Source organism: Bos grunniens, chromosome 1, assembly GCF_055505025.1.
Source record: "Bos grunniens cultivar Pamir isolate PY7600 chromosome 1, Bosgru_T2T1.0, whole genome shotgun sequence".
NCBI classification, from domain to species: Eukaryota; Metazoa; Chordata; class Mammalia; order Artiodactyla; family Bovidae; genus Bos; species Bos grunniens.
The window spans coordinates 37,019,974-37,092,062 of NC_141165.1; the positions used below are offsets into that span (position 1 = coordinate 37,019,974).

Below are 72,089 nucleotides of genomic sequence, written 5' to 3' on the forward strand. Positions count from 1 at the left end.
TAATATATGCAGCTATTATAATTTTTATTGTTATTTTTATTAGAGAGATAATCCTAGAAGAAGAATAAGGGAATGAAAACATTTGGGGAAAAAAAAAAACTATACCTAATTCACAATTTTCTTTATAGTTGAGTCTGTTTAGCTATTTAGAGTCTTGAGATTTCTGTCTCTGTTAACATGAGAGAAATCCCTTCTAAATGTTTCCTACTTTTTGTAAAGGAATATGCCTATTAATATACAGATCTCTAGCCACCCTAAAGTATAAAAGCTTCCACCTGACCCTACTTGTCCTGTAATCATTGTTCTTTTCTCCTTCTAACTTTTGATGCCAAATAGTTCCATCCAATAGTGACTGTTACTGTCTTTGTGTCCTCATCACATACCTTTTCTCATTCCCCTACAATCTAGCTTGACTTGCTACCACGTGAATATCAGTCCTTTTAGCACCATCAAACCCTTCACAAAATGTACTAAATTCAGAAATAATGGAAGAATAGAGGAATCCATAAGAATTAGGACCTGCTGCTGCTGCTGCTAAGTCGCTTCAGTCGTGTCCGACTCTGTGCGACCCCAGAGACGGCAGCCCACCAGGCTCCCCTGTCCCTGGGATTCGCCAAGCAAGAACACTGGAGTGGGTGCCATTTCCTTCTCCAGTGCATGAAAGTGAAAAGTGAAAGTGAAGTCGCTCAGTCGTGTTGACTCTTAGCGACCCCATGGACTGCAGCCCACCAGGCTCCTCCGTCCATGGGATTTTCCAGGCAAGAGTACTGGAGTGGGATGCCATTGCCTTCTCCAAATTAGGACCTAGGTTGGTCCTAATTCTTTTTCCTAAGAAAAAGATCCAATAGATTGGACCTTTCCAGGTTACTTAATACAACTAGACATCAATTATCCTATCTCTAAAATGGAAATAATCAAGGACACGGATTACTCAAATAGTACCTATTACATAGTCTCTGTCACTGAATGATTTTTATGGTATAGGTCATTTTATGTGTATTTTAAGACAAGTATATTGCAAAAAGTGTGAGAAAAATATTAGTTTTGTTTTATACACCAAATATGGAAAATAGTCTAAAGTTGTATTATTTTTGAAGGTGGAATTAATAATTGTATTCATGCTATTGTGATGTAACAGCATCACTTTCATACAAATTGAAAGACAAAATAGGCAGCAACATTGGTCATGCTCTACACATATCAGAACTTTTCTGAGTAATTTTGATAATGATTGTAGTAGTAACTTTTGAATCATCAATATTAAAATTTATTTTTAATACTATAACAATGTTGCTCAAGTTCTCCTTAAACTGTGATAACACTTTTGCTGAAAATATGAAAAACTTTGGAAAGATATTTAGATGTGATAAAAACACTTTGAAAAAGATCTAGACTCTCCAAAATATCCTGTCCTATTAATTTAGAAAAGGATACTTGGAGTAGTTTTAGAAAAAGTGTTGAGGAAAATAAGGTACTTTAAATTTTGTTCTTGAAATATAGTTAATTTACAATGTTAAGTTGGTTTCAGGGGTACAGTAGAGTGATTCAGTTATACATGTGTATATATTTTTGCATTTTCTTCCATTATAAGTTATGATAAGATATTGAGTATATTCCCAGTCCTATACCGTATGTCCTTGTTGGTTATTTACATTATATTATATATAGCAGTGTGTATATGTTAATCCCAAACTCGCAGTTTATCCCTCTCTCACTTTCCCCTTTGGGAACTGTAACTTGTTTTCTAAGTCTGTGGGCTTATTTCTGCTTTGTAAATAAGTTCATTTCTATCATTTTTTCAGATTCCACAAAAGTGGTATCATTTGATATTTGTCTTTCTCTTTCATTTAGTATGATAATCTCTAGGTCCATTCATGTTGCTGCAAATGGCATTATTTTATTCTTTGTTATGGCGGAGTAATATTCCATTGTATACAGGTACCACGTTTTCTTTATCCATTCATCTGTCAATGTACATTTAGGTTGCTTCCATGTCTTGGCTACTGTTGGTATGGCTACATGAACATTGGTATGAATAATAGTGAAATAATATTCACAGTGAAATAATGAATTGTGAAATAATGAAACTTTCAAATTCTGTTTTTCTCCAGCTAACGCCCAGGAATTGGCTCATAGGATCTTTTGATAGCTGTATTTTTAGTTTTTTAAAGAATCTGCATACTGTTCTCCATAGTGGCTATACCAGTTAACATTCCTACCCACAGTGTAGGAGGATTCCTTTTTCTCCATATTCTTTCTCCAGCATTTATTATATGAAAAATAAAGTACTCTTTGAATCACATACATCATATAATGGGCAGATAAAATTTTATATAAAAGAAAGAATGTGAGGCATGACATAGCTGCGAGAAAAAAACAAGGTCAAGCCACATTGATTGGGGATTTATGCATATCAAAAACACAACCTTTACATTTATTCCTATGGAAAAATTTATCTTAACTCGTGTGTTCTTTGAATTATGTGAGGTCTTCAGGAACACATCTCTCTCATAATATTAGAACACCCTGCATCTTTAGGTTCAAGTCCCATTTCAGTCACCAGGTGCTGGAGGAGTGTTTAAACAATTTGTTTAAATAAATACTCCCTAAAGCTTGCTTATATAAACTGATGACTTATTTTTAAAAATACCTCTACATCTTTCTAAATGAACAAAGAAATGTTTCTTACAGCGAAGAAGCACATTTCCCCTCTGCAATCACAGGGATGGTCTTCACCTCTATTTTCCTTGTTGAGCTGCAGGAATCTCCTTTACCTGTCATTCAATGTCTGGCCTGTGTTAGAGATGCTGTTTTGGTAGAATCCAAAAGCCGGTCTGCTCAGTTCAGTTCAGTTCAGTTGCTCAGTCGTGCCCGACTCTTTGGGACCTCATGGACTGCAGCATGCCAGGTATCCCTGTCCATCACCATCTCCCGGAGTTTACTCAAAGTCGTGTCCATTGAGTTGGTGATGCAATCCAACCATCTCACCCTCTGTAATCCCCTTCTCCTCCCACCTTCAATCTTTCCCAACATCAGGGTCTTTTCAAATGAGTCAGTACTTCAAATCAGGTGGCCAAAGTATTGGAGTTTCAGCTTCAGCATCAGTCCTTCCAATGAATATTCAGGACTTATCTCAGTTAGAATTGACTGATTGGATCTCCTTGCAGTCCAAGGGACTCTCAAGAATTTTCTCCAACACCACAGTTCAAAATCATCAATTCTCCATTGCTCAGCTTTCTTTATAGTCCAACTCTCACATCCATACATGACTACTGGAAAAACCATAGCCTTGACTAGATGGACCTTTGTTGACAAAGTAATGTCTCTGCTTTTTAATATGCTGTCTAGGTTGGTCATAGCATTTCTTCCAAGGAGAAAATGTCTTTTAATTTCATGGCTGCAGTCACCATCTGCAGTGATTTGAAAGCCTGCAAAAATAAAATCTGTCACTGTTTCCACTGTTGCCCCATCTATTTGCCATGAAGTGATGGGACAAGATAACATGATTTTAGTTTTCTGAATTTGAGTTTTAAGTCAGCTTTTTCACTCTATTTCTCTTTCATCAAGAGGCTCTTTGGTTCTTCTCTTTCTGCCATAAGGGTGGTGTCATCTGCATATCTGAGATTATTGATATTTCTCCTGGCAATCTTCATTCCAGCTTGTGCTTCATCCAGCCCAGTGTTTCTCATGATGTACTCTGCATAGAAGTTAAATAAGCAGGGTGACAATATACAGCCTTGAAATACTCCTTTCCCAATTTGGAACCAGTCTGTTGTTCCATGTGTAGTTCTAACTGTTGCTTCCTGACCTGCATACAGATTTCTCAGGAGGTGGGCTGGGTGGTCTGGTATTCCCACTCTTTAAGAATTTTGCACAGTTTGTTGTGATCCACACAGTCAAAGGCTTTGGCATAGTCAATAAAGCAGAAGTAGGTGTTTTTCTGCAACTCTTTTGCTTTTCAATGATTCAACAGATGTTGGCAATTTGATCTCTGGTTCCTCTGCCTTTTCTAAATTCAGCTTGAACATCTGGAAGTTCACAGTTCACTTGTCTGCTACTGCTCAGGTATACAAACATGACACATCAGGGTCTCTTGATGTCTCGCTCAGCTGTGACTCTTCCTTCACCTCTTCACTCTCCATGCCCTTGACCTGTGGGTAACTCTACCAGAGGTAGAAAATACTGTTTTGTGTTTTCTAGAGTAACTGTGGATTAGAAAATATGTCCATGAACTGCTATCCACTTGACAGCACTTTGTGTTCCTTAGCCTTGCATGGTTGGTCTGGGATTATCCTCTCTTCATGGCTCGGGAGTTCTTGGGAGAACTGAAGTCACAGAGCTCCTTGGAGCCTGTACCCAGATCACTTATTCTTTCAGTATATTTATTGATGAGGTCACAGCTGTGCCTGAACTACTTTTTGTGAATACTTTTGCAACAATGACATAGCAACAAACAAAAAGAAACAAGACCAAAAAAAAAAAAAAAAGATAGTTTGAACCATAATTTGTTCTCACTTTGAAAATGAGCTACTGCAACTCTTAAAAAGTTGGAAATGATGAATATTCCAAATGGAAGTAATTTCTGCCAAATGTTATAGACATAATGTGTGAGAAAGATTTTCTCAAATTGCTCAGTGTATCCATGCTCAGTGTATATATTTTCTATACTCAAGGCTGTCAATCTAATTGTTTAAATAAATACTGCTTGGAGAGCTTATATGAATAAGAGCTTTATTATCTAAGCTACTTATTTTATGAAGTCCATTTCTTTCTCAAGGATTCCTTCAAACATACACTTTCCCTTCTGCCATCAGGATTGTGAACCACATTTATAGACATAAAAATGTAACACAGGTTTTGTTTAGTTCTACATTTTAAATTTAAGGGCTTCTCTGGTCCCTGAGCCAAAGTGGTAAAGAATCTGCCTGCCAATGCAAGAGATGAGGGTTTATTCCCTGGGTTGGGAAGATCCCCTGAAGGAAGGCATGGCAACTAACTCCAGTATTCTTGACTGGAGAATTCCATGGACAGAGGAGTCTAGCAGGCTACAGTCCATGGGGTAGTTAGTGACTAAACACCAATTCAGCTCTAGTTGAATCTACAATCTGCAAATTAAGGGAAACTACAGAAATGTGAAAAATCATTTTTCCACTTGATTTTTATGTGCATTTTTCAAATTATATGTATCTTCTTTGTAACAAAGAAGCTACTTATCCTTAACAATGCACAGAATAACTTTCTTAAGTTAATTGGGAAAAATAATTTATTAAGTTTGTACTATAAAACTTCTAGGTAGAAATTGATTTACATAACAGTAATTTAGTGTCCTTATTATCATGAATGATATTTAAATATGTAATAAATCTTAAGAGCATGGGCGCCAATTGAACAGAAAGGGTATTGATCAGTTGGAATTGTCCCTGGTAATTAACTGTGACACCAGCTTTCATATATAACCCTGCTACTAATAGTTTCTCCTTATCATGTTTACGTGGCTTATTTTTGCCTTGAGAAGAAACACAGAAAAGGAAGAAGGTGATGGACAGTTTTTGCTTTTCCTACTCTCATAGGACAAAATAACTAGTTATAAATTTGAGCCTGCAATGCAACTAAAGAGATTTCTAAAAAATATCAATTTTAAATTAATTTAATTTTAAGTGTTTGCTGAATATATGAATTTGTTCCAATTCTTGCAGTGTATGAGATATCATTTATAAGTCATTGTGCTGGTCAGAACACACTGACATACAAGAACAAGTTTGAAAAATACAAAATTGCACCATGGAAGAATATTATCCATGGAAATTTAGATTGTGGCAGCCAGATACACTAGCTGGAGATTCACTAGCTGAATGAGTAGTCCATTTTTCCCCTACAAGAAGAAATTAACCATCTTGATCACCTGGAGTTGGTTAGGTACTGCCAGGAGGCATTTTACACACCTTACACTACAGCTGTGTCCTTTGGATTTAGGTTCTGAAATTATCTTATAGAGTCAAATTCATTAGTATCAAAATTATTCCTGAAAATCTCTTACAAAAATATCACCATGGAGACTGAAAATCCATCTCTTAATAAAACCGGAATCAGTTTTTAGATCATCTTTGGAGCAGATTGTTCTTTTTTGCTTTGATTCACAGATGAAATAGCTTATATTTAAAGAGAAAGGCTCATCTTAAAACACTATTAAAATAACTCAAAATGGCAAGATGCTTACACCACAAGAGAGGCAAAAGATCTGAGACCGAAAGCATGGATTCACAGCTAAAGTGATTGTGAGCATTCTCAGCTAATGCTCACTCACACTGGAACCTAAGTTATTTTAATATTAAAGTGGATGGAATCTCCTACATCTTGTAAACGTGCTATTTCTTCCTTCCTTCCTCCCTTTCTTTCTTTTTTTCTCTACCCCACTCTTGAAGCCCAAGTGTATAAAGTTGAACTTGCTTTATCACACTAATTGAATGTGCCTAGAGTGTTATTCTACTGTATCCATAATATTTGTAACAGCCCTATAAGGTAGGGTAATCATTCTCATTGAAAAGATAAAACACTTGTGGACAGTGGGGAAGGAGAGGGTGGGACGTATTGAGAAAGTAGCATTGATATATATGCACTACCATGCGTAAAATAGCTAGCTAGTGGGAAGCTGCTATATAACACGGGGAGCCCAGCCTGGTGCTCTGTGATGACCTAGAGGGGTGGGATGGGGGTGGTGGGAGGGATGCTCAAGAGGCAGGCAATGTGGCTGATTCACATTATTATACAGCAGAAACCAACACAATGTTGCAAAGCAATTATCCTTCAGTTAAAAAAAAAAAAAAAAGATAAAACGCTGAAGCTAGGAGAGGTTAAATGTCACACTGCAGATAGCACAGCTGGCAGAGCTAAGCCTGAAGAAGTACTGACTCTGAAGACGTTACATCTCCACCAGGGTGTAGAAGTCCTCCAGCTACTGCTCTGGTACTCTATTGTTTACAGAAGCTTCACCGGGCCCCTGTCCTTAGAAGTCTATTTATGGGCTGGAAATACTGCTGAGACTCTACCTGACCTGTGGAGTGACAGGGTTCTCCTCTTGTCTGTAGACCCAGGGTCTGAGACAAAAATGCTGGTTATCAGACAATTCAAGTTCAGAGCAATTATACATTTGAAATAAACCCTTGATATAAAAACCATAGCTCTTAAATTCTGTCTGCTATTCGTTCTCAGGTTGAATCACATAAAACTGCCATTTTTTGTGAGTGAAAAATATTGACTGCAAGTAATATTGTGGAGTCCAATGTAAATTTATCACCATGACTTTTATAGTAGAAAAAGGCCTTGAAACAACATAAAATGTTTTTTGGTCACCTTGTAAAATATAGCCTTCTGGTGACTATTCTATCAATCTGAGTTTGGTTTTTCTCTTTCTCTTCATAGTAATTATCAGAATCTGGAGTTGCCGTGTCTTTTTTTTCCCCCCTGCTTGTTTACTTTCTGACTGCTCCCCCCACCCTCCAACTCCTTAGAATTTACTCTGATCACCTAGAAATATACTAGGAACATAAAAAGCACTTGTAAATATTTGTTGAGTAAAATAAGCTTGATGATTTGAGAATGATTAGATATATTTTCTATTTGGAGTGTTGCTATGAAACATACATTTTCAATTCCCCAATGTCCCTTTGAAAGAGATAAATTAATTCATTTCATTAGTGATATTGTATTGCCCATGGCATGACTTGTCAGGGTGGCTATAAGAGACTAATGATTGGATAATGAGAGTTTATTTATCATAGAACCAATTTTTGCTACTGAACTGAAGTATAAATAATGGTGTATCAGTATTTACATTATAAATACTGTTTTAGGATTTGTTAGTTTGTCATAAAAATTCTTCCTAAGCTGTAACAGCTAATGGGTAAACACTGCATATACCACATATAATATATCAAAATAAGAGTACCACGGTCCTTTGTTAAGTACAAACATTGCATACAAGTCACTTTTATTTGATGAGAGTGAAGCTGTTGAAGAATCCCAATTTCTTGATGACACTCAGCATTTTGAAAAAAATGATAGGATTAAAATAATCTTGAAGAGATAAACTGTGTACCAATAAGAAAAGATGAACTTCTACTAGAATTTTCATTCAGAAGAGATTAGAGGCCTCAGATAAGATGAAGGGTCAAGACTGTTTTTTTTTTTTTAATTGGAATTACAATGTTGTATTGGTTTCTGCTGTACAATGAAGTGAATCACCTGTATGTATATATGTATCATCTCTCTTTTGAACCTCCCTCCTACTCCACCCTCAGCCCACCCATCTAGGTTATCAAGGAGCACTGAGCCAACTCCTTTGCCATTCAGCAGCTTCCCACTATCTGTTTTACACATGGTAGTGTATGTATGTCAATCCCAATCTCCCGATTTGTTCCTCCCTCTCCTTCCTCCACTGTGTTTACATGTCTGTTCACTATGTCTGCATCTCTATTCCTGCCTGCAAATAGGTTCATCTGTATCATTTTCCTAGATTCCACATGCACCTGTTAATATACAATATTTGTTTTTCTCTTTCTGACTTTACTCTGTATGACAGATGCTATATCTGTCCCTGTCTCTACAAATGACCGTGTGCTGTGCTTAGTCACTCAGTCGTGTATGACTCTTTCAACCCCTTGGACTCTAGCCCGCCAGGCTCCTCTGTCCATGGGGTTCTCCAGGCAAGAATACTGGAGTGGATTGCCTCCAGGGGACCTTGGAGGAGGGATCAAACCCAGGGATTGAACACACGTCACCCTCATTGCAGGCAGATCCTTTACCATCTGATCCACCAGGGATGACCCTATTTCATTCCTTTTAGCAGCTGAATAACATTCCCTTATATATTAATATTATGCCATTGTATAATAATATTCCATTGTATATATGTATCAAATTGTGTATGTGTTCAGTTCAGATCAGTTCAGTCGCTCAGTCGTGTCCGACTCTTTGTGACCCCAAGAACTGCAGCACGCCAGGCCTCCCTGTCCATCACCAACTCCCGGAGTTCACTCAGACTCACGTCCATCGAGTCAGTGATGCCATCCAGCCATCTCGTCCTCTGTCATCCCCTTCTCCTCCTGCCCCCAATCCCTCCCAGCATCAGAGTCTTTTCCAATGAGTCAACTCTTCGCATGAGGTGGCCAAAGTCCTGGAGTTTCAGCTTTAGCATCATTCCTTCCAAAGAACACCCAGGACTGATCTCCTTCAGAATGGACTGGTTGGATCTCCTTGCAGTCCAAGGGACTCTCAAGAGTCTTCTCCAACACCACAGTTCAAAAGCATCAATTCTTCAGTGCTCAGCTTTCTTCACAGTCCAACTCTCACATCCATATGACTACTTGGAAAAACTATAGCCTTGACTAGATGGACCTTTGTTGGCAAAGTAATGTCTCTGCTCTTGAATATGCTATCTAGGATGGTCATAACTTTCCTTGCAAGGAGTAAGCATCTTTTAATTTCATGCAATCACCATCTGCAATGATTTTGGAGCCCCCAAAAACAAAGTCTGACACAGTTTCCACTGTTTCCCCTCTATTTCCCATGAAGTGATGGGACCAGATGCCATGATCTTCGTTTTCTGAATGTTGAGCTTTAAGCCAACTTTTTCACTCTCTTCTTTCACTTTCATCAAGAGGCTTTTTAGTTCCTCTTCGCTTTCTGCCATAAGGGTGGTGTCATCTGCATATCTGAGGTTATTGATATTTCTCCCGGCAATCTTGATTCCAGCTTGTGCTTCTTCCAGCCCAGCGTTTCTCATGATGTACTCTGCATATAAGGTAAATAAGCAGGGTGTTAATATACAGTCTTGACATACTCCTTTTCCTATTTGGAACCAGTCTGTTGTTCCATGTCCAGTTCTAACTGTTGCTTCCTGACCTGTATATAGGTTTCTCAAGAGGCAGGTCAGGCAGTCTGGTATTCCCATCTCTTGAAGAATTTTCCACAGTTTATTGTGATCCATACATTCAAAGGCTTTGGCATAGTCAATAAAGCAGAAATAGATGTTTTTCTGGACCTCTCTTGCTTTTTCCATGATCCAGCAGATGTTGGCAATTTGGTCTCTGGTTCCTCTGCCTTTTCTAAAACCAGCTTGAACATCTGGAAGTTCACGGTTCACGTATTGCTGAAGCCTGGCTTGGAGAATTTTGAGCATTACTTTACTAGTGTGTGAGATGAGTGCAATTGTGCGGTAGTTTGAGCATTCTTTGGCATTGCCTTTCTTCGGGATTGGAATGAAAACTGATCTTTTCCAGTCCTGTGGCCACTGCTGAGTTTTCCAAATTTGCTGGCATATTGTGTATGTACCATATCTTTTTTATCCATTTATCTGTTGTTGGACTTTTAGGTTTTTTTTTCCCATGTCCTGGCTATTGTAAATAGTGCTGCAATGAACACTGGCGTACATGTGTTTTTTTGTGTTATGCTTTTCTCAGGGTATATGCCCAGGAGTGGGGCTGCTGGGTAATATGTTTGTTTTACTTTTAGTTTTTTAAGGAACCTCCATACTGTTCTCCGTAGTGGCTGTATCAATTTACATTCCTACCAACAGTGCAAGAGAGTTCCATTTTCTCCACACACTCTCCAGCATTTACTCTTTGTAGATTTTTTGAAAATGACCATTCTGACTGGTGTGAGATGATACTTCATTTTAGTTTTAATTTGCATTTCTGTGGCAAAAAAAAAAAAATGGTGGGACCAAAAAAAGTTGTTGCAAAGAAATACATCTCTGACCACTGGTATGCCAGCAGTCTTGACATTGAAGGGTCATGTGACTTCCCTAAGCATCAGAGATGGGTTTTTATGAAACTAATGTGCAAGTCATTACTTTCTGAGAAAATACAATTTGGCTACACGTATCTCTCCAATATCCAAAAAGCTTATTTCCCAAACGCAACATTGTGGCTAATTGAGAATACACCCAAATCCTTCTTCTCTTCCATTGGAGGTGCACTTCTCTGGTGGAACTAGTATAGTCGCAGATGTCACCATATAGAGCTTAGTGAGCAGCCTAGCAATGGAACTTTGTCGTGGAGCTTCCGGTTTTCTAGTAGCTAAGGGTGGGCAGATTTGCAAATAGCCAGCAGCAGAAATGACTGTGACCTGTTTGGGAACCTAATAAGCATTAAGAACTACTGATTCATCTACAATATTTAAAGTTTCCTCTGAAGTGACCATCTATTTGCCACTTCAAGGGTTTTGTATATGTTGGGCTTCCCTGGTGGCTCAGACGGTAAAGCATCTGCCTATAATGCGGGAGACCCGGGTTTGATCCCTGGGTTGGGAAGATCCTCTGCAGAAGGAAATGGCAACCCACCCCAGTACTCTTGTCTGGAAAACCCCACGGACGGAGGAGCCTGGTGAGCTATAGTGCATGGGGTTGCAAAGAGTCAGACATGACTGAGCGACTTCACTTTGACTTTCTTTAGAATGTTCTCTTGGTTAATGCTGACTTATTCTTTCAAGATTCTATTCATATATCATTTTCTCAGAACAACATTCCTTACCACTAACCCCCAAACTTCCATCAACATCCACAGGCACACACACAGTCACGTGCACACAGGCCCCTTCTGTGATTCCTCCATAGCACCTTAACGGGTGTGTGACCTTTAGTTCCATAAGGACAGTCCTGTGTCTTCAGTTTTGCTTTATCCTCAGTATCTAACAGAGTATCTGGCACATAGCGGGCTCTTAGTAGACATTGCTGAGCACTTGACTTTTTGAAATTGATTTTGTTCTGTACCTCTGTGCTTTTCTTTGAACCAGAGTTTGAAATAGGTACAGACTGTGCATTCCTTGTGGGACTGCCTTGGTCTGTTTCTAGCCTTAACTCTGCCTTCCTGCCAAACCAGTCATTTCTCATCTCTGTTGATTGCTCAGTGGCTGCCAACTGCAACTGTTGCTTTGGCTTTGGCTCTCCTATAAGATCCATAACTGAGGCAAGTTTCTTTGGCATTAAACTTTTGGCTCTATTCGATTGAGCATCTGTAATTACCTTACAGTATATTGGGTACTCAGATATAAAAATGAAGAAGGTTGGTCTTATTTTTGAGGATCTTTGAGTCACAAGGTAGGGAGAGAAACACATGGATGGATCAATGCAGCAATGTGTGTTGAGTGTCACAGTCAAGGTGCTGTATGATTTAGCCTATATATATGTATTTATATATTTTTATATTATTTGTATACTATTTTTATTATATAGTAATAAATATAGTAACATTTATGTTATTATAAAATATTAAAAATAATATAAAATATATTTATATTATTTATATGATAATTTATATATATATTTATATTCTTTCTCAGGTTATTTTCCATTGTATGTTTTAATCAATATTCAGGTATTCCTTTTTTAAAAAAAAAACCTTTCTATTTCATATTGGGATATAGCCAATTAATTATTCTGTGATAGTTTCAGATGAACAGTGAAGGAACTCAGCTATACATATACATTTATCCATTCTCCCCTAAACTCCCCTCTCATCAAGACATCAAGACTGTCACATGGCATTGAGCAGAGCTCCGTGTGCTCTACGGTACGTCCTTGTTGGTTATCCATTTTAAATATAGCAGTGTGTACATATTGATCCCTAACTTCCTAACTATCCCTTCTCTACCCTCTCCCCACCCCCAGCAACCATAAGTTCATTCTCTGAGTCACATTCAGGTATTTCTGATGCTGTAGGCCCCAGAACCAGCCCTTTCTTCACAAACATCAGCATTAATTTGTTTGAGTTTTCAAAATTATGTTCCATCTTGTCACAGCCTTCTCTTTTACTCTTTCCTCACTACTTTACAGGAATTTAATTTCTTTTCATAGAAATCATTCTCATTTTGAGGATATTCTCATGTTAAACCACAAAAAGAAATAATTATATTTGGTGGAAAATACAGCTTTTTAAAATGAAAATTATTTTATTTTATTTCATTAAAAAAATTTTTATTGGTTGCTTTACAATGTTGTGTTACTTTCTACTGTACTGCAAAGGGACTCAGCTATACAGATACATATATCTCCTCTCTTGTGGATACCCTTCTTATTTAGGTCACCAGAGAGCACTGAGTAGAGTTCCCTGTGAAATGCAGTAGGTTCTCATTTGTTATCTACTTTAGATAATAGGGAAGAGAAGGAAATGGCACCCCACTCCAGTACTCTTGCCTGGGAAATCCCATGGACAGAGGAGCCTGGTAGGCTACAGTCCATGGGGTCACAAAGAGTAGGACAAGACTGAGCGACTTCACTTCATATATAGTACCAGTATATATATTGTATATATGTCAATCCCAACCTCATTTGTTTTCTATTTTATATATATATACATATATATATAGAGAGAGAGTACCAGTGTATACATTGTATATGCTGCTGCTGCTGCTAAGTCACTTCAGTTGTGTCCGACTCTGTGTGACCCCATAGATGGCAGCCCACCAGGCTCTGCCATCCCTGGGATTCTCCAGGCAAGAACACTGGAGTGGGTTGCCATTTCCTTCTCCAATGTGTGAAAGTGAAAAGTGAAAGTGAAGTTGCTCAGTCATGTCCGACTCGTCTCGACCCCATGGACTGCAGCCTACCAGGCTCCTCTGTCCATGTGATTCTCCAGGCAAAAGTACTGGAGTGGGTTGCCATTGCCTTCCCCCATATATTGTATATAAGTCAATCCTAATCTCTCAATTCATCCCCTGTCCTTCTCCCTTGGTATACATATGTTTGTTCTCTGTGTCTGTGTCTCTATCTTTGCTTTGTAAATAAGGTTGTCTATACCGGTTTTCTTCTGATTCCACATACCTGTGTTAATATATAATATTTGTTTTTCTTTTTCTGATTTACTTCACTCTGTTATGACAGACTCTAGGCCCATCCATGTCTCTACAAATGACCCAAATTTGTTCCTTGTTATAGCTGAGTAATATCCTGTTGTATATATGTACCACATCTTCTTTTTCTATTCATCTGTCATTCAACATATAGGTTGCTTCCATGTCCTAGCTATTGTAAATAGTGCTGGAGTGAGCATCGGAGTGAATATGTTTTTTCAAATTATGGTTTTCTCTGGGTATATGCCCAGCAACGGGCTTCCCTGGTGGCTCAAATGGTAAAGAATCTGCAGATTCCTATTGTGAGAAGCTGCCTTTTCCATTAGATATATTTTAGTTCTGCTATTATTCCAGTTGGATTTGATCTTTTATCCTTTGGGGCTTTATTTACTTATTTTTGTGCACTTCCTATCTATTATTCTTACTGAATTCTTTCTTGAAATATAGTCTATTGGAAAATAGAATCTGAACTCTGAAAGGGACCTCAGCTCTGAAAATACGGAGTGAAATCAAGTTAACAGTACGAGCTAGAAAGCATGAGTCCTGCCTGCCTGTCTCTCACCAAATGATAACTAACATTTGTACAGTATTTCACACATTCAAAATGCATTTTTCACACATTATCTCATTTAATGCCAATGCCTTCCCTGTGAGTGGGTTATTCATAACTCTACAGCTAAGGATAGATTTCAGGAGAAGTCAAGACTGGTCAAAGATTACAGCACAAGTAGAGGAAAGGATCCATCAAAAGGAAGCCTTTTGCCTCCACATTTCGTGATCTTCATGTATCTTCTAAATGCACAGTGTCATCCTTATAGGCTGTGTTGGTTTCCTCCGGGTCCAAAATTTTATTCATCTTTATGCCCATCCCTCCAGTGTGCATTCGACCTGGTGTAAGTGGAGTTTCATGTATATGTTTCTTGGTTAGACTGATTTTGTTCTTTGGGTAAGAGTTTGTTCAGTTGTTATTCTATTTTCCTGAAAAAAGGTAAAAAGTTTACATTAAAAACTTAATTTCAAAGTCCAGAAAGAAACAGAAAATAGCACAAAGAAGTCAAACAAGCCAAAGAACAAAAACAAATCAGCATTTTCTCTAAAATGAATGCAATGACATTTAAGCTTCAATTACACTTCTCGCTGCCCTGCAAACAGCCACGCCAGGATCCCAAGGTTTCTTGCTGATTGAGAGCACATTTTGAGTTCCCCTCATTGTTCCTGGCAACCTGCTCCCGTGTAGCAAGCAGGATATTCAACTTGACAAGGCTCTTTCTTTCTGGATCAGGGAGGGAGCAAGATTCTTGTCAGTTTGAATCATGAGCCCACACTTGGCAGAGCTGAGTGGACAGGCGCAGTGGGGGGAGGTGCCATGTGCACGCCATCCGTGTGCCGTCATGTGGGTCTCTCTCCCTGTCACCCACATAACTCTGCTGGCTTCAAGCTATCCTGCTCTGAGAGGGCCTCTTTATATTCGGCCAGCTGATTTGCTTCTGACACTAATTCAACTCGTTATCCAGTTTCAAAATTTTTACTTTAAGGCTTTATTTCTCTACCAATATTTTTTTCAGAGCTGCAGCTGAGAATATCCAATTCTAAAATTCTCAAGGTTTTAAAGTTTTAAAACACATTTCTAAGGATGAAAATGCCTTTTTTTAGAGTCCACATCAAAAAGCTTTTAGAAATCATCAAAGAAAACTGAAAACCTAGTGTATGCTGCTCTAAAAATAGTTTGTCTTTATTATGATTTTATTTTTTTTTTGTTATGATTTTAAAAACTGAATTTTAAAAGAATGACAAATAGAATTAATAAAAGATGAAATCTGGACACCCTGATTATGTAATAAAGAAAACAAAAGCATCTTATTATTTATACATTTACCCCTAAGAATTCACACTTCATTTGTATTTGTTGTAAGAAGAAAAAAGAACAAATCTTTTCTGGTTAAGGATCTAAATAAAGGTCTGAAAAGTAAATGATTTGGTGTTGTTTTTCTTCTCGTAGGTGTTGAGAACAATATTTTTGATTATTGTAGGAATGTAGAATTTTATCCTTTGCAGTTTTTGATTTTAAATCATCAAATAGCAGTAAAGAGTCTTTTGAATGCATGTAAATTTTTCTTTATTTTTATGGAAATGGAATCCAACACAGCATTTTGAGATTTAATTATAGAATTTTGTGATGTTCTTAGGGTAGGAAAAATTTTTCCTCTGCCCTTTTTGGTACTTCTGGCTGGTCTAAGAATTCAATTAACATTAAATTAACAGGAGAAAATCAAATTTCATTTTGCACGCATGGGAACCCCACGTACACGAGAGACTCCAAGACAGAAAGGTAAAACGAGGTGCCTATGCCATCCCAAGCAAAGGGAAGGGAGAGGGACCTGGAGCATCCAATGACACTGAGGTCACTCACAGGATGAGAAGAAGAGCAGGTGTTGAGCAAGTGGTGTTTGCCTTTCCTGCAGGGTTGACATGCAAAGTGATGCATCTTGAGGAGGCCTGTCCAGAACACATTTATGAATATCTAGTTAAAGAAGGGTCACTTTGGCATGTGGATGATTTTGAACTGAAGGCAATCAAGACTCTGAGGGCTCAAGAGAAGTGTTCTTCCCTCTTCTTTAAAGAATTTAAATTGGGGAGGCCTGTTCTGAACCCCTTCATGACTATCCAGTTGACTTGCTAGATATATCAACTAACCAAATAATTAAGAGAAAGAGAAAGAAAATGACTAATGTTAAATCCAGTCAAAACAGTGTCCTGTACTTTCTGTCATCCTTTTCAATAATGTTTTCAGCTGAATCTGAAACTCAAGTAGTAAACATAACACTTTGCATAATAAACTCAATATTTTTATCTAGACACCTAATACTAAGTGAAAGTCCACCACATCTTTACATGTGTATCGAAATGTTAACTTGCATTAAGAATCTGTAACATATAATAACTATGAAAGCATTGCTGTTTGGGGCTGTTGTCTGCATCCTTTTCACTTGTCGATTCCTTGGTTTGTTAGTTACATTCTGCTTGTTTCCTTTAACAGAAAGTCATAAGGGGGCATGTATTATCATTATTCTATTACTGATTTAACTACACTTCAAATGTAGCTTTTTCCTACTGGGGTATACCTTTATGGATTGATCTAATGCACTATATCACCATTGTCACCATTTACTGATAATTACTCTTTGAGTATTTTCTAACCTGGATGGTTCCTCACAAGGCCCTGTGATGCTATATATTTTTTCAGTTCTGGTTCTAGTTCTAGTTCTCCCCCTAAAAGATTTTTCAGTCTAAAACCACTAATACAGACTAGTATTGAGATTAATGATTATTCAGGAAATTTGGACAAGTACTCAATATATATGTATATGTAGCTTATCACTTAAAAATGGAGCTATATAGTATTTAGAATAAAGATTAGTTGAGCGCTGAACCGATAGATAAGATACAAAACAGTCAAGCAGAGATTAAAATGCAAAGCAGAAAAATTTAGAGAGCAGAATTTTTTTTTGCCCTTGAGTCTTCAGGGTAGTGAAGATCTCTCTTGCTGTAAACAGATGTGCAGAAAGATTAAATTACTATTTAGGGTTGGAGGGGGATCGTCTATACCCAATAGATGGATGAAGCTTTCATATTAATCATGACAAGAAAGTATTGCTAAAAGCCTATGTTGGTCACTAACCTTAGAGTATAGAGTCTGAGGATTTGATTATTCTTTCTGAGGTGGTCTTACCGTCTCAGTTTTTAGGAGGAGATTGAGAAAGGACACCTATGGCAGACTCTTTTATGATGATATCATTTCATACCACTGGAAATACCTTGGGAGGCAGAGGCTACCAGCTTACCAGGATCTTGAAGGGGCCCTACATCATTGAATGACCACAGGATAGCCCTGGGGATGGTAGGCAAGCAGTGATCAGAAAATGAGAGGAAGCCACAATTAAGGAAATCTCATTTCTTAATTCAGCTTATAGATTTCTCAAGTGCAAGCTGATGAAATACAAAGGTCAGCTAAAAGTTTGATTTCTTCTTGTCTGTTTGTTTAGTTATGATCTATGGCTGTGTATTCTCATAAAAGTGTGATAAAAAAAAGGTTAAAATCATTCGGAGTTGATCAGATGAACTGTTTGTAGCAGGGGCAGTAAAGAGCATTTTAAAATGGAATATAAAATCACCTGTAAAAGGCAAGATTTTGAACTAACTGGGCATATTGACATATGTTATGAGTTAGTGTTCTTATGATTTTTCGAATTATGCCACTGTACATAATAGAGCGTTGTTTGATAGGCCTCACTAAGTGGCCTGGCACTAAACCAGATCTGTCATGTACAGGAGAAGAAGGCAATTCCAGCTTCATCTAAATAAGCTCATATTAAAATAAGGAAAAACAAATGTGACACAGCTGCAGTAGCCTGGCCAAGTTAAAATGCTTACAAATATTTTATGTCTGTAATATAAGACTGCTTACTAATGGGAGAATATTATGTGTAAAAGAGTGCCAGATTGCCTTTGATATAAGTTGGTAATAAAAATGCTGTAGGGTTAGTATTTATGGTCCTTGTAGGTTATAATAACATGCTTCCTGTGTTATTACTTTAACAGACACTAAGAGAAAAATCTATACAGTATGGTCACATTCCTTAAATAGCATGTACAGCACATGCACAATCAGCTAGGATATTGAACTGACAATTTATCAGGCCTTGTTACATGTCTTGGAAGTAATAGTTTATTTAAACATGTGCCTTTTCTTTCCTGAGGACTGTTTTCTGTGTGCTCTGGGTTTCCTGTGTGTTATGTTCTACTGCCATACAAATATGCATATATGTAAAATTAGTAAAAGTCACACTTAGTCAATACTACACAATGTTTTTTATTAGTGAGGGAAAGAATATAGCTGAGTTAAGGCAATATAAAATGATGAAGTTCTGAAATACATGAATAAACATTTTTTATTGTTTTTATTGTAGTATAATTGCTTTAAAATGCTGTGTTAGTTTCTGCTATACAACAAAGTGAATCAGCTATATGCATACATTTATTCCATCCCTCTTGAACCTCCCTCCCACCCCCCATACCACAGAGTACCAGGCTAAGCTCCCTGTGCTGTACAACAGCTTCCCACTAGCCCTTTATTTTAAACATGTTAGTGTAAATATATCAATGCTACTCTCAATTTGTCCCACCCTCCCCTTCACCCACTGTGTCCACAAGTCCTTTCTCTGTGTCTCCATCTCTATTGCTGCCCTGAAAGTATGTTCGTCTGGACCATTTTTCTAGATTCCATACATATGCATTAACTTATGATATGTGTTTTTTTCTTTCTGACTTACTTCATTCTTTGTGACAGACTATAGGTCCATCCACATCACTACAAATACACTCACCCAATTTTGTTCCCTTTTATGCTTGAGTAATATTTTCTGTTGTATACATGTACCACATCTTTATCCATTAACCTGTGAATGAACATTTATGCTGCTTCCATTATACAGTGTAGGTGACAAATCGATTCAAGATATTAGAGCTGATAGAGTGCCTGAAAAACTATGGACGGAATTTTATGACACTGTACAGGAGGCAGGGATCAAGACCATCCCCAAGAAAAAGAAATGCAAAGAGGCAAAATGGTTGTCTGAGGAGGCGTTACAAAGAGCTGAGAAAAGAAGAGAAGTGAAAGGCAAAGGAGAAAAGGAAAGCTATGCTCATTTGAATGCAGAGTTCCACAGAATAGCAAGGAGAGATAAGAAAGTGTTCTTCGGTGATCAGTGCAAAGAAATAGAGGAAAACAATAGAATGGGAAAGACTAGAGATCTCTTCAAGAAAATTAGAGATACCAAGGGAACATTTCATGCAAAGATGGGCACAATAAAGGACAGAACGGTATGGATTTAACAGAAGCAGAAGATATTAAGAAGAGGTGACAAGAATACAGAGAAGAACTATGCAAAAAAGATCTTCATGACCCAGATAACCATGGTGGTGTGATCATTACCCTAGAGCCAGACATCCTGGAATGCAAAGTCAAGTGGGACTTAGGAAGCATCACTACAAACAAAGCTAGTGGAGGTGACGCAATTCCAGCTGAGCTGTTTCAAATCCTAAAGATGATGCTGTGAAAGTGCTGCACTCAATATGCCAGCAAATCTGGAAAACTCAGCAGTGACCACGGGACTGGAAAAGGTCAGTTTTCACTCCAATCCCAAAGAAAGGCAGTGCCAAAGAATGTTCAAACTACTGCACAATTGCACTCAACTCACATGCAAACAAAGTAATGCTCAAAATTCTCCATGCCGGGCTTCAACAGTACATGAACTGAGAACTTCCAGATGCTCAAGATAGATTTAGAAAAGGCAGAGGAACCAGAGATCAAATTGGCAACATATGCTGGACCATGAAAAAATCAAGAGAGTTCCAGAAAAACATCTACTTCTGTTCTATTTACTATGCCAAACGTTTGACTGCTTGGATTTAAACAAACAGTGGAAAATTTTTCAAGAGATAGGAATACCAGACCACCTGACCTGCCATCTATTTCTAGACATATATTTCTGCTTTATTGACTATGCCAAAACCTTTGACTGTGTGGATCACAATAAACTGTGGAAAATTCTGAAAGAGATGGGAATACCAGACCACCTGACCTGCCTCCTGAGAAATCTGTATGCAGGTAAGGAAGCAACAGTTAGAACTGGACATTTAACAACAGACTGGTTCCAAATAGGAAAAGGAGTATGTCAAGGCTGTATATTAACACCCTGCTTATTTAACTTATATGCAGAGAACATCATGAGAAACGCTGGGCTGGAAGAAGCACAAGCTGGAATCAAGACTGCTGGGAGAAATATCAGTAACCTCAGATATGCAGATGACACCACCCTTATGGCAGAAAGTGAAGAGGAACTCAAAAGCCTCTTGATGAAAGTGAAAGAGGAGAGTGAAAAAGTTGGCTTAAAGCTCAACATTCAGAAAACTAAGATCATGGTATCTGGTCCCATCACTCCATGGGAAATAGATGGGGAAATAGTGGAAACAGTGTCAGACTTTATTTTTCTGGGCTCCAAAATCACTGCAGATGGTGACTGCAGCCATGAAATTAAAAGACACTTACTCCTTGGAAGGAAAGTTATGATCAACCTAGATAGCATATTCAAAAGCAGAGACATTACTTTGCCAACAAAGGTTCTTCTAGTCAAGGCTATGGTTTTTCCTGTGGTCATGTATGGATGTGAGAGTTGGACTGTGAAGAAAGCTGAGCACCAAAGAATTGATGCTTTTAAACTGTGGTGTTGGAGAAGACTCCTGAGAGTCCCATGGACTGCAAGGAGTTCCAACCAGTCCATCCTAAAGGAGATCAGTCTGGGTGTTCTTTGGAAGGAATGATGCTAAAGCTGAAACTCCAGTACTTTGGCCACCTCACGCGAAGAGTTGACTCATTGGAAAAGACTCTGATGCTGGGAGGGATTGAGGGCAGGAGGGGAAGGGGACGACAGGATGAGATGGCTGGATGGCATCACTGACTCGATGGACGTGAGTCTGAGTGAACTCGGGAATTGGTGATGGACAGGGAGGCCTGGCGTGCTGCAATTCATGTGGTCGCAAAGAGTCAGACATGATTGAGCAACTGAACTGAACTGAACTGAACTGAAGTTGGTCATAACTTTTTTTCCAAGGAGCAGTGAAAGTGAAAGTGTGAAAGTCATTCATTTGTGTCCAACTCTTTGCGACCCCATAGACTATACAGTCCATGGAATTCTCCAGGCCAGAATACTGGAGTGGGTAGCCTTTCCCTTCTCCAGGGGATCTTTCAAACCCAGGGAATGAACTCAGGTCTCCCGCAACGTGGGCAGATACTTTACCAGCTAAGCCACAAGGGAAGCCCTCCAAGGAGCAAGAGTCTTTTAATTTCATGGTTGCAGTTACCATCTGCAGTGATTTTGAAGCCCACAAATATAAAATCTGTCACTGTTTCCATTGTTACCCCATTTATTTGCCATGAAGTGATGGAACCAGACACCATAATCTTAGTTTTCTGAATCTGAGTTTTAAGTTTGCTTTTTCACTCTCCTCTTTCACCTTCATCAAGAGGCTCTTTAGATCTTCTTCACTTCCTGCCATAAGGGTGGTGTCATCTGCATATCTGAGGTTACTGATATTTCTCCCAGCAATCTTGATTCCAGCTTGTGCTTCTTCCAGCCCAGCGTTTCTCATGATGTACTCTGCATATAAGTTAAATAAGCAGAGTGTTAATATACAGCCTTGACGTACTCCTTTTCCTATTTGGAACCAGTCTGTTCCATGTCCAGTTCTAACTGTTGCTTCCTGACCTGCATACAGATTTCTCAGGAGGCAGGTCAGGTGGTCTGGTATTCCCATCTCTTTCAGAATTTCCCACAGTTTATTGTGATCCACACAGTCAAAGGCTTTGGCATAGTCAATAAAGCAGAAATAGATGTTTTTCTGGAGAAGGCAATAGCACCCCACTCCAGTACTCTTGCCTGGAAAATCCCATGGATGGAGGAGCCTGGAAGGCTGCAGTCCATGGGATCACTTAGGGTCGGACACGACTGAGCGACTTCACTTTCACTTTTCACTTTCATGCATTGGGGAAGGAAATGGCAACCCACTCCAGTGTTCTTCCCTGGAGAATCCCAGGGACAGAGGAGCCTGGTGGGCTGCCATCTATGGGGTCACACAGAGTCGGACACGACTGAAACGACTTAGCAGCAGCAGCAGCAGATGTTTTTCTGGAACTCTCTTGCTTTTTCCATGATCCAGCGGATGATGGCAATTTTATCTCTGGTTCCTCTGCCTTTTCTAAAACCAGCTTGACCATCTGGAAGTTCACGGTTCATGTACTGCTGAAGCCTGGCTTACAGAATTTTGAGCATTACTTTACTAGCATGTGAGATGAGTGCAATTGTGCGATAGTTTGAGCATTCTTTGGCATTGCCTTTCTTTGGGAATTAGAATGAAAACTGACCTTTTCCAGTCCTGTGGCCACTGCTGAGTTTTCCAAATTTGCTGGCATATAGTGTGCAGCACTTTCACAGCATCATCTTTCAGGATTTGAAATAGCTCAACTGGAATTCCATCACCTCCACTAGCTTTGTTTGTAGTGATACTTTCTAAGGCCCACTTGACATCACATTCCAGGATGTCTGGCTTAGGTGAGTGATCACACCATCATGATTATCTGGGTTGTGAAGATCTTTTTTGTATAGTTCTTCTGTGTATTCTTGCCACCTCTTCTTAATATCTTCTGCTTCTGTTAGGTCCCTACCATTTCTGTCCTTTGTTGAGCCCATCTTTGCATGGAATGTTCCCTTGGTATCTCTAATTTTCTTGAAGAGATCTCTAGTCTTTTCCATTCTGTTGTTTTCATCTATTTCTTTGCATTGAGGGCTGAGGAAGGCTTTCTTATCTCTTCTTGCTATTCTTTGGAACTCTGTATTCAGATGTTTATATCTTTCCCTTTCTCCTTTGCTTTTCTCTTCTCTTCTACACAGCTATTTGTAAGGCCTCCTCAGACAGCCATTTTGCTTTTTTGCATTTCATTTCCATCTGGATGGTCTTGATCCCTGTCTCCTGTACAATGTCATGAACCTCCATCCATAGTTCATCAGGCACTCTATCAGATCTAGGCCCTTAAATCTATTTCTTACTTCCACTGTATAATCATAAGGGATTTGATTTAGGTCATACCTCAATGGTCTAGTGGTTTTCCCTACTTTCTTCAATTTAAGTCTGAATTTGGCAATAAGAAGTTCATGATCTGAGCCACAGTCAGCTCCTGGTCTTGCTTTTGCTGACTGTATAGAGCTTCTCCAAATTTGGCTGCAAAGAATATAATCAATCTGATTTCAGTGTTGACCATCTGGTGATGTCCATGTATAGAGTCTTCTCTTGTGTTGTTGGAAGAAGGTGTTTGACCAACCTAGACAGCATATTAAAAAGCAGAGATATCACTTTGCCAACAAAGGTCTGTATTGGTCAAAGTTATGGTTTTTCCAGTAGTCATTGATGTATGTGAGCATTGGACTGTAAAGAAAGCTCAGCACTGAAGAATTGATGCTTTTGAACTGTGGTTTTGTAGAAGACTCTTGAGAGTTCCTTGGACTGCGAGGAGATCCAACCTGTCCAGCCTAAAGGAAATCAGTCCTGAATATTCATTGGAAGGACTGATGCTGAAGTTGAAACTCCAATACTTTGGCCACCTGATGCAAAGAACTGACTCTTTGGAAAAGACCCTGATGCTTGGAAAGATAGAAGGCAGAAGTGGACAACAGAGGATGAGATGGTTGGATGGCATCACTGACTCGATGGACATGAGTTTGAGTATCCTCTGGGAGTTGGTGATGGACAGGGAAGCCTGGTGTGCTGCAGTCCATGGGGTCACAAAGAGTCGACATTACTGAGTGACTGAACTGCAGTGAACTGACCATTGTAGAGAGTGCTGCAATGAACATCGGAGTACATATGTAACAGTATTTTTAACTTACTTCTTTAATGAGTATTACTTTAGAAGACACACATTATGAACGTGTGTGATGTCAATCCAGAAATACTGAGGTGTTCCTGCAAAAGATTATAATCAATATTGAATTTGAATCACCTCTCTCTGATCCATCCTAGCCAACTCCTTAACCTTGGCCCATTGGCTATTAACTGGGGATGTTGTAGAGATAAATCCAACAGAATGACATTGTTGAAGCTGATATCAGGTTTCGCTGCAAACCTAGGAATACATTTTTAAGCAGATGTGAGGTCATGTGGCATTCTTTCAACCACCCTACATATGAGTTAACTATTCCACCTTCATGCTGGGCTGGTCCACATACAGGTTTCCTCTTGAGGAAACTATTTGCAAGTATTTTTGATAGAAATAAATGGAATTTTCATCTAGCCCATATTTAGGGTGATACTCAGCAATTAAATAAAAGTGATGTAGTTTGGGGTCTGATAAGCAAAAATTGAGACAATATGGCAGCCAGAATTACAAGATGGTCTTCAAGAGTCCTGCTCTTTCACGTACACACTGTTGAGAATCTTCTTCCTATCATTGTGGGTGGGGCCTGTGAATATCATGAGCTGTTATTCTCCTGATTCTGTTACATCATGTGGCAAAAGCGATTTTACAAATGTGATTAGGATCCTTATTCGTTTATTTTGAATCAGTCAAAAGAGGGATTATCCTACATGGGTCTGGATTAATCAGTGAGACTTAAGAGGCAAGAAACAGCAATAGACTGCCTCCTATTGGCCTTGAAGGAGCAAACTGCCATGTGTAGAGAGAATGGGGTGGCAAAGAATGGGCCTCAGCCCTCATGGCTCCAGAGGAACTAAATTCTGCTAATATCCAGTGAGCTTGGAAGAGGATGCCAAGATGACATGAGACTGTACGTCCCGCCAACACCTTGACCCTGATGACAGCACCCAGCTGGACTGTGCTCAGACTCCAGACCCACAGAAATGGAAAAATAATAAATTGTAAGTGTATGTTGTTTTAAAATACTAAGTTTGAGGTACACACCTATTTGTTACACAGCCAGTACAGATGGTCTGCCATTCTCTTTGACAAGGTTTAGTTGCTCTTATGCCTAGAAAAGTCTCTTACTGAATTGAAGTCCACACCTTCAGGTCTATGTTCTAGGGAAATAGGAAATTGTCATAAAATGCCCTTCTTGTAATAACTTAGTAACTTTCCCTTAGATTTCTAGTCTATACTGCAAAAAAATCTGGATTCTGTTAACTTTTATAGTTAGTTCAGTCGCTCAGTCGTGTCCGACTCTTTGCAACCCCATGAACTGCAGCACACCAGGCCTCCCTGTCCATCACCAACTCCCGAGTTTACTCAAACTCACATCCATTGAGTCGCTGATGCCATCCAGCCATCTCATCCTCTGTCGTCCCCTTCTCCTCCTGCCCCCAATCCCTCCCAGCATCAGAGTCTTTTCCAATGAGTCAACTCTTCACATGAGGTGGCCAAAGTACTGGAGTTTCAGCTTTAGCATCATTCCTTCCAAAGAAATCCCAGGGCTGATCTCCTTCAGAATGGACTGGTTGGATCTCCTTGCAGTCCAAGGGACTCTTAAGAGTCTTCTCCAATACCACAGTTCAAAAGCATCAATTCTTCGGCGCTCAGCTTTCTTCACAGTCCAACTCTCACATCCATGCATGACCACTGGAAAAACCATAGCCTTGACTAGATGGACCTTTGTTGGCAAAGTAATGTCTCTGCTTTTGAGTATGCTGTCTAGGTTGGTCATAACTTTCCTTCCAAGGAGTAAGCGTCTTTTAATTTCATGGCTGCATCACCATCTGCAGTGATTTTGGAGCCCCAAAAAACAAAGTCTGACACTGTTTCCACTGTTTCCCCATCTATTTGCCGTGAAGTGATGGGACCAGATGCCAAACCTTTAACCTCTACCTTCATTTAGCATTTCTATAGAACACATTTTTAGGTTTAATGATGTTTCTTTCTGAACTCACTTCAGTTTTCTCACATATCCTGCGTTGACTTCCAACAGACTCAAAATCCTGTAAGGCACTGGCCAGTGATGATAGAATAAAGTATTGGTCCTTGCTCTTATGTTCCTGTTTGTAGGAGAATATCCCATTCATTTGGCTTTTTGTTTGTTACTATTTTTAACACCAGCTAGATAATTGTTGATTCAAGTTCAATTTGGGTGTCCATTCTGACTTCATATCGCTTCTCTTTAAAGCCATAGCAAGTATTTCTGAATTTTAACTGTTTGAAATCAGTTGAACCAGGAAAATATCAACAGCTTGTTTCTGTTTTTTTGCTTTTGTTTCATTTTGTTTTAATTGTGGTAAAAATTGAATAACATTTATCTCAACCATTTTTAAGTATACAGCTCAGTGGTGCCAAGTATATTCACACTGTTGTGTAATCAATCTCCAGAACTTTTTCCTCTTGTGAAACTGAAACTCTATACCCATTAAACAGTTCCCCATTTCTTCCTCCCCACAGCCTCTATAACCACCATCATGTCACTTTATGTTTATATAAATTTGAATACTCTAAATATCTTATACAAGTGAAATCATACAATATTTGTCTTTTTACAATTCACTATTTTGCTTAACATAATGTGCTTAAGATTCATCTATGTACTAGTCAGGGCTTTATGTTACGGTTCTCCAGAAAAACAGAATCAATAGGAGATATATATATATATACACATATACATATATGTATGTATATCTCTGCAAAAATTGAGATTAGGTGGTAGACAGAATTCCAAGATGGCCTCCAAGAGTTCCATCCTCTCATGCACATGCTCTGTAGAATCCTCTTTCCATTAGTGTGTGGGATCTTTTTGCTTTTTTTTTTTTTAATACTTTGAGTGGTAAAAATAGAGCAGAAATAGTATTTTGTTCAGAGAGGAAAAAATATACTGCTATGGTCATAGCTCTAAGGATGACTGAAATAGTCTCTGCCTCTCAATAGTGCATTGTAGTATAAGTTGATTTCAACCACGTCTTCTCCAGCTTCAATATATCAGATCACATTAATACCATAATGATACATGAAGAAACAGAGCATGTGGAAACCAACCTTGATCATGGCTTCTTTCATTTGTGACTTTAGCTGCCCTTGAGTGTGTATTTTTGTGGATCAAAAACTCCCTTGTTACCACTTAGCACCATAATGAACTGATATATATTCCAAGTTGCAATAGGCTAGTTGAGAAGGAAGATTAATCAGTGCAATGAAATAAACATTAATATAGTGACAATGGTATCAATCAATTCTGGAATCACCAACTTGTTTAATTTAGAGCAACATGATCACATCCTAAGTCAGATACTTTAAGTATGAAGTACACTGAGAAGTCAACAAAGAGAGAAAACAAACACCATCACCTCCCTTCTCCTCCTCCCTCTCCTCATCCACTTTCTTCTTCCTCTCATCTCCTCTCCTCTCCTCTTCTCTCTCCCACTCCACAGTTGTTATCTTTAATATGAAGTTTACTCCTCTACCATTTACTTGATCTTTTACCCTGATTCACTGATTTGTTTCTGAATGAATTGTTTAGTTTTTTTTTTCTTTCTTTCTTTGGGGTAGGGGTAGGGGATATCATCATGCAGATTCTCACATAAATAGGAAAATATAGGCTATGTGACTTCCTTCAGAATTTTCTGAGCATTCATTATCTGGCTAAAACTGTATATGCAATTCTAACATAGAAAGACAGACTGCTGAGCATACTAAAATGAGTCCTGGGGCCAGAGAAAGGGGGCAAGGATTCTGCATGGCTTAGAGCTGTTATGAGGGATAAGTCACTTAGTGCTTGGTGGACGAACAGTCTGCATACCTTAAGAGAAAGTCTGCTCTGCCCAGATGGTTATGTCCCCCTCTGTGGAGCCACAACCTCTACAATCAGGGTTCTGTCTTCAGAGATTGCATTTATGCCAGGTATACAAGCACTGTCATTTGGGTTAATGAAATAAATTTAGATTTCATACTTGTTGACCCTCCTCTCATCTACATATATATATATGAGAGAAATAAAAAGAAGCACCAAGACATATAAAAGGGGGGAAAAACTTATGGGAAGAGAGTTAATATAGGAAATAGGAGAAAATATTAAAATAGCCATAGTCAGTATCCTCATGCAGATATTTGAATAATAATATCACATCTACTAAAACAATTCAACATGTGTTTTTTTGAATTTTCGTGTCTCAAGCTGATTTTCAAAATCAGTGTTTTGGATTTCGAAGTGTGGTCCCTGGACCCACAGCAACATTATTATCAACTGAGAACTTAGAAATGTTAATCCTTGAGCCTCAACATAGACCTATTTGAATTAGAAATGTGGGGTATGGAGCCCAGCACTCTGTGTTTTATTGAGCCTTGCAGATGATTCTTATGTGTGATGAAGTCTGAGAACCCTACTTGGCTGCATATTAGCATCGCTACTGGTGACTGGCTCCTACCCCATGTAATTCTGACTTAATAGACTTGGGTGCAGTGTGGACTTCAGGAGTTTCAAAAGTTCCCCAGGTGACTCTAATGTGCAGATAAGATGAGAACAATGCTCTGAATTACCAGGCCTGAATAATTAGATCCCTTTCCAGATCTGGTTCAAGCAGTGGTTCCCAAATGTGTCTACTCTTTGAAATCACTTGGAGAACTTCACAGATAACTGCTGCGGTGCAGCACCCTAGAGACTGTGATTTAATTGGTCTGGGGTATGGTCTGGACTTTAGAAAACAAGAATCAGGCTCTTCTAATGTGCAGAGTTTGAGAATCAGTGGGTTAAAAGCTAAAACCTTGTTCTAAAAGCTAAATGCCTTGTTTTATTTCTAGTTCCAAAGGCTAAATTCCTAGGCCCAAAGCAGACACAAAGTGTATGATCTTTATAAAGATTTATTATATAGATTTATGATATATATATATGCACACACACATACATATATATACACACACACATATATAACAAGTAGGATTTAACTGTTTCCCAACATCCCTAAACAAAATTAAGCTTAAAAAATAGATGATTCACAGCCCAAGTTAAAGTATTTTCCATCCTGGCAGTGCTGGCCTAAGAATCTCATGAGAGCATTAAAAACCTAATACTTAGGCCTCACCTCAGACCAGTTAAATCCAATTAAATCAGAACCTTTGGGTGTGAGGTATCAGAATTGTTTAAATTACATCAGAACGTTACAGAGTAATCAAAAGGTCAGTATTGTTGAAATACCCTCAGAAAGTTCCAAAGGTCCTGAGAACCACAGGTTAGAGTATAGCCTTACTTTAGATGAAAAGGAGATTTGCTCTTTCCAACTTTCTCATATGTCATAGAAGAGCTGGGCCTGCCTTGTGTGACCAGGAACAAAATGACAATGTCACCAGTACAGTGATGATACCCACATCAATATAGGACCTTATTTCATAAAAGAGTCTGTCTGGTATACTTTTGGCTTTTATTACAAGTTGGCTGGATCCCCCTGCTCAAATTGGCAAAACTAATACAATATTGTAAAGTTTAAAAATAAAATAAAATTTAAAAAAAAAACAAAAAGAATATTATTATTCATTATTTTTACTAGCAGTAAAGCATTTGAGATACTAAACTACTGCAATAAAACTAAGTTACAATAGCTTATGTTGGTGAAGTGATTTTCAACCAATGGTGATTATGTCACCCAGAGGATATTTGACAATGTCTGGACATATTTTGTTTGTCACAACGTTGGGGCAAGGGAGGTTTCCACTGACACATCGTAGGTAAAGGCCAGGGAAGCTTCTAAACATCCTAAAATGCACAGGATGACTGCCCGCTCCAATAAGGAATCATCCAGACTAAACTGTCAGTAATGCTGAGGTTGAGAAATCTTGCTTTTGTGGAAAGTCTACAGGCTACTACTCTTTCAAGGGAAATTGTAGATCAGGGAGAGAAAGTCTATTACAAAGAATAATTTGTTTGGGGAGATTACAGAAAATGTCCAGAACTTCTTAATAGAACCAAATATCCTGAAGATCATACCTTGCTCCTTAGAAAAGAAACTCAACCACACAGTGGTTTCGAATTATCACAGCATCTATTGAAAGCTTGCTCCTGTATTTCTCAAAGTAAATTCAAATGTACAATATCTAATATATTTTAACAATAGAACTTCATCTCTATTTAAATATATTTAGACCAACCAGCAAATCATCTAGAGGATTTCTTATTTCCATGTTTTCATTCCCTAAGCCCTGAGGGCCCTTCTCTATCTTCTATCCAGGGTAATCCAGGTACATTTTTAAAATGACAGCTGATGAGTCAAATCGTCTGGAAAGCCTTGGGTCACAAGACTGACATAAATCCTTAAGAAGATGTATTTCTTGAAGGTAGAGCATTTGCTCTGAGGTACCAAGGTCTGGCAAATCCCTGGCATTTTGTAGGTATTCAATGTTTTGTTAAACAAACAAATGAATTGTGATATATTTTCATAAATAAATAAATATATTTATTTATTTTGTTATATAAACAAGTGAATGATCATCATTACTTGCTTTAATGCACACCCAGGAAAACAACTCTTTTGCATGAACTCTTATGTGGGTAACTTCTATCATATCAAAAACAGTATTGAGGTTCATTCGACCACAAAAGCCCACGTTTATACTTAGACTCATTAATCAATGTTGCATTCTGCTTCTCCTAGTCACTTCAACCTGTATTTTAAGAGTTCAAGGTCATGTGTGCAAGATAAGTTGCTTCAGTCATGACAAACTCATTGCAACCCTATAGACTGTAGCTTGCCAGCTCCTCTGTCCATGGGGTTCTCCAGGCAAGAATACTGGAATGGGTTTCCATGCCCTCCTCCACGGGATCTTCCCAACCCAGGGATTGAACCTGGGTCTTCTGCATCACAGGCAGATTCTTTACTGCTGAGCCACCTGGGAAGCCCTGTTCAAGGTCACTGAGCACAAATAATAAACTGTTTCTCTTCCCCAGATAAAATAGTCTAAAAATCTAACCAAAACAAATGAGCAAGAAGTCATGGAGCTTAATGTTTTTTCAGACTTATTATTTTAAAAAAATCTTCATGAAAATACATTTTTTTTAAAAGAGCTTGAATCTCTGAGCTTCTGAAAATATGTTTTCCTGCTCCTTCTAGCTATATCTGCCAAAGTCTTAGTTCTACACGCTTGTAAGATACTTTAAATCATTTGTGCCTATTCATTTTGATTACAGTAACTGGAGGAAAAACAAAGTGAACCATTCCAGAAAGGGCTACAGAAAGTATGTTATTAACATTTTTCTACCATCAAATTTAGTCATCAACTTAATTGCTGAGATTTAATTGTTCTCAGGAGGCTTTCACAGTGACTGCTTCATTGACCATCTTGTTCTACAAAGGAAATATATGTACTGACTCTGAAATTCTATATTATTTCTGGGAAAAGAGAATAATTTAGTTGATAGAGAAAGCAAACATATTTCATTCAAAATATGTATTTGTGAGACTTTTGAAGAATAATCAGGGCGAATTTAAGAATACTTCCCATTCCTTCAGTCCCTGACAGCTAAAGATCTCAATGCACCATTTACAGCATAAGAGAGTCAGCAGCTAGTCAACAAACCTCTAATAAAAACTTCTTCCCCTTCACTTATGTTTAACAAAAATAGAAAGACCATTGAAATGCAGACTAAGGAAAAAGCAAGACTATCAGTCTGACTTACTAAAGGACTTTTTATGTCTTGGTGCTGTATCTCAATTGTTTATGTATTTTTGCTGCATTTCTGTGAGTTCTTTTCCTGTTCTCCCAAGAAAATTTTGTATTATGGAGGAGGAGATAAGAATGGAGTGTTATATTTTGGAGCGGAAAGAGTAGTTTCCTATATATGTCCTTTCACAATTGTACTATACAATTAACATCTACATAGCATTCTATTCTCTGTATTCCCCGTAAATCATCTTCAGATACAGGTTAATTCGAAGTAAAAGACCATTAAGGCTTATATCATTTCATTATACCCACCGCAACTAAATTTGTTTCTGTGTATAAATAGACAGATTTATGTGTATTGTTCCGGAAACAAAGTTTAATGACTCTGGAAACCACTAATTGTATAATGTGATATATGCCATAGAAAGAAAACTATGAGATGCATTTTTCAAAGTTATATATACACACATACACATATGCATGTGGGGGCATGCTTACTGGACATAGAAAAGTGGGAAGAGTTAAGGCTCAGTTGTGAGTGGCATTTGTCCATGTGTATTTGAGGAATGGCAAAGGCACACAAGCACGAGGAAATACATAAACACATATTTTAATCCCCTCTGCACAATATAGGAGAATCAATTAGCTGTAAATGGTGGTTTGAATTGTTATGTAGATTTCTTAGTTCTATGAACTTTTAGGATTCTATGAATGTTATTTTTTTGCTTTTTAAAGAAACACACATGCCCACCAAACTTTTCATCTGAGTGAAGACTGAAATCTCTATTCTTGCAGTTCTCCAAGTGTTTTCAGGTTCTTTAAAATAGAAATTAGTATCCTAGTCCATCTTTTTCATTTTTCTCATCACTTGACAGATCTTTCTTCAAGTTCTCTATGAATCCTTCATTGAATCATTAGAGGTTGTGTTCAGAGGTTTAGTAAGGGAAGAAAACTGTGGAGAATGTTTTACAGAGTAAGAATATGGAAAATTAAGTGATAAAAGTTGCTTTCTTTTAAGGGGCAATTGCAACAAATGACAACATTTTCTTCCAATTTTCTTATTTGCAACAAATCAGCTTACTTTAAACAATTCATTACTTAAATTACTCCAAGATGTATATGCTACATGAGGGGAATGACTTGTCCAATTATTTTAACACTTATTTCTAACATATAATGAAGCCCTGGTTAAGAACTAGCAAACAAGTAGTATTGTAGTGCATCATAAAATGTTAACACAGGGAAGGAGGAGCCTACAATATTTTTGTTTTCTGGAAAATGAAACAATAGCCACTAGATGTACTACTGTTAAATTACAGTTCTCTATTCCAACATAGAAACTTGGTTGGAGATAACAGAATTTACTCTAGTTGGTTCAACTAGTAGTGGATTATTAAGAAATATTAGAAATGTAACAAAACTTTTGAAAAGACTGAGGGAATAGATTCTAGGTTGAACTTACAGTAATAATTCCAAGCATCACACTGAAGAACTGCTCACATCAGAGCCACAGTAATTTTACTGACTTCAGGCTTTTTCTACTACCAAGTCTAGAGCTGCACTGGACAGGAAAACTGCCATATCTGCTGTCAGTCTCAGATACAAGCTCTCCATTTCTGTCACTCCAGACCTGGCTCCTTACTACATGCTTCTGAGTTAAATCTCATACAAATGCATCTAGTTAGTAGAAACTGCACCTTACACAAAGAATGACTACATAAAATTTTCAAATTCTAACTTGGAAAGGTTTACAATTCCAGGACAACAAAAATATGAAAATGAGGTTCATGGTAGCTTAGAGACAACTACAAATGACAAATATCTATTCTATAAACTCTTCATTAGGCCAAAACTCTCAATATTTAAGTTTCCTTTATACTAGTTTTACTATTATTGTGATTTCAATTTGGAGTCTGAGAGCTAGAATAAGAATTAGGACACACAGCAAACACAGAGAGAGGACCATGGGAGGACACAGCAAAAAGATGGCCATCTGCAAGCCAAAGAGAGAGATCTCAGAGGAAACTGAACCTGCTACCACCTTGATCTTGGACTTGCGGTCTGCAGGACTGTGAGAAAGTAAATTTCTGTTATTTTAAAAAAAATCAGTCAGCTAGTGGCTGTCCATCATTGAAGTGATACAATAAAGAAGTCAGAGTTGGCTACCTTGTACTGAATTATCTAACTTGGTAAGTATCTTCAGTTTCTTTGATATGGCATCAAATTCTGTTTCAGTATGAAACTTAATTTATCAGTTCAGGACCATTTTAACAAAAATTATATCTCTTTGTTTCTAGTTAATGGTTAGGCCATAAAGTCTGAATCAAGCCAAAAGAAATCCAAAAGCAGAATCTTTGACCATCCAGTGGTTAGGATTCTGTGCTTTCACTGCCAAGAGCCCGGGTTCAATCCCTGATGGGGGAACTAAGATTCCACAAGTCATACCATGCAACGACAACAACAACAAAAAGAATCCAGAGGTTTCCGTTTACATAACTTTTAGACTGCCAGAACTACCAATTTACTTTGAAACAGTCCTTTACAGATCACATATTGGCCTGACTATGTTAAAGCGACCTCCTCATAAACATAGTCTTAATTTTTAGATAGCAACTAGCTGGATATTTTCTCCAAACCTAGGAAACATCTTACATATGGGTACTGAAGAATTAAGAATAATATAATATACTATAATATATTAATAATATAAGAATGATAAGATAAAATATAAAATTAATATATGTAAATAGATACAAATAAACACCATGTAAATAATAATATAAGAATACAGGTATCTGAATCTAAAGTAAAATTTGTTTTTACATTTGACAAAGGAAAATTATCATCCACACTTGAGCTTTCCAGAGCATAAAAACATTTTGATGAAATATTTGAGGACCTGGACCAAGTGTGTGTGGTAAACATTTCATACAAATAACAGCATGTGCCCAAAGTTCAGGCAAGCACATAATCGCTTAATGAAAACAATTAGTAGCATTGGCAAACACTTCTCTTGATCTTTCCATGCCTATGACTGTATCTATGTGAGAAATGCTTGGGTGACTGTATGGCTATTCCAGTATTCTTTTCACAATTTATGTTTCCCAAAATATTATCTAGGCTGAGGTTACCTTTCTCCCAAGCAAAATTTTCCCTGTATTGGACCTGTTTTCTCCACTTCATTCCAGACTCTCCCCCTTTTCCTGTTCCTCATGGACTTAACCACCTGAAAACATTTTATTTATTTATATTTAATTGAAGGATAATTTCTCTACAATGTTGTGTTGGTTTCTCCTATACATCGATATGAATCAACCTTAGGTATGTCCCCTCCCTGTTGAACCTCCCTCCCACCTCCCACCCCATCCCACTCCTCTAGGTTGTCATTAGTCTTTGTTTGTTTGTTTGTTTTCCATTATTCTTTGTTGTTGCTTCTGCCCACTCCTTTCCTGTGCTGCTTTCTCTTTCTTGCTTTTGCTCTAATTGTTTGTGTTCATCTTAATAAACTTATAAAGTATTTTTGTGTATGCTGTTCTCCCACATAAACTCAAGTGGGCTGACAATAGGGCCAGTCCTTTAAGTGGAAGTTATGGGAGAAAGGGTGGTATCCAGAAAATGCTGGGATGATGGTATTTTTTCTTCTTGGTGTGGGAAATTTAACTCTGAAGGTCATTAAGAGAATAGCCTTTTGATCCAAAATTTTAGGCTATCAGCAGTCAATATCGAAGAAAAAAAGGAAGAACACTATGGATGTTTAAAAGAGTCTTCAGAGCAAAGAAATGTCAGAGACCTTTACCAAATAGAATGTGTTCAATCTCACACTCAGACATTCGAGAAAAGAGTAGAGCTGAAAGATGTAACTCTAACTAATGCTGCCTTTAGGAGCTGGTGTGTGTGTGCCCTCTGTCGCTCAGTTGTGTCTGACTCTGCAACTCCATGGACTGTAGTCTGCCAGGCTCCTCTGTCCATGGGATTTCCCAGTAAAGCACACTGGAGTGGGTTGCCATTTTCTCCTCCATGGTATCGTCCCAACCCAAGGGGAATGGGATAAATATTGTGAAGATTATTTTTTAGTTAAAAAGGATATTCATACTCTCTAAAGATAATTACATTTTCTCTACTCATTTGTATGTCCTTATCTACCAGAATTAAGTGCTGAACAAAACGGTTGTTATTGATTAATTGATTTTTTGATAGGATGGTTTCTGACTGGTTAGATGATCTGGCAAAGAATGCTAATATAACTTTAACTCCAAAGGGTTTTTGCAAAAGTTTCATGAACAAGAGAAGGCAAGAGAGAGAGAAGACAGAAACAGAAACAGAGAAAGGCAGAGAGACAGACACAGAGACACAGAAAGGCAGATAGAGAGAACATTTTCTCATGAAATTAGATAGGTGTTTGAGATTGCAAAAGCAAACAAGGTATAGCTGTTTTAAGGATTTTATTCTAGAAGGGGATCAGTCTTGTGGGAGAGTGATTTATTCTGTCTCAAGAATCAAGGAATTCTTCACAAAAGGGTTGTTGCCTGAACACAGTTTTTAAAACATATTTCTCAAAGTTTAGTGCAGCTGTTCTCAGTTCTTTCTGAATATTAGGAGGAAAATTACCTGATAAGTACTTAAATTGCACCATTGTCCAGATATCTTGTTTCCCCAGCCTTCTCCAAGAGGAGTCATTCTAATGGGCAGCGTGAAAATTATTGGTGCAGTGTCCATTAGTTTTATCACAAATTCTTAGGTTCTCAGGATCTCAAGTTTGGGGGCACTTTGAATAAATATCTCAAATGATGTTTGTATCCCTAGGTGTTTGAAAAGTTTAAACAATAGACAAGATGTCATTAGGTAGATTGACAGTGGTGTGACAGGAGGGCATCCCAGGTAGAGGTAACAGTCTGTGCAGATCCACAGAGGTGTGGAGCTGGATGGTGGATGAAGAGGCTGAAGATAAGAAGAAGCTCCTTTATGAAGACTGTAGTGTGTGAGCTCAAGAGCTGGACTCTTGTCAGGCAGAAGAAGAGAGCCATGGATGGTTTTATAGCCCAAGTGACATGCACAAAAATGAATTGACAAAGACGATTATGGTGCAGTGTGCAGGAAGGACAGAAGAAAGGAAGACCAACGTGGAGGCTTTTGAAAATATCCAGGTGGTGCATGGAGCAATGATGAGGAAACAGAAGTCCTACATACAGTTTGAAAGAAGGATTCAGAGAACTTAGGGAGATGTATTAAGAAAAAGAGGAGGACTTCCGTGTGTGTTTGTTCTTGCTTTGAATGGCAACAGCGGCACCTGCGTTTTTTATTTTACATGTTATTGAAGGGAATAGTGGGGCTTCCCTGGTGGCTCAGTGGTAAAGAATGTGCCTGCCAATGCGGAGACACGGATTCTATACCTGGGTCGGGAAGATCCCCTGAGAAGAAAATGGCAACCCACTCCAGTGTGCTTTACTGGGAAATCCCATGGACAGAGGAGCCTGACCAAGTATAGCCCATGGAATTGCAAAATTGTTGAATACAACTCAGTGACTAAGAAAAATCAACAAAAGGGTATACTACATACCCCATTCATGTTCTTTATGAATGTTTAATATGAATGCATGAATGCAGAGAAACATACCATATTGACAGGAAAAAGGAAACATTATCAATAAGTGAATTTGCTTTAGATGGTAACAAGAAATCTAGTTCACTTGGTAAATTCTAAGGTATACTTGCAACGTCAACTAAATTAAAACCTAGTTTTGGTAATACCATTTTGAAAATTCAGATATAGCGTGGCAAAATTAAAGGGTAAAATTAGTTACTTTCTGACTATCCCAGGTTTTATGAAATTGACTTAGAACTTGAGGAAACAGTTCTGATTGGAAACTGGACCTCCCATGGCTTCACCTATTATATTAAATTCTCTCTGGAGTTTGAACTAGAGACAACTTTATTTTTGAGTGTTTCGTTTGGTTGTTTGGATTTAATAACTATATGAGAAATAACTGTTTTCAGGAGTGCTGTGAATGTAAAATATGAACAAACCTAATAATGTACTTAATGAACTATAAAAGGGTAGATTAATATCCTGTGTAAGTTTAGCAAGCTAATTATAATACAACGAGAGGCCAATGCACATATACTTTACTTAGCTCTGTGTGGGAAGGGAATTTCCCATATTCCTGGTTCAAAGGAGATCACTGGTATGCTGAATCACAAAAAGCAGAAAAGGCATGATGTTCATTAAGGATAAAGTGGGGAAATTAAAAATATAGCAATTATGGCAACTGCATGTGCTGTTTTCAAATTTCAATCATTTATTTAAATATTTTAACAACTCCCAAGTGATGCATATGATTTGAAATAAAATTATCAAAAAAGAGTGCAAAGTCAATTTTTGGGAGAATTACAAATGCAAAAAATGATCAAGCCACTCAAAGTGGCTTGGAAAATGTCCATGGACACTAGCAAAATAAATAGTGTATGTAATTCAATACATAAAAGGATTAGTTCATTTATTATTTATTTCATTAAATTATTTTAATGAAAATAGCCATGTCATCTTTTCTAAGAAAAATTCATGCTCACTACAAACTTTTTCAGAAAATCATGAGGAAGAAAATAAATATACATATTTTCCCCTCTATCTAGAGAGGACTACTGCTGATAATTTGGCTATGCATCCATGAAAAAAATAGTCTTAGAAGTTACCTGCCTTAAGTGCTTTGCATAACCTGCTCTTTTCCTCTTATTAATGTGACATGTACACTTTTTTAATGTCAACCATTTAAAATGGTTGTCAATGCCCTAGTATCAGACATTAAGTTCTTACAAGTAAATAAAATATGAACAAAATCGCAATAAGCACCCTAGTACATATACTTTCACACACTCATCTAATTATTTTCCTATATAACTATCTAAATTATTAACCTCAAATTATATGATCAAATTGATGTTTAAAAAATCAGTGTATAATTTGCTCTCATATTGTCACTGAAAATGTTCATCTATAAGTCCTAAACAATTTCATAGCTAAAAAATCAACCTAAACAACATTTAAAGTGTTTTTTGAACATTTATATATTCTTTCATACATGGTCATGCTCTTTAACATAATTTCAATTGTCTTATTGTGTATTATAATTTTTATGTAATCCAATCTATTAAACTTTTCCTTGGAAAGCTGTTTGCCACTTTAAAATTATAAAAATAGCTTTCTAAATATTCTTTATATTTTATTACTATTTTCTTCCAATTACATCATTAATTCATTTGAGATTTTTGGTATAAGAATATAGTACTTTTGAGTCAAGATCAAATTGTTCCAATGTTATTCATTTTTAATCCATCCTTTCCCCCTCATTGATAGAAAAATGCTAGTTTTACTACATAGTATATCCAGTAAATCCTTACTTGTCTGTTTCTGGAATCTTTAATGTATTCCATTGATTTCTTTTCCCCTATTCTCTCAGAAACAGTTTAATTGATTACATTTTTTATAACAAATTTCTAATACCTGGTAGAGCAAATCCTTCTCATTTTTAAATTTTAAGTTGCTTTCAGGTAATACACAGTTATTTATTTTGATTAATTTTAGTATAAATTTTTTCTTAAGTTCAATTGGAGTATTAAGATCACTGAGGCCTGTCTGTAGTGTGGATCCTGTTAGTCAGTTTAGCCAGAATCTCCCTTATGCTTGATGTTTCCCCCTTAGTAACTTTCCATCCATTGCCCCACCTCACCCTGTTCCTTGGCTATGTTTCCACCTGCCTCTTTGGAATTGAGACCAGTCTCTCCCTCACTGTAAAATCCCCTTGCAGTGGCCTCTATACCTTTTTGATAGTCCTGATTAAAGTCTTCCTTTGGCCACCTCATGCGAAGAGTTGACTCATTGGAAAAGACTCTGATGCTGGGAGGGATTAGGGGCAGGAGGAGAAGGGGACGACAGAGGATGAGATGGCTGGATGGTATCACCGACTCAATGGACGTGAGTCTGAGTGAACTCCGGGAGTTGGTGATGGACAGGGAGGCCTGGCGTGCTGCGATTCATGGGGTCGCAAAGAGTCGGATAGGACTGAGCGAGTGAACTGAATGGAACTGAACTGTCATCTTTAGCAAAACTCATTGAATACTTTTTCTCTTTAACAGTACTTTCATAAAAGCAAAATTTAGAAAAATACTTGTAAAGCAATTGTTTTCATGTGACTGAAAAATCAAAATTCCAAAGAATAATTGAATTTATTGTGCATATCTGGGTGTTCTGATGATGGCTTAGCAATGTTTATATGAGTAATATAATAAAGCCACACATAGTTAATAAATTCTTATATATATATTCATTAAATTTATTTGTATTGACTTCCTTTTAGCAAAGCAATAAACACATAATTGAGATTTTGCATAATATGTGTTATGAATGTAATGTTACAATAGACCACCTTTCTAGTGCCTATTTATCATTATTTTCATTTTGAAAGCTTTATAAGTGAAAGTTTTATAAATGTGTTATAAAACTTTTAAGTTGTATAAATGTTTATAAATGTGTTATAGACTGAATACTAAATTTTCAGTTTATTTTAGTGAAATAAAATAACTCCTAAATTTTATAAATGTGTTACATACTGAATCATGTCCTCCCCAAATCTATTTATGCCCAACCCCAGTACTCAGATTTAAATTGAAGAAAGTGGGAAAAACCACTAGACCATTCAGGTATGACCTAAATCAAATCCCTTATGATTATACAGTGGGAGTGAGAAATAAATTTAAGGGACTAGATTTGATAGACAGAGTGCCTGATGTACTATGGATGGAGGTCTGTGACATTGTACAGGAGACAGGGATCAAGCTGATCCCCAAGAAAAAGAAATGCAAAAAGCCAAATGGCTGTCTGAGGAGGCCTTACAAATAGCTGTGAAAAGAAGAGAAGAGAAAAGCAAAGGAGAAAAGAAAAGATATACCCATTTGAACGCAGAGTTCCAGAGAATAGCAAGGAGAGATAAGAAAGCCTTCCTCAGCGAACAGTGCAAAGAAATAGAGGAAAACAATAGAATAGGAAAGACTAGAGATCTCTTCAAGAAAATTAGAGATGGCAAGGGCACATTTCATGCAAAGATGGGCTCAATAAAGGACAGAAATGGTATGGACCTAACAAAAACAGAAGATATTAAGAAGAGGTGGCCAGAATACACAGAAGAACTATACAAAAAAGATCTTCACAACCTAGAAAATCATGATGATGTGATCACTCCCCTAGAGCCAGACATTCTAGAATGTGAAGTCAAGTGGGCCTTAGGAAGCATCACTACGAACAAAGCTAGTGGAGGTGATGGAATTTCAGTTGAGCTATCTCAAATCCTAAAAGATGATGCTGTGAAAGTGCTGCACTCAATATGCCAGCAAATTTGGAAAACTCATCAATGGCCACAGGACTGGAAAGTCAGTTTTCATTCCAACCCCAAAGAAAGGCAATGCCAAAGAATGCTCAAACTACCACACAATTGTGCTCATCTCACATGCTAGTAAAGTAATGCTCAAAATTCTCCAAGCCAGGCTTCAGCAATACGTGAACCATGAACTTCCAGATGTTCAAGCTGGTTTTAGAAAAGGCCAGAGGAACAAGAGATCAAATTGCCAACATTCTCTGGACCATTGAAAAAGCAAGAGAGTTCCAGAAAAGCATCTATTTCTGCTTTGTTGACTATGCCAAAGCCTTTGACTGCATGGATCACAATAAACTGTGGAAGATGGGAATGCCAGAACACCTGACCTGCCTCTTGAGAAACCTGTATACAGGTCAGGAAGCAACAGTTAGAATTGGACATGGAACAACAGACTGGTTCCAAATAGGAAAAGGAGTACATCAAGGCTGTATATTGTCACCCTGCTTATTTAACTTATATGCAGAGTACATCATGTGAAATGCTGGGTTGGATGAAGCACAAGCTGGAATCAAGATTGCTGGGAGAAATATGAATAACCTCAGATATGCAGATGACACCACCCTTATGGCAGAAAGTGAAGAAGAATAAAAGAGCCTTTTGATGAAAGTGCAAGAGGAGAGTGAAAAAGTTGGCTTAAAGCACAACATTCAGAAAATGAAGACCATGGCATCCGGTCCCATCACTTCACAGCAAATAGATGGGGAAACAGTGGAAAGAGTGGCTGACAATTTTTCTGGGCTCCAAAATCACTGCAGATGGTGACTGCAGCCATGAAATTAAAAGATGCTTACTCCTTGGAATGAAAGTTATGACCAACCTGGACAGCATATTAAAAAGCAGAGACATTGCTTTGTCAACAAAGGTCCATCTAGTCAAGGCTATGGTTTTTCCAGTAGTCATGTATGGATGTGAGAGTTGGACTATAAAGAGGGCTGAGCGCCGAAGAATTGATGCTTTTTAACTGTGGTGTTGGAGAAGACTCTTTAGAGTCCCTTGAACTGCAAGGAAATTCAACTAGTCCATCCTAAGGGGAATCAGTCCTGGGTTTTCATTGGAAGGACTGATGTTAAAGCTGAAACTCCAGTATTTTGGCCACCTGAGGTGGCTGACTCATTTGAAAAGACCCTGATGTTGGGAAAGATTGAAGACAGGAGGAGAAGGGGACGACAGAGGATGAGATGGTTAGATGGCATCACTGACTCAATGGACATGAGTTTGGGTAAACTCTGAGAGTTGGTGATGGACAGGGAGGCCTGGCATGCTGCAGTTCATAGGGTCACCAAGAGTTGGACACGACTGAGCAACTGAACTGAAATGAACAACCCCAGTACCTCAAATTTTTATGACCTTGCTTGTAAAAAGGGTCATTGCCAATGTATTTAATTAAGATATGGTCCTACTGTAGTAGGGTGAAACCTTATCCAATATGACTGGTGTCCTTATAGTACAGGGAAAATTTGAATGCGGACATACTCACACAGACACAGAATATGATAAAGATGAAGGCACACATCGGGGTGATGCATCTTCAAGCCAAGAAAGGACAAAGATTGCCAGCAAACCACCAGCAGCTAGGAGACGAACATGGAATGGATTCTTCCTGACAGCTGTCAGAAGGAACCAACCCTGCCAACACCTGAATCCTAGACTTCCAGGCTACAGAACCATGAGACAATTTTCTGTTGGTTTAGTCCCTACTTTGTGGTACTCTGTTATGGCAGCCCTAGCAAATTTCTAATGGGTTAACATATAACTCATTTTATTGGTAAAAACAAATATTTTATGTTTTCTCCAAAGTGTTCTTCTCAGATATGCTTTCATTGTCTCTAAAGAACTAAAATTCTACAGTTCTTTAAAATCTTTCAATGCTGGAATATTTTGCTGTGGGTGTTTATTCACTAGTTCAGTTCAGTTCAGTCGTTCAGTCGTGTCTGACTCTTTACGACCCCATGAATTGCAGCATGCCAGGCCGCCCTGTCTATCACTAACTCCCAGAGTTCACTCAGACTCACGTCCATTGAGTCAGTGATGCCATCCAGCCATCTCATCCTCTGTCGTCCCCTTCTCCTCCTGCCCCCAATCCCTCCCAGCATCAGAGTCTTTTCCAATGAGTCAACTCTTCGCATCAGGTGGCCAAAGTACTGGAGTTTCAGCTTTAGCATCATTCCTTCCAAAGAAATCCCAGGGCTGATCTCCTTCAGAATGGACTGGTTGGATCTCCTTGCAGTCCAAGGGACTCTTAAGAGTCTTCTCCAACACCACAGTTCAAAAGCATCAATTCTTCGGCACTCAACTTTCTTCACAGTCCAACTCTCATATCCATACATGACCACTGGAAAAACCATAGCCTTGACTAGACGGATCTTTGCTAAGTCATGTCATATTCTTTGAGACCCCTGTGGACTGTAGTCCACCAGGCTTCTCTATCCACGGGATTTCCCAGGCAAGAATACTGAAGTTGATTGCCATTTCCTTCTCCAGGGTGTCTTCCTGACCCAAGGATCAAACTTGTATCTCCTGTGTCTCCAGCTTGGCAGATGGATTCTTTACCACTGAGCCACTTGGAAAGCCCAAAAGTTACTCCAGCTGAAAGAAAGGAAAATCTCATTCCCAGACTAAAGCACATAAAACATAGGATGCATTGCTCAATTCTTTCCAAGCCCCTTTTAAATGAGATGAAACTTTGAGCTACTGTGGCCAGCAACCACTTTTTACAGAAAGTAAATCTTAGTAAATATTTTATTAAAATAAAACTACTCACAATTCCAGTGTTCAATTTCTATGCCAGGGAATCTGTATTTAGTTTCAAGCATGTGCTTCCCAGGTGGTGCTGGTGGTAAAGAACTCGCCTGCCGATGCAGGAGATGTAAGAGACCAGGATTCAGTCCCTGGGTTGGGAAGATCCCCTTGAGCAGGGCATGGCAACCCACTCCAGTATTCTGCCTAGAGAATCCCATGGACAGAGGAGCCTGGCGGGTAGGGTCCACAGGGTCACAAAGAGTCAGGCAGGACAAGTGGTTAAGCACGCTTGCCCGTGTTACATCCAGACCTACATTTATAGAACTATAAGATGAATGTGAATTGTCCAGTTTTGTAAAACATTCCTTAGCCCCTGCAATGAGTTTGTGAGTACTTCTTGAACAAAGGGGAGAGTGAAGAAAAGTGATAACTTAGATGTTTGACACTGTTGGAAAACAGATCTTTATTGAGTAAGAAATATTATATTCACAGTATCTGAGATGGAATATTTTATGAGTTAACTAGTCTTTCTACCTTCCCTAGGTGCTTTGGCTACCAGTATCCTCCTTGAACTGTGAAGCACCACCATCTTTTATTTCAGGGTATTGAGATGCTTTCCACAAAAGTGTCTCCCAGAGTCAGAAGAGCTGATGTTTAGTAGTGTGGTTCCAGTGCTGAGTACTGGATTCTTTATGTCAGAGCTATATGTGTGCAAATGAATTTACTTTTGTGCATTTCTTTTTTTTAATATAGTTGACTAAAAATGTTGTGATAGTTTCAGGTGTACAACAAAGTGATTCAGTTATATATATACATGTATCCATTCTTTTTCAATTTTTTTTCCCATTTTGGTTGTTACATAACATTGAACAGAGTTCCCTGTGCTATACAGTAGGTCTTTGTTGGTTATCCATTTTAAATAAAGTAGTGTGTACATGTCAGGCCTAATAGAAAAGCTCTAAGGGACTTCTCTACACTGTTGAGCCCAGGGCAGGAATTCCTCCCTCTGAGTCTATACTGCTCATTACCGAAGGGCAGTTCTGGGGATAAAGCCCCAAGTGTTTTTAGACTTTTCTCATGGCTTGCTTCTGTCCCTTTGCCAGTCCTCATCTATTTATCGAGAGTTTGTTATAGTGTCACTTAGAATTGTCTCATTTATCATCCTCTAGAGATTAAAAAGAAAAAAGGGAACATATTGTAACTCTATGCCCTCTTATGATTTGCTTCAAAGACTTTTAATCACGCACATATTTTTATGTGCACCTGTGTGTATGTGTGTGTGATTACTGCTGTTTTCAGCTTTTATTAAGAACTAAATATGCTCTATTTTCAGTTCTTTTTATTCATTTTGGTATATTTTTGAGAGAAGGGAAAGAAAAGTGTCCTGTTTCTGCTGCCTGTGTAAAACATTACTGATTAATTTTTAAAACTAGAAATATTTATGACTGAATTCATAAAATTCATTGAATTCAACATGGAAAGTTTCCAGCCTAAAAAACATGTACATCTGAGAAAATATATAGGCTCTGAGTTTAAGACCAGAATGAATGCATATTTACTGAGTAGAACCCAATAAGTGAGACTAAGTTATATAAGGAGAAACAATCTGTTTGTCTTTGTATCCAGTGGAACTCTTGTAGACCATGGAACCAGGAGTTCTAAGAAGGTTCAGAAGAGTATGCCTTAGACATACTGCATCCAATTTCAAGGCAGAAAATATTTGCTATAAGTTTAGTTGAAAACAAAAGAAGTACAATAGTTCTGAGAAAGATATCAAGTTCATAAAGTTTTCTGGCTGTTTAAAAATTATCCTGAAAATGATGTTGGTTTCAGTGCTCATTGGTTGGAAAGCTTTATAAAATATACATAATATACATTTAATGCCTTCTTTTTAGTAAATTGTGTACAAGTATTTTCTGGAGATAAAGATTATACAGTACCATTGGGCCATTCTGTACAGAATTTGGTACTGTACAAGCATATTGATAGATTAAAATTTCATCTAGAGAGACCTTAGCAGAAACTCCAATAATAAATATTTTGGATGAACTTCTTCCTGTTCACTGTCATTTAATTTTTTCTTTCTTTCTTTCTTTTTTTTTTTTTTTTTTGGTAAGAGGATAATTGCAAAGGGCTAAAGGGGAGTAGAAGCAAAGGAGTTGTAAGCTGCAGATATATGCCATTATTTCAAGGTGTCTAATGGAAAAGTTTCAGAGAATTAAATAGGCTGTTGGTAGGAAATATAGCTTTAAAAGTATTTTATAAATGGTGAAAATAATACTAGGACATTGCAGAGCAAAATATTAGATTTTAAAGATAAGGAAAAATTACCTTTGGAAATCTGTACACACACCCCCAACTCTACCCCCTTCCCTTGGCCACACATACAAATCAAGTAACTAATAAGGGAAAGAAAATGAGAATAGCTTCAGATTTCTCAGCAGCAATATCTTAAACTATAAAACAATAAAATAATGCAGTTAAAGTACCCAAAAATGGAAATGTGAACCAATGGTTTTATACCCAGCCAAATATCCTCTTAGTACAGGGGCTGTAAAGAGTTATAATCATGCAATACATGAAAGAATTTATTTCAATAAACCTTTCCTGAGGAATCCTCTATAAAAAGAGTTTCAGTAAAACATAATATCTGGAGAAGCTTCTTTATAAAGTCTGGGGTTACGGCTGAAAGCATTTAAAATCTAAAAGAAAAAGATAAAAATGACAAAACACTGTGTGCATATTGCAGGTTCTGATGTTGGAGAAATAATGTGATCAATTAAAAAATGAAAGGAGAAAGACCAGAGTAAAAGGTGAGTAGAGTGAACTTGTTGATTGATCCACTGGTGTTAGGATAAAAAGATATATTTAAATCTGATAAATGAAGAACGTGAATTTTAAGTGTATTTTGTTCAACGGGCATCAGCACTGAGATTATACTAAAGAAGGAGGAAAAGAAACAGGTACCTTCTGACATTAACGTAAATAATACTCATTTTGGAACAAAAGTATGGTTATAGAAGGGTATTTGGGTAAAGCTAACCATTAGGAAGAAGAGTTCAAATCTTCACAAATAGCAATGGAAATAAGCAGGGAAAAGATAGCAAAGCAAGCTACTAATATAATGGAATATATTCATACTTACACACTTATAAAACTTAATACTGTTACAGAACTGTGACCAACTGTATTAGTTATATCAATGCATATTAGTGAGCTTAACTTACATAATATAAGAAAAAGATTTTCAGATTGACTAAGGAAGCAAAATTCAACTTTATGCTATATGCAAAAGACATAACTAAAATAAAGTGAATTGAAAGCACTAAAGATAAAAGTATGTGCAAAAATATGTCAAATAAAGGCAAGTAAGAAGAAAGCAGGGGCCATGATCTTGATCTAAAACAAGGTAGAATTCAGGCTGAGAAGAATTCAGCATTACAAAGTAGGACACTCTGTAATGCTAAAGGCTACCATTCACAATGAAGATATTAATATCTATTCACCAACTACCAGTACAGCTTTCATAGGGCAGAAATGATAGGAGATGAAAGAGAAACAGACACATATTAAAAATAGGAAACTTTTGTACACCTTGCTCAGATCTAGATGGATCAAGAAGACAAAATGTCAGGAAGAACATAGAAAACCCGAAAACCATAATATAAAATATACAGATATATCTTAAATATTTATCCTGATAACACAAAATATACCTTGTTTTCAAGTATACATAAACATCTATTAAATTAGTTAATATTAGTTTAAAAATAAGTTAAAAAAACAGTAATGCAAGCTTTATTAGACCACAAGGCAATAAATCCTCAATTAGTTAAAATGATAACAAAAAAGGACTCTTTCACCAGGAAATTTGAAAGAAGTTAACTCATATCAAAGGAAAAATACAAACAAAAATGTCCATATTTCTGGAAAAGAATAATAATGAAAACATACTATATTAGAATATAGTTAAGACATTCATAAAAGAGTTAGTAGAATATTTTGATTTTGGAAGAGCCTTCTATGCATAAAGGACTATAGAGGGGACTTCCCTGGTGGTCCAGAAGTTTAGACTCCATCCTTCCAATGCAGGGAACTTGGTTTCAATCCCTGGTCAGGGAACTAGATCCCACATGCTGCAACTATGAGTTCACGTGTGGTGAACGAAGATCATGCATGCCAGAACTGAGACCCATCACAGCCAAATAATAAATATTTTTAAAAAAGAGTTAGAGAGAACCGCAACCCACTCCAGTGTTCTTGCCTGGAGAATCCCAGGGATGGAGGAACTTGGTGGGCTGCCGTCTACGGGGTCACACAGAGCTGGACACGACTGAAGTGACTTAGCAGCGTACTTGAATATCACCATGGCTGCAGTGTGGAGGAAGGGTAGATGGAGCATAGAAGCTCAGAGACCAGGTAAATTAGACTAGAATGGCAGCAGTGGAGATGAAAAAGTGGGCAGATTTTAGTCTAGAAAGTTGGGTTTTTGAGCTGTAACCTACAGAAATTGGGAAATGATTGAATGTAAATGACAACAGACATGAGAAACAAGAAGAGTCATGGTTCATTGGATAGGACTTGGATGAGTGGACGTGCCATTTAGTGAGATAGGAAGACTGAGAAGATTTGGGGTGTTCTGGGAGTGGAAAATAACTTACAAAATAGCTTACAAAATAAACTACAAAAATTTCAAATAGAAGAAACTGAAAACACTAATAAAATATGATTAAATTCAACTTTTTAATTAAAAAATCTATATTTAAAAAGATATAATTTTCACCTATCAAATTGACAAATTATAATGGTGATGAAATGAACACTTTGATACTCTTCTAATTTTTTAAAATAAACTTTCAACCTTCCTATTAGCAATATGGAAATATATGGCCTATAAACTACAATTCAACTTCTAGGAATGAAATCTGAAGCATTAATTAATTATTTGTACATATATGTATGTACAAAATGTCAATCACAGCCTTATGTATAATAGCAAATTGGAGTCAGTCATGAATTTTCATGATATAAATTTTAAATAACAAATGAATAAATTATTACACCAACATTCAATAAGCGTCTATACAGTTATTATTAATCATGGTTTTGAAGGCATACTTCAAAAGGCATTTTTAGTTATATCAATGGAGAGTTCTTTGAAGTTAGCAAGATATGTGCACCAAGCTTTATTCTAAAATACAAAGTAAATTTCACATAAAAATAAGCAACCAAAATGTATCAAGGTCAAATAACCATAAAAAGTTATAATAAGAAAAAATGAAAAGGAGTAGCGTAATATTCTGAAAGACAAAGAAAGCACACTATAACCATATGTGTGATTGAAACTATTATATCTTACTTCAAAGTAAGTTAAAAGTCATTAAGAAAATTATTTAGGACACAAAAGAAACAGCATAAGCATGAATTAGAAAACTCAAATATGGTAATATCAAGTGAGAATGCATGGGCATTAGAATCTATGTAATTAAAATTGTAAGTTCTCATGTGATTAAGGAGAGCCCAAACTGTAAACATTGCAGAACACACACACACACACACACAGGACAAAATATTTTTTAAAATATTTCAAAATGTTCCCAGTGGTTATCTCTAAGTGGTAGAATTACAGGTGATTTAAATTTTTTGCATTTTTTATATTTTCTTTTTTTTTGTACAATGAACAAATATTCTTTCCATAAATCTTTTGTCATAGAGAGGACCTCAGGTGCAAAAGATGAAAATGATACTCCTCAACTAAGGAAACATTATCTTTAGTCTACATGAGCCCCTGCTTTTATCTCATGTGTGTGCTTGCTCTTATTTTCATCCCTGCTTTACACTCTCCTTCCGTCTGTAAGCAGCTGCCCTCCTGTATTGAAGGTGTACCACTTTGTCTATATGTCTTCTTTTAAGTGTTTCTATTTATGTGCATGAATCTCAGTTTACATAAATGGAGAAAGAACTCTCTGAAGTAACCAAGCCTCATTTTGAAAATGCAGAATATAAATAGCAACAGAAGTATATGAAGGTAAAATATCATATTAATACAAAGTTTCAATAAAAGAATGAAGAGGAATAGTATACATTCCTAAAGACAAGGAAAACACACTATATTGGCATACTTAACAAAAATTAAACTGTTGCACATTGTATATCAAAATAAGCTAAAAAGCATTAAAAGTGATTTAAGACATGAAAGAACAATATAAACATGGATTAGAAAACTCAGAAATCATTGACAAAATTAAGGAAAAATCTTAAATATAAGGAAAAAGTTATTTTAGAAATGAAGAATAAGCTGGTTGAAATAAAAAGATAACTGAAACAATATCATGCTCCAGATAATTAAAATTTCCAAAGAAGGAAAACCAGCTGTCCTGGTGGCTCAGAAATAAAGAATCCACCTGTAATGCAGGAGACACATGCAGAAGATGCAGACTCGATCCCTGGATTGAGAAGATTCCCAGTGAAAAAAATAGCGACCCTCTCCAGTATTCTTACCAGGAAAATCCCATGGATAGAGGAGCCTGGCTGGCTACAGTCCATGGAATTGGAAACAGTTGGACTCAGTGACCCTAGAACAAATGAAGAAAGAGATTAAAGCAATTCTGAAAGAAAGAGGCAAATCATGTAAGTAGGCAAAACTAATGTGAATATTGGAGTCCCTGAAGAACAAATCCTAGCAAGGGAACAGAAGCAATATTAAGAACTATAACTCAATATATTTTTTCTAGAAACAAAGCACACAGATTTGAAATCGCATATTGAGAGAGTGCACTTTGTACCTGAGAATGTCAATCCAGGAAGGCCAACCACAAAACAAATTGTAAAATTTCTGGACTTCAAAGGAAAAAAAATATCCCATATGTATTTAAGTAAGCAATTCTGTGACTTACAGGCCATAAAATGAAATTGTCATCAGAAATTTTTGTCAGCAACTCTTTAGTCCCCAGAGTAAATGGAGCAATGTGTTTAAGATATTAAAGAAAACAAAATGTAAACCAAAGACTGTGCTGTAATGTAGCAAAAAAGTATCTTTAAGTATAGAGGGTAGAAGCAAATGGTTATCAAAATGTCAGACCTCAGGGAATATTGTTAATAAAACCTTAACTAAAGGATCAACTTTAGGCAAACAAAATCACGAAAGAGAATCTACGTAAGAACTGGTGGTGAGCATTACCTTCTTCAGGATGCCTTCCTGACCCAGGGATCAAACTCAGGTCTTCTTGCATTGCTCTCTGAGCCATAGGGAAGCCTCAGAGTTCATCATGAAAATACTTAGTCAACTTATTCGCTCCAGTTTAAAAAGAATCAAACTAATCTTTTTCTTAAGAAATATATTAGTAAAGGCAGCAGCCAAGAGGAGCTACCCTACACCCAAGAAAAAGAAATGCAAAAAACCAAAATGGCTGTCTGAGGAGGCCTTACAAATAGCTGTGAAAAGAAGAGAAGTGAAAAGCAAAGGAGAAAAGGAAAGATACACCCATTTGAATGCAGAGTTCCAAAGAATAGCAAGGAGATAAGAAAGTCTTCCTCAGTGATCAATGCAAAGAAATAGAGGAAAACAATAGAATGGGAAAGACTAGAGATCTCTTCAAGAAAATTAGAGATGCCAAGGAAGCATTTCATGCAAAGATGGGCTCAATAAAGGACAGAAATGGTACGGACCTAGCAGAAGCAGAAGATATTAAGAAGAGGGGACAAGAATACACAGAAGAACTGTACAAAAAAGATCTTCATGACCCAGACAATCACGATGGTGTGATCACTCACACTTACCTATAGCCAGACATCCTGGAATGTGAAGTCAAGTAGGCCTTAGGAAGTATCACTACAAACAAAGCTAGTGGAGGTGATGGAATTCCAGTTGAGCTATTTCAAATCCTAAAAAATGGTGCTGTGAAAGTGCTGCACTCAATATGCCAGCAAACTTGGAAAACTCAGCAGTGGCCACAAGACTGCAAAAGGTCAGTTTTCATTCCAATCCAAAGAAAGGCAATGCCAAAGGATGCTCAAACTCCTGCACTCATCTCACACACTAGTAAAGTAATGCTGAAAATTCTCCAAGCCAGGCTTCAGCAATATGTGAACCATGAACTTCCAGATATTCAAGCTGATTTTAGAAAAGGCAGAGGAACTAGAGATTAAATTGCCAACATCTGTTGGATCATAGATGTTGGCAATTTGATCTCTGGTTCCTCTGGCCTTTTCTAAATCCAACTTGAATATCTGGAAGTTCATGGTTCATGTACTATTGAAGCCTGGCTTGGAGAATTTTCAGCATTATTTTGCTAGCATGTGAGATGGTTGCAATTGTGTGGTAGTTTGAACATTCTTTGGCATTGCCTTTCATTGGGATTGGAATGAAAACACCTTTTCCAGTCCTGTGGCCACTGCTGAGTTCTCCAAATTTGCTGGCATATTGAGTGCAGCACTTTCAAAGCATTATCTTTTAGGATTTGAAATAGCTCAACTGGAATTTCATCACCTCCACTAGTTTTGTTTGTAGTGATTCTTCCTAAGGCCCACTTGACTTCACATTCCAGGATGTCTGGCTCTAGGTGAGTGATCACACCATTGTGGTTATCTGGGTGATGAAGCTCTTTTTTGTATAGTTCTTCTGTGTATAGAAAAACTTTTGTATAGTTCTTTTGCTTAGTGACTGCATTATTATTATTTAGTCTCCTTTGTTTTCCTTTGCTTCAGCATTTCTCACTTCATCTTATTAAACTTATTTTTGACTAAAGTTTTCCATAGGCAAAAGGCAGGCAGAAGACATGGTGAGGGGCAAGGACCATAATGTTTTGCTCCATTTCAAGACCATGTTGACACTGCATATTACAACCTCTTTTAATCCTCTTATAATTCTAGTTCTATGGGAAACTTCCAGATATTCAAGCTGGATTTAGAAAAGGCCAGAGGAACCAGAGATCAAATTGCCAACATCTGTTGGATCATCAAAAAAGCAAGACTGTTTCAGAAAAACATCTACTCCTGGTTTATTGACTAGGCCAAAGTCTTTGACTGTGTGGATCACAACAAGCTATGGAAAATACTTAAAGAGATGGGAATACCAGACCACCTGACCTGCCTCTTGAGAAATCTGTATGCAGGTCAGGAAGCAAGAGTTAGTACTGGACATGGAACAATGGACTGGTTCCAAATCGGGAAAGCAGTACATCAAGGCTGTATATTGTCAGCCTGCTTATTTAACTTATATGCATAGTACATTGTGCAAAATGCTGGGCTGTATAAATCACAGCTAAAATCAAGATTACCAGGAGAAATATCAATAACCTCAGATATGCAGATGGCACCACCATTATGACAGAAAACAAAGAAGAACTAAAGAGCCTCTTGATAAAGTGAAAGAGGAGAGTGAAAAAGTTGACTTAAAACTCAACATTAAGAAAACTACATCATGGCATCTGGTCCCATCACTTCATGGGAAATAGATGGGGAAACAATGGAAACAGTGAGAGAGATTATTTTGGGGAGCTCCCAAATCACTGCAGATGGTGACTGCAGCCATGAAATTAAAAGACGCTTGCTCCTTGGAAGAAAAGCTATGACCAACCTAGACGGCATATTGAAAAGCAGAGACATCACTTTTCCAACAAAAACCCATCTAGTCAAAGCTGTAATTTTTCCAGTAGTCCTATGTGGATGTGAGAATTGGACTATAAAGAAAGCTGAGTGCCAAAGAATTGATGCTTTTGAACTGTGGTGTTGGAGAAGACTCTTGAGAGTCCCTTGGACTGCAAGGAGGTCCAACCAGTCCATCCTAAATGAAATCAGTCCTGAATATTCATTAGAAGGACTGATGTTGAAGCTAAACTCACTCAATACTTCGGCCACCTGATGCAAAGAGCTGACTCATTTGAAAAGACCCTGATGCTGGGAAAGATTGAAGGTGGGAGAAGGCAACGACAGAGGATGAGATGGTTGGATGGCATCACTAACTTGATGGACATGAGTTTGAGCAAGCTCCGGGAGTTGGTGATGGACAGGGAAGCTTGGCCGGCGGTAGTCCATGGGGTCGCAAAGAGTTGGACACGACTGAGTGACTGAACTGAACTGAGTCACTAAGCATAATCAAGGACGGTTAGTTCTTTCTCAAGGGCTATAGATAATATTCTGAGCCATATCCTGTGAACTGTCTTATAGATACCAAAACACCAGGTGGAGAAGTTAACGACATGAAGACCAGACTGTACCGGGACACGAGCAGGCACAATTCTGAGAACTGACCACAAAGAAATGGGAACAAATGGCCCCTGAAAGTGTTAGTCACTCAGTCATGTCCAACTCTTTGCAACCCCGTGGACTGTAACCAGCCAGGCTCGTCTGTCCATGGAATTCTCCAGATAAGAATACCGGAGTGGGTTGCCATTTCCGTCTCCAGAGGATCTTCCCAAACCAGGAACAGGACCCAAGTCTCCTGCATTGCAAGCAGATTCTTTATCATCTGAACCATCAGAGAAGCCCCCTGGAACTAAAGATTAACTGTGCCTAAAACAATCAAGATGATCCTGGTTAGACCACTGGTGACCAGTTTGAAGATGACAGTGCTGTTTCTGCCTGTAATCACACAGTCTATAAAAGCTCTCACCCCTTGTTCATTGGAGTGATGAGGGGAGTCTGCCTTTGGATAGATGTCCGCCACCCTCCCCCTTCCCTACCACCCGAGTTGCCGGCATCTGAAATAAAGTAAACTTTCCTTTCCACCAATCTGACCTGTTTATTGGCTTTTGAGTGGGGAGCAGCTGAAACCACACACCTGCTCTTTTGTTAACAATCTGACAGTGTAGTTATATTACAAACCTACAAAGCAGGTGTAGAATGGGAATGGTGTGTGCAAAATTTGCTTTAGCTGTTCAATAATCATGTTTTATTGTGGTGGACCTGTATTGTTATTCTGAGACTGTTGCACGTATAAACTAATATAAGGTTGTATAAAGCAAATGGATATAGAGTATTTGAATTCTGTTTGTCTAGTGTCGTTAGCTAGAACTCCTAGTGTGGAAGACAGGCGATACTGTCATTATATAGAAGAGATGAAGTAATAGCTATCTAGTCCTGAATTAGCCTAAAACTCTCAAGGCATCTTATTTTCAAAAAGATGAATCTGTAATGTGAATACCCTCTCCTCTATTCTAAAAAAGCCTAGAAACAATGGTGAACGACTCACCTAGTAGAGACGAGCATTATTATGCCTCAGATATTGGTATTGAAAGAGCAAATCATTTTTCTTTTTGGTGTTTGTTCTTGTTAATAAGCTTTGGAAGAATAAGAATATCAGTTTCCTTCCCTTCTCTTCCTCTCTCTTTCTTAATTCATTCCTTCCCTTTTTCTTTTCCTTTCTTTCTACCGCATTGAAAACTTGACAAAGTTTAAACAGCTTACATTCTAAAGAGACAGATTACCTTTTCTTCTTTTAACTCTAGACAACCATTTAAAATGATAGCTATCTTAAAAAAGCAATGTTAGAAAACTCTTCCAAAGATTGGCAATTTTTTGTTTAGCTTAAAATGTTTAAAATGTTAAGCACCAAAATTAAAGTGCTAAAATGATATAAATAATATTCAGTTATGTACAGACATGAATAGTATCTGGAATAAATTGTTGATAAAGGGAAAGCTTTGTATGATTAAAGTAGTGTTGATACAATGAAAAAGATAATTTTTTTCCATTGCTTGGAAAATAATTTTTAATACAAAAATTACTTTTTTAAAATGTGGTTTAGCTTTATCAAATTCTGGTTTGGGTACTCTGCAAAAAAAGTATTGTTTTGTTCTAATGTCTTTCTTCAAAGAATGAAAATGGTTTTTCTGGCTTCTCAAGTGATCACTTATATATGTTAGGTTTTTATTTTCTTTTTTACTCAGCAGTTTATGTATTCCAAGATTCTTTTAGTTATCAATCAATCCCCATTTTCAGGCATTACAGGCTGACTATTATTGTTGCTTAGTTGCTACGCCATGCCTGACTCTTTGTGACCCCATGGACTGTGGCCCTCCAGGCTCCTCTGTCCATGGGATTTCCCAGGCAAGAATACTGGAGTGGGTTGCCATTTGCTCCTCCATGGATCTTCCAGACCCAGGGATAAACACTGGTCTTCTGCATTGACAGATCAATTCTTTACTGCTGACCCATCCCGGAAGCCATTATTTATCGCTTATTGCATTTGAAAGCCACTATGGGATCTGCCTTTTGAGAAATTTGTATGCACGTCAGGAAGCAACAGTTAGAACTGGACATGGAACAACAGACTGGTTCCAAATAGGAAAAGGAGTACGTCAAGGCTGTATATTGTTACCCTGTTTATTTAACTTATATGCAGAGTACATCATGAGAAACGCTGGACTGGAAGAAACACAAGCTGGAATCAAGATTGCCGGGAGAAATATGAATAACCTCAGATATGCAGATGACACCACCCTTATGGCAGAAAGTGAAGAGGAACTCAAAAGCCTCTTGATGAAAGTGAAAGTGGAGAGTGAAAAAGTTGGCTTAAAGCTCAACATTCAGAAAATGAAGATCATGGCATCCGGTCCCACCACTTCATGGGAAATAGATGGGGAAACAGTGGAAACAGTGTCAGACTTTATTTTTCTGGGCTCCAAAATCACTGCAGATGGTGACTGCAGCCATGAAATTAAAAGACGCTTACTCCTTGGAAGGAAAGTTATGACCAACTTAGATAGCATATTCAAAAGCAGAAACATTACTTTGCCAACAAAGGTTCATCTAGTCAAGGCTATGGTTTTTCCTGTGGTCATGTATGGATGTGAGAGTTGGACTGTAAGAAGGCTGAATGCCAAAGAATTGATGCTTTTGAACTGTGGTGTTGGAGAAGACTCTTGAGAGTCCCTTGGACTGCAAGGACATCCAACCAGTCCATTCTGAAAGAGATCAGCCCTGGGATTTCTTTGGAAGGAATGATGCTATAGCTGAAACTCCAGTACTTTGGCCACCTCATGTGAGGAGTTGACTCATTGGAAAAGACTCTGATGCTGGGAGGGATTGGGGGCAGGAGGAGAAGGGGACGACAGAGGATGAGATGGCTGGATGGCATCACTGACTCGATGAACGTGAGTCTGAGTGAACTCCGGGAGTTGGTGATGGACAGGGAGGCCTGGCGTGCTGCGATTCATGGGGTCGCAAAGAGTCGGACACAACTGAGCGACTGATCTGATCTGATCTGAATGATGGGATTGCCAGCATTCTTGGCTGTGACCTTGTATATCCACTATGTTCATTCCCTACTTGTCTAGAAATTGTGAAATTTTCCTATTTCAGTATCATGATCCACAGCTGAAAAAAATCATTTCCTGAAAAATGGATGAGGCATTTAGATGTTTGTTTTGTGAAATAAATTTTCAGTGGAAATTATACGTCTTTTTAAAATAAATCTAAACATTTAAAACTAAAATCATAATAATGATAAAAGGTGTTCAAAGGGATCCTATGGCTTATATGGGCATGCATTGAAACTCTACATTTCCACTCTTCATGATTGTCATTCTTTATCATCATTCCAGTGGAAAAATAAGTCATCCTGTATTATGAAGTCCACATTTTTATTTAGGCTCCTTCAATAATATTTATGAGAATACCAGAGGAATGTTTAAGTGTCCATAAATCCATCCTGGTTGTCCCTGATCAAGTCGTCAGTCAACTAACTGTGGATCACTCACTATGCTTCTCCAGCTTCTAAGTGTGAAATTCCTTATTTCTTTACATGTAGCTAATACCAGAATATAACAGTTTCCCTAAGATTCACCAAGGTCTTGGTGGTAAAAAAAGAGACTTATAATGTGGAAAATAAGAACTTTATATTCTCTACTGGGAACCACAACTTTTGGACACTGACCCTGAAACCTTGCTTGAAAAATCATAGGTCTCCTCAATTTTATGCCATGTGTCAGCAGTCAGGTTATCTCTATCTAACCAAACTGCCTTTACCCCTAAATAACTTCTCTCTAATTTCCACTACCCCAAAGAGAATGTATCAGTCAGGAAATGAATCTTTTTCTCATAGTAACCCCCAAATAAAAATGTAAAACAATTCAGGAGGCACTGTCCAGGACCAGAAATGAGTGATCAAGACCATATTTTGCTTTTCTGCCATATAGAATATCCTCCAGGTTTCCAACAGGGATATTTGAATTCCATGGGTCACTTTTCTATTTTACTCAGAAGGAAAGAGGGAAAAGGGCCTGCTCATTTCCCACAGTGAAGATTTTCTTTGATTGGGCTACACAACATGTCTGATTACATCTCATTGATCAGAACTCATTTAAATGGGCCACTAACTACAGGGCTATGTGTCTCCTTGAATAAATTTGGAGTTCTGTTACTGAGCAGGAGGAAGATGGGTGTTCAGAGTTATCAAGAAGTCTCTGCCAAAGAGAGGATAAAATGAAAATGGTTCATCTTCAGCTCAAGTCGTTGGTCCAGCTCTTCATCATTTAATCTGAGACACAACTAGGAATCCCACAGAAGAAGGATTTTTACGGCACCATGCAGAAAGCTCTCATTCCTTAGAATCAAAACTTTCCGCACCGGGTAAGTTCTTTATCTTTGTTGCGTTGTTTCTGCTTGTTGTTATTAGTTGCTTAGTCGTGTCCACCTCTTTTGTGACCCTGTGTGCTGTAGCCTGCCAGGTTCCTCTGTCATGGGATTTCCCACGCAAGTATACTGGGGTGGGTTTCCATTCCCTTCTCCAGGGGTAACCTTCCCGACCCAGAGATTGAACCTGTGTTTTCTACATTGGCAGGCAGATTCTTTACCACTGAGCTACCAGGAAAGCCCTTATCTTTGCTTAGGAAGAGTTTATTGAGAGTTTTGCCAAACAAGAGATTTGTATGTGCCTAAAGATAAAATCTCTGTCCTCTCTCAAATTTATAGAACAAAAATGTTGGTATCTTTCAAAATAGTAAATGTCTGTGTATAATAATATATACATACATACAAATAACCATAACACATAAATATGTGAATGCATCGATGTGTATTTGCATCTATATGAAACAATGAGAATATGCAAATGTTATAATTGTTATTCTCTCTGTCTAGTAAGATTATGTTTAGATTTTAAGATTAGTATATTTGTCAGAGTTTCTGCAAAGAACTTTAAAAAATTGTAATATATAAGAAAAATAATGTTTATAAATATATATGCTGATGCTTAATAAGTAAATGTCAGTGGAACATTTCTAGCTCAGAAGAAAAACTTTAACACATTGAAAGTGCAATATCATCTAATCAATAAGTAGCAACTGTAAATTGTAGGTTCCTGATAAACAATCATAATTGTATGTAACAGCAGGGCGGGATTCCTAAATTGTATTTAAAAGTAAAGGAATTAGCTTTTCAGTATGTTCGTTTAATATACTTGCAGTTTAGAGGCTTCTTAATTAAGACTCTCTTGGGTGTACTGGGCTCTGTATGCAGACAAAATATGGAATTCTGCTTTTCTATATTACATGTTGTTAGTGCTAAAATATGTGCATTGCAGTGTCTTTGCAAATTTATTTTCAGTTTCTCTAGGCTTATATTTGTGTTTATTTTTGTCTTCTGTGAAAGCAATCATTTCCTTTAGAAGATGAGGCAAAAATACGTGTAAATGCCTATATGTTTATATATGGACCTTTGTATATAAAATGTATACATTTATAATATGAGTCATATCTAACTCTTTGTGACCCCATGGACTGTAGCCTGCCAGACTCCTCTGTTCATGGGATTTTTTTTTTCCAGGCAAGGATACTGGAATAGGTTATCATTTTCTTCCCCAGGGGATCTTCCTAACCTAGGATTCAAACCTGCATCTCCAGCATTGCAGGCAGATCCTTTACTACTGAGTCATTGGGGAAGTCCAACATTTTTATTATTTGCATGTATATGAATGTGTATATATATATATGAGTATGTGTGTATGTATGTATATACATTTTAACTTCCCAATATTTTCTTTTTCTTTCCTTGTGTTTCTAAAGCCTCACTGAATCCTAATTAAATGTGTTAGTCATGCTGAAATAGCCATTTGTATGATCATAACAGAATACTATTTAGTTATTGTCTGAGAAATAACCTTTTCCAATCCTGTGGCCATTGCTGACTTTTCCAAATTTGCTGGCATATTGAGTGCAGCACTTTAATACTTTGGCCACCTGATGTGAAGAGACAACTCACTGGAAAAGACCCTGATGCTAGGAAAGGTTGAGGGAAGGAGGAGAAGAGGGTGACAGAGGATGAGATGATTGGATGTTATTACCGACTCAATGGACAAGAGTTTGAGCAAACCCCAGGAGACAGTGAAGGACAGGGAAGACTGGGACAGGGAAGGCTGGCAAGCTGCAGTCCATGGGGTCACAAACAGTCAGACATGACTTAGGGACTGAACAGCAACAAATAACCCTATGAAAGCCATGGTCTATGTGGTTACTTGCCTCCACTCTAGTATGACACGGGAAGCATTTAACAATCAGTATACCATGACCACTGACCAATCAGAGGTACTATGACCATCTATTTAATTAGAATAAGCACTTTCATATCCTAGATAAATTTTAAATCTTCTCATAAAGTGTTTTGTTTATGGTACAAATCTGATACACTTTCTAAGAAGTTAAGAGTACTTTTAACAGTGAAAAACATGTGTCTTGAATGATTTTCACATTCCATCAAAGGATAAACAAATAGAGAATGGATACTCAGCCTTTCTCCTCACATTTATTCAGAAACTGTTTTCAGATATCAAAATGAACTCTGTAAAAATGGAGCAGAAGAAAGATCAGAAAATTCATAATGTTTCCAACATTATGCAGCTAGTACGTAGTCACACAACAATTGAAAAATGTTTCCTTTCTCTCACACATTCTTTTTCTTGAATGAGATTGAAGAACCTCAAAGGAGTAGGTTGTGTTCAATAAAATCATTCTTGGGTGCAAATGGAGGCCAAATTGGCAAAAAAGATCATGGTGAGCTATGAGCTATTGTTTGAGGGAAACGTGACCCTTTTCTTTTTTTTTTTTTCAAATTTTCCCTTGTTTGTATTTTAAGCTGGTTAAAACTATGGGCATACCAGGAGAGAAATCAATTTTTTCCTTTACTTAAAATTAACATATGGTTATTATAAAATAACTATAAATACATGAGCATGTAAATTTGATTTTTAAATGTTTTTAGGTTTCTTTTCATGTCATGTGCTCAGCTCAGTTCAGTCTCTCAGTCGTGTCCAACTCTTTGCAACCCAGTGGCCTGCAGCAGCCAGGCTTCCCTGCCCATCACCAACTCCTGGAGCCTACTCAAACTCATGTCCATCGCGTCAGTGATATAACCATCTCATCCTCTGTCGTCCCCTTCTCCTCCTGCCTTCAATCTTTCCCAGCATCATGGTCTTTTCCAGTGAGTCAGTTCTTGAATCAGGTGGCCAAAGTATTGGAACCTCAGCTTCAGCATCAGTCCTTCCAATGAATATTCAGGATTGATTTCCTTTAGGACGGACTGGTTGGATCTCCTTGCAGACCAAGGGACTCTCAGGAGTTTTCTCCAACACCACAGTTCAAAAGCATCAATTCTTCATCACTCAGCTTTCTTTATAGTCCAACTCTCACATCCATACATGACTAGTGGAAAAACCATAGCTTTTACTAGATGGAACTTTGTTGGCAAAGTAATGTCTCTGCTTTTTAATATGCTGTCTAGGTTGGTCATAACTTTTCTTCCGAGGAGTAAGCATCTTTTAATTTCATGGCTGCAGTCACCATCTGCAGTGATTTGGGAGCCCCAAATAATAAAGGCTTTCACTATTTCCATTGTTTCCCCATCTATTTGCCATGAAGTGATGGGACCTAATGCCATGATCTTAGTTTTCTGAGTGTTGAGTTTTAAGCCACCTGACATGCCTCCTGAGAAATCTGTATGCAGGTCAAGAAGCAACAGTTAGAACTGGATGTGAAAAAACAGACTGGTTCCAAATCGGGAAAGGAGTACGTCAAGCTACTTATTTAACATATGTAGAGTATATCATGAGAAATGCTGGGCTAGATGAAGCATAAGCTGAAATCAAGATTGCTGGGAGAAATATCAATAACCTCAGATACGCAGATAACACCACCCTAATGGCAGGAAGTGAAGAAGAACTGAAGAGCCTCTTGATGAAAGTGAAAGAGGAGAGTGAAAAATTTGGCTTGAAACAACATTCAGAAAACCAAGACCATGAGCTCAGAAACTTAGGTAACACTACCAACTAAAAACGTCTGGGGGAAGATTTGGTTTCACAGGTAGCTTGATCTAGAAACATAAACAATGCTTCTTTCCATCTTTTAGCTTAGCTATCTGGAGACAGTGACCATTATCAGATAGTTTCTCTCTTCAAGATGGCATCTTTGGTTTAAATCCCCTGGGATGGATCTCTTTCAATAACCCCATGAAAAGAATCAGTGCAACGTTTAATACTGATGGAACATCTGTCTAATCCGGAAAATACAATAGTCTCATTGGTCAGGTCTGACTCACATCCCATCCCAAGAGTGGTTGAGGTAGAGTATAGCCCCCCAGAGTAAAATCATAGTATGGTCAAACACCATATATGAGTGAATAGGTAGCAATGACAACACATTTTCTTATACATGTGGACAAAGAGACCCTACAAACCAAAACAACTTACTGAAAGAACTAGTAAAATTTCCAGTTCAGCAAGAGAAAAAGAAAACTCAGGGTGGATACAAGAAACAGGAGTTAGCATAGAAATAGATGAAGTATTTTAGCAAATTTAATTAAGTGAATGTCCCCCCAACATAATGCCCCCTAAATATCCACTTCACAGTCCCCAGGACCTGTGAAAGTGGTCCCCTTACATTCAAATGGAATTTTATAATGTGATTAAATTGATGATCTTATAATGGGAGATTTACCCTGCCATCTTTGGATTATGTAGGTGGGTGCAATGTTATCACAAGAGTCCTTATAAGAGGAAGGCTGGGGTTCAGAGAGGAGAGAAGATTGTCTGTGGTGGTCTTTGAAGATGGAGGAAGGAGCCACAAGCAAGGAAGCAAAAGGTCCCCTGAAGCCTCCAGAAGAAATGCAGCCCTGCCAATACTTGAATATATGTATATCTATTTTGAAGTTTATTTATTTATTTTTGGTGGCACTGGCTCTTTGTCACCTCTCATGGGCTTTCCCTAGGTGTGGTGCGTGGGGGCCACTCTTCGTTGTGATAAACGGGCTTCTCATTGTGGTGGCTTCTCTTGTTGCGGAGTACAGGCTTAGCCGCTCTCAGGCATGTGGGATCTTCCCAGACCAGGGATTGAACTGGTGTCCTCTGCTTTGGCAGACAGATTCTCAACCACAGGACCACCAGGGAAGTCCCCAAACCTTCATTTTAGATTTCTGACCTCCAGAACAATGACAGAGTAAATTTGTGTTTTTTTAAGGCACTACATTTAGGATAATTTATTACAGCAGCCAAGGAATCTAATGTAGTACTAAACATAAAAACTAAGTTTTCTATATTTTGCAAATGAATAGAACATCTAGTTATTTTTTGTTGTTTTTCTGGAATTGAAATTTAACTGAGCATCCTATATTTTACCCAGCAGTTGTAATAAAACATAACCTTTTTGTTATGTTTTTGTTTTACTTTGTTTTGTTATGTGATTAAAAAATAATTTAAAAAAAAACCCCAAAGGATAACAAAATCAGAGAAGGATTTTGATAAGTAGTTTAAGTAATGACCTAAATGTTGGCAACATTCTCCCACTGCTTCTGATAAACTGGCAGTAGTTTTGCAAAAGTAACTTTATGGGCTCAAGTCACTTTATGTAGAATGGACGGGAGCTTCCAACCAGCAAAACATAAGGTAACAAAGTATTCGCTGACCTGATGCATAGTCCAGTGCAGGGAGTGTGAGAAAGGTTACATTTACCATAAGGAATCATATTTAGCCTTGTTCACTCTTGGTTTCCTCATCCATAACACAGGTAGAAAAACAGTAATTTATTAACAAGGAGGCCTGGGAATTAATAAGGTAATCTGTAGAAAGTGTTTGAACTAGTATTGAGCAAGTAATAATCAGTAAACAAATGTTTAACTAACCCTTATTGTCATGACATCTACCAATATGTGACACAATTATGTATATATGTTGTTGTTGCTGTGTAGTTGCTAAGTCATGTCTGATTCTGCCACCCTATGGACTGCAGCATGCCAGGCTTCCCTGTCCTTCACTATCTACCAGAGTTAGATCAGATTCATGTCCATTGTCATGCTATCTAACCACCTCATCCTCTGCTGCCCCCTTCTCCATTTGCCTTCAGTCTTTCCCAGCATCAGAGTCTTTTCCAATGAGTGTCTTCTATATTGGAGGCACTGATTTTTTCTGACTCTATATTCTAATCAATTAAATTTAATTGATGTGTGTTTAGACAATATAGGCAACTCCTCTTCCCCAGTCTCTGTACATGTTTTTTAAAATTTCATTCTAAGTTCATTTTATATTTTAGTGCTACTTTCTATATGTCTAAAATTCATTTTTATTCCAACCCCATTTCACCAATGAAAATCTAAATCTATGCCAAGGATTTCTTCCATTGCAATCAGCTATATACCTGAATTTTAATTTTATTTAAGAGATATATTTTCTAGCATATTGATTAATAAAAAAGAAGAGGCCTGATCCAACTAATGTCAATGATAAGTGGCTACCTTTAATGAGAATGTGACCATCATTTACTTTGAGACAATTAATTCTGTAAACATTTATCCTATTTTTGATATATATCTTTGTGTGTCAGTATAACATGATTATTTAAAAAGTAAAATAATTCTATTATTGACTAATATTCATTTCAGTTCAGTTGCTCAGTTGTGTCTGATTCTTTGTGACCCCATGAACCACAGCACTCCAGGCCTCTCTGTCCATCACCAACTCCCTGAGTCTACCCAAACCCATGTCCATTGAGTCAGTGATGCCATCCAAACATCTTATTCTCTCAGCCATCTTGGTCATCATCTTCTCCTTCTGCCCTCAATCTTTTCCAGCATCAAGGTCTTTTCAAATGAGTCATTTCTTCACATCAGGTAGCCAAAGTATTGGAGTTTCAGCTTCAACATCAGTCCTTCCAATGAATATTCAGGACTGATCTGCTTTAGGATGGACTGGTTGGATCTCCTTGCAGTCCAAGGGACTCTCAAGAGTTTTCTCCAACACCATAGTTCAAAAGCATCAATATTTCAGTGCTCAACTTTCTTTATACTCCAACTCTCATATCAATACATGACCACTGGAAAAACTGTAGCATTGAATAGATGGACCTTTGTTGACAAAGTAATGCCTCTGCTTTTTAATATGCTGTCTAGGTTGGTCATAACTTTTCTTCCAAGGAGTAAGCGTCTTTTAATTTCATGGCTGCAATCACCATCTGCAGTGATTTTGGGGCCCCCCAAAATAAAGTCAGCCACTGTTTCCCCATCTATTTGCTTTGAAGTGATGGGACCGGATGCCATGATCTTAGTTTTCTGAATGTTGAGCTTTAAGCCAACTTTTTCACTCTCCTCTTTCACTTTCATCAAGAGGCTCTTTAGTTCTTCTTCACTTTCTGCCATAAGGGTGGTGTCATCTGCATATCTGAGGTTATTGATATTTCTCCCAATAATCTTGATTCCAACTTGTGCTTCCTCCAGCCCAGAGTTTCTCGTCATATACTCTGCCTATAAGTTAAATAAGCAGTGTGACAATATACAGCCTTGACATACTCCTTTTCCTATTTGGAACCAGTCTATTGTTCCATGTCCAGTTCTAACTGTTGCTTCCTGACCTGCATACAGGTTTCTCAAGAGGTGATCTGGTATTCCCATCTCTTTCAGAATTTTCCACAGTTTATTGTGATCTACACAGTCAAAGGCTTTGGTATAGTCAATAAAGCAGAAATAGATGTTTTTCTGAAACTCTCTTGCTTTTTCCATGATCCAGTGGATGTTGGCAATTTAATCTCTGGTTCCTCTGGCCTTTTCTAAAACCAGCTTGAATATCTGGAAGTTCATGGTTCACGTATTGCTGAAGCCTGGCTTGGAGAATTTTGAGCATTTCTTTACTAGCATGTGAGATGAGTGCAATTGTGCAGGAGTTTGAGCATCCTTTGGCATTGTCTTTCTTTGGATTGGAATGAAAACTGACCTTTTGCAGTCTCGTGGCCACTGCTAAGTTTTCCAAATTTGCTGGCATATTGAGTGCAGCACTTTCACAGCACCATTTTTTAGGATTTGAAATAGCTCAACTGGAATTCCATCACCTCCACTAGCTTTGTTTGTAGTGATACTTCCTAAGGCCTACTTGACTTCACATTCCAGGATGTCTGGCTATAGGTAAGTGTGAGTGATCACACCATCGTGATTGTCTGGGTCATGAAGATCTTTTTTGTACAGTTCTTCTGTGTATTCTTGTCCCCTCTTCTTAATATCTTCTGCTTCTGCTAGGTCCGTACCATTTCTGTCCTTTATTGAGCCCATCTTTGCATGAAATGCTTCCTTGGCATCTCTAATTTTCTTGAAGAGATCTCTAGTCTTTCCCATTCTATTGTTTTCCTCTATTTCTTTGCATTGATCACTGAGGAAGACTTTCTTATCTCCTTGCTATTCTTTGGAACTCTGCACTCAAATGGGCATATCTTTCCTTTTCTCCTTTGCTTTTCGCTTCTCTTCTTTTCACTGCTATTTGTAAGGCCTCCTCAGACAGCCATTTTGCTTTTTGCATTTCTTTTTCTTGGGTGTGGGGTAGCTCCTCTCAGCCGCTGCCTTCAACGCAATCCCTATCAAGCTACCAACAGTATTCTTCACAGAGCTAGAACAAATAATTTCACAATTTGTATGGAAATACAAAAAACCTCGAATAGCCAAAGCGATCTTGAGAAAGAAGAATGGAACTGGAGGAATCAACCTACCTGACTTCAGGCTCTACTACAAAGCCACAGTTATCAAGACAGTATGGTACTGGCACAAAGACAGAAATATTGATCAATGGAATAAAATAGAAAGCCCAGAGATAAATCCACGCACATATGGACACCTTATCTTCGACAAAGGAGGCAAGAATATACAATGGATTAAAGACAATCTCTTTAACAAGTGGTACTGGGAAATCTGGTCAACCACTTGTAAAAGAATGAAACTGGACCACTTTCTAACACCATACACAAAAATAAACTCAAAATGGATTAAAGATCTAAACGTAAGACCAGAAACTATAAAACTCCTAGAGGAGAACATAGGCAAAACACTCTCCGACATACATCACAGCAGGATCCTCTATGACCCACCTCCCAGAATATTGGAAATAAAAGCAAAAATAAACAAATGGGACCTAATTAACCTTAAAAGCTTCTGCACATCAAAGGAAACTATTAGCAAGGTGAAAAGACAGCCTTCAGAATGGGAGAAAATAATAGCAAATGAAGCAACTGACAAACAACTAATCTCAAAAATATACAAGCAACTCCTACAGCTCAACTCCAGAAAAATAAACGACCCAATCAAAAAATGGGCCAAAGAACTAAATAGACATTTCTCCAAAAAAGACATACAGATGGCTAACAAACACATGAAAAGATGCTCAACATCACTCATTATCAGAGAAATGCAAATCAAAACCACTATGAGGTACCATTTCACACCAGTCAGAATGGCTGCGATCCAAAAGTCTACAAATAATAAATGCTGGAGAGGGTGTGGAGAAAAGGGAACCCTTTTACACTGTTGGTGGGAATGCAAACTAGTACAGCCACTATGGAGAACAGTGTGGAGATTCCTTAAAAAACTGGAAATAGAACTGCCTTATGATCCAGCAACCCCACTGCTGGGCATACACACTGAGGAAACCAGAAGGGAAAGAGACACGTGTACCCCAATGTTCATCGCAGCACTGTTTATAATAGCCAAGACATGGAAGCAACCTAGATGTCCATCAGCAGATGAATGGATAAGAAAGCTGTGGTACATATACACAATGGAGTATTACTCAGCCATTAAAAAGAATACATTTGAATCAGTTCTAATGAGGTGGATGAAACTGGAGCCTATTATACAGAGTGAAGTAAGCCAGAAGGAAAAACATAAATACAGTATACTAACGCATATATATGGAATTTAGAAAGATGGTAACAATAACCCTGTGTACGAGACAGCAAAAGAGACACTGATGTATAGAACAGTCTTATGGACTCTGTGGGAGAGGGAGAGGGTGGGAAGATTTGGGAGAATGGCAATGAAACATGTAAAATATCATGTAGGAAACGAGTTGCCAGTCCAGGTTCGATGCATGATGCTGGATGCTTGGGGCTGGTGCACTGGGACGGCCCAGAGGGATGGTATGGGGAGGGAGGAGGGAGGAGGGTTCGGGATGGGGAACACATGTATACCTGTGGTGGATTCATTTTGATATTTGGCAAAACTAATACAATTATGTAAAGTTTAAAAATAAAATAAAATTAGAGAAAAAAAAATAAAAGAAACCAGCAAATCCAAAAATATATATATATATATATATATTTGTTAAGAAAAAGATTAGTGATTTTTCTTAAACTGGAGTGAATAAGTTGATTAAGTATTTTCATGATGAACTCTGAGGCTTCCCTATGGCTCAGAGAGCAATGCAGGAGACCTGAGTTTGATCCCTGGGTCAGGAAGGCACCCTGGAGAAGGAAATGGCTACCTGCTCCAGTGTTCTTGTCTGGAGAATTCCATGGACAGAGGAGCCTGGCACAAAATGATGAACTTAGCTTTTAGTTTTCATTTTCTCTATTTGAGAAAATTTTCTAAATTAGTTTTGAAAAAATTTAATATAATATATGTGCACTTCAAATTCCATAATATCTTTATTTTATTATCTGTTAAACTACAGATAATAGTTACAGTAATAACTACATCTGATATTATCTGATATTACAGATAATAGTGATAACTACATCTGACCATTTTTCTTGAAGAGGTGATTGTCATTATTTATGTTCTGCACATCACACACACACAGCTTGGTGGAAATCCAGCTACTGCACTGAATGATCACATAAACATGGCTCTTCATAATTTATTAAGTTGTATTAGTAGCACTGTTAATTCTGCTATGACATTTATTTGTTACTAGGAGATTCTTTAATTGATGTATTACTCTAAAATGCTAGAAGTATAACTATCTGGAATGTATATTTCTGTCAATAAAATATAAGAATCTTTATCTATTTGAGAGCAATGTTAGAATAAAAAGAGAACTAAGATTTGGTCCAACTCTCTCATTTGCAGGTAAAGAAACAGCTTCAGGGAGATGAAGTTTTCATTATTTGAGATATGACTTTTGGTGAATAGCATTCAAAGAGTAAGCTCTTTTTGATGTGGACCATTTTAAAGTCTTTAAGAAATTTGTTACAAGAATGTTTCATGCCTTGGTTTTTTGGCCTCGAAGCATGTGGGATCTGGGGTCCCTGTCCAGGAATCAGTCCCACACTCCCTGCATTGGAAGGCAAAGTCTCGACTACTGAATCTCTAGGGAAGTCCCAAAGAGAAAGTATTTTGATCTATATTATTTCCACTGGCTTTGATCTACATTATTTCCACTGGCTTTTCAGTCATTTAGATGGCCAATTAAAAAAAAATTTAATTGTAGGATAATTTGCTTTGTGTTGGCTTCTGCCATATAACAGTGTGTATCAGCCACAAGTACATATATATCCCCTCCCTCCTGGACCACCCCCCGACTCCCCATTCCGTTCCACCTCTCTAGGTTGTCACAGAGCACTGGGTTGAGCTCTCTGTGCCCTTACAGCAACTTCCCACTGGCTGACATGACAACCATGTCGGTCCTACTCTTTCAATTCGTCCCATCTTCTCCTTCCTCCACTGTGTCCAAAGTCTGTTCTCTATGTCTGCATCTCTATTCCTACCCTGCAATTAAACTACCATATGCCCCAGCAATCCCACTACTAGGCATATACCCTGAGAAAACCATAATTGAAAAAGGCACATACCCCACTGTTCATAGTGACACTGTTTACGGTATCTAGGACATGGAATATGTCCTAGCAACCTAAATATCCATTGACAGATGAATTCATAAAGAAGCTGTGGTGTATTTATACAATGGAATATTACTCAGCCATAAAAAGGAATACATTTGAGCCATACTAGTGAGGTGGATGAACCTAGAGCCTACAAAGTGAAGTCAGTCAGAAAGAGGGAAACAAACTTTGGATATTAATATGGTTCAGATGATAAAGAATCTGCTTACAGTGCAAGAGACCTGCGTTTGATCTCTGGGTTGGGAAGATACCCTGGTGAAGGGAATGGCTACCCACTTCAATATTCTTAGAGCTTTCTGGTGATTCAGATGGTAAAGAATCTGCCCAATGCAGGAGACCCGGGTTCATATCCTGGGTTGGGAAGATCCCCTTGAGAAAGGAAAGGCTACCCACTCCAGTATTCTTGCCTGGGAAATCCAATGGACAGAGTAGCCTGGCAGGCTACAATCCATGGAGTTGCAAAGAGTCAGATACCACTGAGTGACTAACACACACACAGAATCCAGAAAAATGGCATTTTATTTTAAACTTTATTTATAAGTTGTTGATTATTTAACTTTTTAAATTTTAATTTTATTTAAAAGTTTTTGAGTATTAAAATATCCAACAAAACATTGCTGTCATTGTGCTTTCCACTCTTTCCCACATATGATTCACATTCTATTTCTCTGATGCAGATATAAAAGTCAAGAGGTACTTGCCAAGATGTGTATCAGTGTCTCTATTATCCTCTATTTTTCTGAAGTGTCTATGACACTTTATTCCTTTTAAAAAAGCTATACAAATTTCAAAGGGGGATATATATATATATATGTATGTATAGCAATTGTATAGATTTTAATGGTCAAGTGAGTATTTCTATAGCTTTGCTTGACTTTAATTTTTTTTAAAAATTTATTGAAATATAATTGATTTACTATGGTTGTGTTTCATTTCTGCTATAAAGTAAAATACTCAAATATATTTATATTTTCATATTATTTTTCATTTTTCATATTCTTCTCCATTATGGTTTCATAATTTCATGTTCTTTTCCATTATAATTTATCATAAGATAGCAAATATAGTCCTCTTTTTGTATTCATTTCCACTATGGTTTATCACAGGATATGAATATAGTTCTCTGTGTTATACAGTGGGACCCTGTTTTTTCTCCATTCTATATGTAATAGTATGCATCTGATAATCCCAAACTCCCAATCCTTCCCTCCCTGATCTTCCCCCCTTAAATATAGCTAAATGTTTTTATGTTGTAGACTTGTAGACTTTGGAATCAGAAAACTATATTTAAAGTGAATTTGAGTCTTCAACACATTGGTAATTATAAGCTAGCATCTAAGATTCATAGGAAACATGTGTGTATACACTCAACAAACGTAAAATATGCATGTTCACAACATATGCACACACATATATATACACATACACATATCATACATATATATATATACACATACATATATATAGTGCATGTGTTTGTGTGTATGTATAAATGTAATGGTTTTGTGGAGCCAAGCTGTGGAAGCTAGACTTACTTCATGTTAATCCATGTTTTCTAGCATCACAGGGGCTTAGATTATTTTCTATTGAAATTTCTCATCTGCTGCATTAAAAGAAAAAAAATCAGACACTATTTTGCTAAGCCACAAAGCCTAGTCCTTCTCAACCCATTTTAATCTGTGGATGTGTTGAATATGAAAAGAAGACTTGAATGAAAATGTGAACACTTTCTTTGAGTCATAAAATTCCCAATAGAACTTAGATTCTTTTCTTGAAATGAATACCCTTAAGTGTCTAGGTGTGTAAACATTATAT

At 37.7% G+C, this 72,089-nt stretch overlaps 1 non-coding gene and 1 pseudogene across 1 annotated transcript; both read right to left on the reverse strand.

The window, feature by feature from the left end:
- Positions 1–23,807: 23,807 nt before the first annotated feature.
- On the reverse strand, positions 23,808–27,729 carry LOC147379269 (protein cornichon homolog 4 pseudogene; annotated as a pseudogene).
- Positions 27,730–31,196: 3,467 nt separating this feature from the next.
- On the reverse strand, positions 31,197–31,267 carry TRNAH-GUG (transfer RNA histidin (anticodon GUG)). Its single transcript has one exon. It is a non-coding gene; the product is annotated as a tRNA-His (tRNA).
- Between the last annotated feature and the right edge of the window lie 40,822 nt (positions 31,268–72,089).